The sequence below is a fragment of the Cupressus sempervirens genome, chromosome 6 (genome assembly GCF_028749045.1).
Source record: "Cupressus sempervirens isolate cs-2001-9-10 chromosome 6, ASM2874904v1, whole genome shotgun sequence".
NCBI lineage: Eukaryota > Viridiplantae > Streptophyta > Pinopsida > Cupressales > Cupressaceae > Cupressus > Cupressus sempervirens.
The window spans coordinates 554,280,174-554,352,262 of NC_143123.1; the positions used below are offsets into that span (position 1 = coordinate 554,280,174).

General features: G+C 36.8%; 1 protein-coding gene across 1 annotated transcript; it reads right to left on the reverse strand.

Moving 5' to 3' along the window:
* Positions 1–8,229: 8,229 nt before the first annotated feature.
* LOC149553459 (dehydrogenase/reductase SDR family member FEY-like) lies at positions 8,230–56,374 on the reverse strand. Its single transcript, XM_089788905.1, has 8 exons — positions 55,923–56,374; positions 55,653–55,773; positions 52,773–52,890; positions 29,517–29,653; positions 9,496–9,597; positions 9,294–9,386; positions 9,133–9,205; positions 8,230–8,847 (listed from the first exon to the last, which is right to left on the reverse strand). Exons 1-8 carry the CDS (start codon positions 56,111–56,113, stop codon positions 8,567–8,569), a joined length of 1,116 nt encoding a protein of 371 aa, XP_089645031.1. The 5' UTR covers positions 56,114–56,374; the 3' UTR covers positions 8,230–8,566.
* Between the last annotated feature and the right edge of the window lie 15,715 nt (positions 56,375–72,089).

Genomic DNA, 72,089 nt, shown 5'->3' on the forward strand with positions numbered 1-72,089 from the left:
CTTCATATTATTCATGTTGTCTACTATGTAATTTTTAGTATATGTATCATATAATTTTTGGCTAACATAAGATAATTGAATTGCATATGTAGGAACCTGAACCCCCTTCACAAGGATCTTGCACAGTATGGATAGATAGGTATAAGTCAATGCACCCTATAGAAACAATTTATTTAATACAACTATCAAATATTGAGGTGACTTATTCAAATTTTAATGTCAACATCAACTTTAGGGCTAAATTCTTCATCAGCATTAGACAATGATTTGATTTGTGCTCGTGTTTTGAAATATAAAAATAATCTTTCCATATTAGGGATGCTATGACAACCTAATGCATATCAATTATTAGTTTCTATAGGAAGATTCAAAGCATAGTAATGGCTCTTAGTGGCTAACCAATAGGCCTTATTATCTATAAGGAGGCAGTTACAATATGGTCATGAATAAGTTGAAATATGTCAATCCCATCCATATGAATCACCATCGAACGGATATGTTAATCCAATAGGACAGTTTTAGTTGACAGTTAGTTGATTCTAACTGGCTCCTTTTTTAAAAGAAAAAAATACATCATCAAAATTCTAACACATTTGCAAGTTTCATTGACGAGGATGTTATATGTGGGATAGAATCCTTGTTAGACAAGGTGTATGATAGGCATCAAAATTTTGATTCCTAGTGAACTTTCACCAATAAGGATGTTGTATGCATGACAAAATCCTCGTTGGATGGAGTAACCCTAACTATCATCAAAATTCTAATGATGGTGAGTCGCAAAAATATCCTTTTTGGATGTTGTTGTAATCACCCAAAAATGTTATCTACACTATGAGCCCCCTTTCTAGCAATTTTGCATAACTTACCTACCACTTATCTTTGATCAAATCACCACTTTACTAGTTATTCAATTTTATCCTATGGTTTGACCACCTTATCCTAAGTCTTTATTTGATTGAATTAATTTTCTCCATTTTTATCAAATAAAAGTCCCCAAAGTCTCTCTTATCCTAACTATGCACATGAAAAAGTACTATTCTTATTTTAAAAATGAAAGAAAAATATTTCTTTCTACACATGGAGGGCACGCGTTTCTATGTGAAAGGAATCTTTATTTTTAGAATAATTTTAGTTCTCCTCCACACATCTTTTGCCTCTTAAACAATCCATTGATTTTTCTTAGTTGAGATTCTTGTGCACAAAGTCAACATGAGACTCATCATCCATCATAAATTTTGCCTCTTCTTTCCTACCTTCCATTTCTCTTTAAAAGGATTCCCTCTCCTTGCTCTCTCATACCTTATGCTCGCACTCTATTGTTGTGTTTTTGTTTTCCTTACTCACTCTTGATCAATTTACACTCACATTCGCTTTACTTGCATTCTTTTTATGCAATAGCTTAGCTCATCTAGTCTAATTAGGGATTTTGTAACTCTTTGTTAGCTTAGATATTGCATTTCATCTAGTTCTTTATTGCATTTTCATTGCATACTTCATTCTTGGACTCTTGCCTCTACTCCTTTGAATCTTGTGTTGTATGGTGCAACTTGCAAGGGTTGCCTAGCTAGGTTCATTTGAGAGTCACCATACTTCATTGCACTCTTGTACATCATAGATAGAGAGCTATAGGGAACCTCTTGAGATTCTCTTTATCATGGATATTCTTGGGTATAATGGTCTATAGAAGTGTGTCCACATTTTATACACACAATGATAACCCTAACAACCATCAAAATTCTAAAGACAGTGAGTTGCACATATGACGAGGATGTTGTGTATCCAACAACATGGTCATCATTCGTACAACTTCTCAATGACATCAATGCAATATCCCTCCTTGATACATAACATAAATAATAATAAATACAAACCTATCTCTATCTATACAAAAGATAAAAGTATTGTCGTAGTTCAAAGATGAAGATATATAAGTCATCAAATACACTCATTGACTATTGATGACATTGATCTATATTAAAGGTCAAATAATAATCTTCCAAGTAACAACAATACTAAACCAATGAAATCGCACTACAATAACCCTTGATTAAGAAGTAATACATATTGATCCATTGATGATTCGTTATAGACAATGATATTATTTGAATAATAAGATTGGTGGTGATGTTATTTGATTATTCCTAATATACTAATGATTAATTGATTATCAATGGAAACTACAAGAATTAAATGCATCTACCAACAATACTACTTTATGTTCATTAAATTAAGGTCATAAGAGAATCCATCAAGCAATTATATTTGGAGCCTAATTAACTAGAGACTGTAGGAGGGACATTTAAAATGATACTTCACAATTATTATACTAGTGATTCCCAAACGCCACATATAATATTTGAAATAATATGTCCCACCCATATTAATAGGTTCATCAAATAAAGTGAAAGGAACGTAGTAGAAACAAATCTAGGCAACAACATGAGCACTCCCAAAATGGTGACGTGGAACACCAAAACATAGTAGCGACCACCCTCATCTAGTTGCATACACACCTAAATGTCTCGTCAAAAGAATAAGGAAAGGACAAGTATTGAATAGTAATAGGCCCAATGTAAGCACTCAATCACCACACAGTCGTATAGTATTGTGACCAATTGTAAGGTAGGTAATATAATTATTATTTATTTACAATTTTAAAAATTATGCCCCGTACTAATTGGTATTAATTTTGATTATCTTATGATAGGGAGGTGATATATAGACCATGAACATGCAATTTTACATTACTAATAAAGGGAGAATAAGGATAAATAAAAATATTTTTAAAGGGAAGGTCACCACTTCTTATATTGGTATCGGAGATAGGTGTACACCTATCTGGCTAACATAATGAAGTAGGTTACAAAATCTTAGTGTCAGTATCAAAGATGAGTATAATTACTCATTTGGCTGACACAAATGGATATATAGTGTTGGTATCAGAGATGAGTGTAATGCTCATTTGGCCAAAACACTACTTAATGGATACAACCTCTATAACGTTGGTATGCAAGATCTATCTCCGTCTGACCAACATGCTTGAGGAAGTTATAAGGAAGAAATATTCTAATGGTGTCAACATATGCATATGTGAACCTTAAAGTATGCACTCTAGAAAAGACAGTTGAATAACTAGGGGTTAGGAAACTTGATCTAGAGACGTCTTTAAGGTTGGGTTAGGATAGAGGGTAGAATAGTAAGATATATTTTATTATTGTATAAATTTTAATATTAGTTTTGCAAGTATAATTTTAGAATTTATACAATAATAAAATATATCTAACTATTCTACCCTCTATCCTAACCCAACCTTAAAGATGTCTCTAGATCGGGGACAATAATACTTGCAAAACTAATGTTAGAATTTATACAATAATAAAATATATCTTACTATTCTACCCTCTATCCTAACCCAACCTTAAAGTCGTCTCTAGATTGGGTTACCTAAACCTTAGTTATTCAACCGTCTTTTCTAGAGTGCACCCTTTAAGGTTCACATATGAATATGTTGACACCATTAAAATATTCCTTCCATTATACTTTCTCAAGCACGTTATTTAGATGGAGATAATTCTCACATACCAACATTATAGAGGTTGTATCCATTAAGTAGTGTTTTTTGGCCAAATAGGTGTTACACCCATCTTTGATACCAACACTTTACCATCATCTCTATCATGTTAGCCAAAATGGTAGTCATATCTATCTCTGATACTGACACCAAGAGCTTGCCATTGACTTCATCGTAATTGCCAAATGGGAATGAGCCCATCTCTGATACAAAATACGTGAAGCTATAACCTTGGATCATTCTATGACATTCACAATGAATTCCCTCCACCAAGTTATACTTGGATCATTCTCCACCAAGTGCACTTGGATAATAATATGTTGAACGTCCTCCACCAGACATATACCTAGATCATGACATTCATAATGAATGACCTCCACCAAGATTTACTTGAATCATAAATATTATACATTTTTTAATTTATTCTATTATACATTTCTATTATGATCAAACATGATTATTTATTACATTATATATATATATATATATATATATAACATTGGTTCATACCTTTGCCTTACCTTATCCGCCCACTTAAGTGGCTCCCTCCTTTTTCTTATATGAAGAAAGTAAAGTGTTATATTTGTAGCTGTTATTCTTTGTAAATTTGCTTTGTTTCAATTTTTTTTTTTTAAAGTCTTATATTTAAAAACTTGGCATCTTTTCTTGAAAAGATCTTCATTTTGAATTGTAAACACTTTAGTGCTTGTATGGTTAGTCCCCTATAATTTCGGGTTTATCATTTTCCAATCTTTATAACTTCTTTCCCTTATCTCGTAGGATGCCTATTCTTCTGACTTTTCTTGTTTAATGTCCTCTCGTGTAATAATGGTAGTATTTCGTCCATTCTTTCATTTATCATGATGAGTGCCCTTCTATATTTAATATGCTCTTCAAACTTCCATTTTGTGTGTTAGTGTCTTATACTCCATGTTATCTATTTTGGTTGCCAATCAAGGGGTGATTTAAAAGTAGTTTTAACTCCCTCTTTCTTTTTATGTTTTTGTATGATGTTTTTTTTAGTTCTTTTTCCTCTTATTTATTTATAAATATGCCAAGAGGCAAGAATGTGGTCGTGGTTGTAATATTTGATTACATTCATATAGTTTGTTATGTAAGTTTATTAATGGCTTATAGAACTAGTTTTTGATATTCGACTCAAGAAATATTAATTAATTATATCTATTTAATTTAATTATTCAATAATTATCTATTTGATTTTTTATTTAATATTATAATTATCATTGATTGAATTATATTTTGTTATTCCTTTATTCTCTATTAACACTTATTTATTTATTTAGATTTTAACTATTATGATTTAATATTAAACTTTATTATTAGACGAGGATATTACAGTTTTACCCTCCCAAAATTGCTTGTCCTCAAGAAATTATGACTTTTACTTATGAATATATATTCATCATTTGTTTAACCATTCATTTTCATCTTTTTCAACATTTTTATCTCTTTTTTTATTGAAATGTTTATAATTGTATTTACCCTAAGGATGGCAAGATCATAGCTCTATAGAAGTGTGTCCACATTTTATACACACAGTAATAACCCTAACAAACATCAAAATTCTAACGACAGTGAGTTGCACATATGACAAGGATGTTGTGTGTCCAATAACATGGTCATCAGTCGTACAACTTCTCAACGACATCAAAAATTACAATGGTAGGTGTCAAAATTTTGTTGATGGTGAGAATTTCACTAGTGTGTTAATTGTCAGTCACACAACATCATGGGTTACATCCTCCCATCCTTTATGTGAAAGCATTGGCATTGGAATTCTATTACCGACGACTAGCGTCAAAACTTTTTTATGTAAATTTTTTGACAACATCCAATGTTGACAGTCCAATTGAAGTGCGTTAATATTCTGACAAATGACCAACATAAAAACGATAAATGTTCTAGTGAATTTACTGTGAAAATGATCTCATTTTTGGGATTTACTATTGGAATAGATAATTTTCTCATTCAAGGTTTTCCTTTTCAATTTTATGGTGATTATTCTAAATGTTTGGTATTTCTACTATGTCTTGCATTTTTTCACTTTATTAAAGATGATATGTCTGAGAAATCATCAGTTCTATTCTTAGTATTTATTTGGGCTTTGAGTATCCCTTCATGTGGAAGGAGTATGCTATTGAAACTTTGTTATGTGAGTTCTCTTATTTGTAAGAGGAAATTTTTTTATGGTTGTATCTTTTGTTACCCTTGATTTGGATGTAGTATCTCTTATAGAAGCATTATTTTGGTAGAGAATCCTCATTTTTCTAATTATTGGTTTAGCTAGTGAGATTGTGGTTGGATTAAAGTATGCTCCAGTAGAGCATGTCAGTATTTTTTTTCACCTTTTGGGGATAACCTTTCCCTTTTGATTAAGTTGTTCGCTTGAGATTTTTTATTGCCTTGGTCTTAGAGGAGACCCTAGAAGGAATTTTTTGTAGTTAGATACCTCGTGATGAGGTAGTATGGTTTATGCTATTCCTTATTGACAAATGTCATGGCCAGATGTGTCTTTTCTAACATGTGATGAGTTCCTTATTGAAGGATTTTGGGAGATTGTAGATGTTATTTTATTGTGTGTTGGTCCTTTCAACATTTTTGAAGTTGGCTTGTAAGGAATTTGTGTGGTTTGGATAGACTTATAAACTATTCATATGAATATTCTTGCATTTGGATTGGTCTTCAATCCTTCACTTTATGCACTAGTTATTTAATTTGACTTGCACACTTCTAGGACTAAGCCTAGTCTCGAGGGGTGATGCAGTCCCTCTCCCATTTTCATTTTGCATGATATATGGATGGGTGTGGATTTGGATTTATTTGTGCATTTGGATTTGATCTTATGAGTTCCTTATTGAAGGATTTTGGGAGATCGTAGATGTTATTTTAGTGTGTGTTGGTCCTTTCAACATTTGTGAAGTTGACTTGTAAGGAATTTGTGTGGTTTGGATAGACTTGTGAACGATTCATATGGATATTCTTGCATTTGGACTAGTTTTCAGTCCTTCACTTTATGCACTATAGTTGGATAAACTATAGTAAATATATTTATTATATATGTATATATATTTGTCATTGTATTAATTAAATTCTAAAGAATAGATATGTCTCGTAAAGGGACATGTCTATCCATATTTCATCCTATATTAGAGAGATGGTTGTTATTTGGAAAGCACATACCAAACATTATGGTAGTGATATTACATTTGCAGCGATCCTAAGAAAACAACTTAAGTGAGTGCACTTGAGGTATCTTTGTGGCACAATTGAGTGTGTCTTGGGGTATATTCAACAAGATGGAGTGAAGCTCGAGGGGTTCATTGGTGTGAATTGGGCAAGCAACACAACTAATAGGAAAAGCACTTTAGGATATAGTTTCAATTTGGAATTAGAAGCAATCTCTTGGTTTAGCAAGAAACAAAAGGCAATTGCACTAGGTACTACAAAGGTCAAATTTGTGCCTGCATGTTATGCTATATGGCTTAGGAAAACTTCAGTTGGCCTTTTTGAGCTAGATCTGACAATCATTTACTATTATAGTCAAGAGTTCTACAAAGAATCCAATGTTTCATGAGAAGTTAAACACATTCAAATCAAGTCAACTTCATCAAAGATTGTGTGCAAAAAGAGACTATGAAGTTGTAAGACATTCCTAGAGACAAGCAAGTTGCAAACATCTTGACCAAGGCCTTGATGAAGGGCAAGTTTATATACTTCAAGGATAAGTTGGGTGTTGTGCAAAACACCTTTTTTGCTAAGAGGGAGTGTTAGTTTTTGTAGCTCAAGAAGTGTTTGCAAGTTGAGTTTTTTAATGTGCATGAGGAAGTTCAAACTTTTGTTTACTTATCTCAGCGAGTAAAGCATGTTGTAGTTATCAATTGTAATCACAATCCTTGATGTTAGGTTGAAATCATAGTTTCTTTGTAGTGCACATAATTCAATACAAATGTTTGTTGTCTAAATATGGGAGTTGGAATGCAACAAAATCTTGGATTAAAAGTTATCAATTGACCCTGAGTTGAAGCCATTAGCAAAAGTTGGAGATTCAATAAGAGCGAGCCTCTAAACAAAGAAAGAGGATAGTGAAGCTGAAATGATTTGTGTAATTGTTGCGGCAATCTTGTTGTCTCTTGTATGAATTATTGCTCTTGAAGTTGAATAAACATTGTTTGCAGGTTTTCCCCATACTTGAGTTTCCTCGATTATATGTATTATTTTGTTATGGTTTCATGTGAAATTACATTTGTTGTTTAGTGATGTTAAATTACCTAGAGTACATTTGATTACAAATCAAATAAATTAAAATTAGTTTTCTGTTCTAAGAAACTGATGGTGTAATTAATCTGCAATTAGGTTATAAGAATTAATAACATTTAGGGATAAGCAAGCCGTTGTGTGCTAAGTATATACAATTATATACTAGATTAGTTCAATTTAATACGCTAATTTAATGCAGATCAATTCCTAGGGTTCAATTAAACCAAATTCCACACCAGACCCGGTTAATTATTTGATCGAGTCAATCGTATGCACAAATGGGCATTTGCTTTTTAAAATGCTCAACATGAAAATGCAGTAACAAATAATCATCATAAATTCTTCCATTGGTGTGGAAATATACTAGTACCATAGTAATCTCCAATTCAAATTCAAGTATCTTCAATTAGAATATCCGTTTATGCTTAGTCATTGAAAAACAAATCTGACAGAGCTGTGCCTTTACATTTTAACAGTCAAATTTGAATACTTTCCTTTGACGATTATCATTGTGATTTCCAAGGAACCTTCCTTGGACTCATAAGATAATGGCCTCGTAAAATCAAAATCTTTGAAGAAACGTACAGCTATGACCAATCTATTTAACTGTAACCGTAAAGTTAAGAGGCACATGCTGACTCTATTGACTATTTGGAGACCCAGTATTTTACACCTGAGAAAAAGATGAAGTCTACATTAAACATATCCACACTCATCTTAGAAACAGTCCGATTCCGTTATATTAGAATGCCCATTTTCACTTGGAACATGCTCACATTCTATTAACTTTTCAACAATGTCTGCAGGAACACCAATGAGTTCCAAAGTCTTATCCCAAACCTTTGAAGCAGTATCTGTATTGTGTGCTTCTGCTGAAGCATTTGCAGGGCGACACTCCCCTGAAAAATATGGACAAACCGGCCAATTGTCAGCCCTTAGAGCACTGCAAAATTCTGGAACCTGAGGATCAGTTGCAGCAAACAGTGCACTTCTTGCACCTGCAAAAAAAGTCAAGAAAAACACAGCACGCTTAACAAGCAGGAAATGTAATTTGATGAAAGCAGAGAAATGTAACCATTGATGAAGAAAATTATTGCTAGTGTTCTTCCACTGTTTACAGGTATCTGTGTCTATTAAATACGTTGGTCATAAAGTACTTCATACAATTCACATTCTCCATTTGCCTATTAGTTTTAGCCACAAATGCTTAGTATCTTCTTCATCAACAGGAAGAGCTTTAAAAAAGATCCTCCAAAACATCCTCCATAACAAAGGCAGCTAACCTTCTTGAGCACTAAAAAGAAAATATGGAATCAGGTGGTAACCGGTTTGAATTATTGATGGTAAATCTCGTGCCTGCGATGCAGCAAATAACACTTAGAAAAACATGCAGAGAAGTTAAAGTTTTCTAATTAAAAGCTATCATATACCAGAAGATACTTACTACATTTGTCATAACTACACCCGGAGAAACACACATTACATTAACACCCGCTTCAGAAGGTAGTTTTTTCTGCAGCACACTGCTAAACATAATCTGAAAAGATAGCATCACACCATATGTTAAAGCTTAAGTCCCAGAGCCCTTATAAATGAATGCATCCTAGGAATGTCATTTGTAAATCTTCAATGCATCAATTTCTTACCTCTGCAAGTTTGCTTCCCGAATAACCAGCAGTACTGCTGTATTTCCTCTTTCCAGATGTAATATTCAAGTCCTCAGGATCCACAAATCCTAATTGGTGCATCTATTAGAAGGGGTGAAAAGCATGTCAATGGCCATGAAGGTGCAATTCCCTTTGCAAAAACCAGCATTCAGCAGCTACTGAAGAGCTCCTAAATCAAAGAAGCATAAACAACCAATATGATTTGAAGGTACAGAATGGCAAACATATCAAACATAAATTGTGTCATGAGCAAATGTCCTCTAGCCAGAGAACAAGTTTTCTGTCAGGAGAAAAGAGCAGCAAGAGAGCTCTGGTGAGGGAAACAAAAAGTTATCCGTTCTTGCCTGCTTTTCTGCTTTGTGGTGGTCTTAGTTCCTTTCATTGTCCTTGTGCAAATTGTGGTGTTTGTTTTTGTCATTTTTCTTATGTTGTGGCTTGTTTATTTTCTTTTGGAGTCTTTTCACACTCTCCTTTTTCTCTTTTCCCACAGATAGCTTACAAACTTGCTCCTTTCAAAAATGTAAATTAGCAGTTGTACAACCCCCCTGCTAGCTGTTGGGGGTTAAGACTGACTTGATGGTTCCCATGACAATTGTAGGAAAGGAGAACACAGGGTTTAATAAATCTTTCATATATATAATCTCACAGGTGATGAAAAGGTGGAATTACCCATTGGTGCAGGTTTTGAAGCAATGGAGAAAGATGAGAGGGTATTTCAAGCACAGAACAATGCAGAAGGCCATAAAGATAAGCATAAAATAAAATTTACAAACTCTGCACTCACCACAGTCTCACCAAGACTTGTGAGCCCCTGAGCAAGCAGAGACGACTTTCCACAGACTTAGGAGACAAGTCCGGGTGAGTCCATCCCTTGGACTCCCAAGTTTTTACAGTGAACTAGGCCCAAGTCTGATATCAGTGCCCCTGAGTCTTCATGAATGACTCTCAGCGCTGGCTTCAAATGCACAGTCAGTCTTAAAACATTTTTTCCCACTTTTTCTCACTTTTTTTATTTGTTATTGCTTAAAACAGGTCTTTAGTTTTCTGTTTTTCACATTTGGACAACCATTCAATGTAGTCCTTAGTTTGCTGTTTTTCACATTTGGACATCATTATATGTGGTCTTTGGTTTTCTGTTTTTCATATTTGGACAAATCATTATATTTAGTCTTAAGTTTGTTTTTCACATTTGGAAATTATGCTGCTATTATATATTTTGAAGTTTGAAACTATATGAATGATGAAATTTCAAATATTGAGTATTTGGAGATCATATGAGGTGTAATGTTTCAATTACAGCTTTATGTTCTCTAAATGCATTAATTTGTTTTTGTTTTTCTTTGTAAAACTATGGGTTTTTTTCTTTTGCCAAGTCCTTTCGCAAGTTTTTGCCAATTCCAAGTCCAATTTTTGGGGCTGCCGAGTCTGCAGTGAGTCTGGGTTTTCAAACTCTGGTTTATCCTTTCAGTTAATTTCAACAAAGTAATGAAATCAATCAGTGAAAGTAGGGAAACATATTAGAATATTGTAAAGTTACTTCAATGGTCATCTTAGTCTTTATTTATTAGACAGTTTCTATTTTCGCCTCTAGTTCACGTGTTGTTTCTTTTAGAAACATGGACTTTGTAAATGTATTCATCTCCTCCGTTTAACACATCAGTTTACCATAGCACAGGATCAGAGGAGGTCAATGGGATTTCATAAAATTTGGCGAATTTTTTACTGACAGTTCTTGAATTTTTTTTCCGAAATTTGTTTTTCGATTTTTAAAATAAAAATCATTGGAGGCATTTTATGAGAATCTTGTGATTAATCTTCAAAGATTTTTGCTGAAAATCCCAAGCCTGGTCGAGAGTTTTGATCTTGTAATTTCCTCATCTCAGGAAAAGCCTAATTTTCAAGGGTTGTTTATTTGTTGCATGTACTTGCATGTGCTTTTTGTGAGTTGCATGTTGCTTGCATGTGTTGCTTTACCATGCGAAGTCTTATGTTTTGCCGCATGAAGGTTTCTCTTATGAGTTTTCATAATTTTTTCCCTTATAAAAATTCTGATGCTGTAAAAGTCGCATGGCATTCTTTTGTGGGTTTTTTGTTGTTTTTTCCAAAAGGAACGAAGATGAAATCATGGGATTGGTGATTTTTTTCCTCAAACATTGTGATTTTTGCAGTTTGTTCTGGAGTGTTCTACTCTTCTGCAAAAATTTGAAAGGTTTGCCTATTTTTCCCCCAAGTCGTGGCAACTATTCTCAGTGTCTCTAGCTACAAGGAGGGATACCTTTGTTATCCAACATCAAGTTGGATGCTTTGTGATGATTTCTAGTCAGAAGTTTTGCAGATTATAGGAGTGTTAAAAGCAGACTCATCTCACTAGCAGAGTCAATGGCAAGCTCTTGTTGCAGAGCTCGCTGAAGAAGGGTGTAGCCTTCTCTATTTTTTGGCTAGTCTTGGTCGTCAACATTCTGTAAATCCAGGAAGGGTCTCCACAGCAGCAGAATGTTTTGAAGAAAATCTGACCACAAGATGTGTATAGTCGTATGTAGAGTGTTAGACAATAACTATTAAAGGGAGGATGTTAGAACATTGTAATGTTTCTTTAATGTTCATCTTGGTTAGAACTTAGTCTTTAGTTTCTCAGGCAGTTTATATTTTTGTCTTTAGTACTGAATTCTCTAGCAATTATTTCTAGAGCTTTCGTATCCTCTATTTAATACAACATTAATTTAGCATAACAAAAAACAGGCTGAAAAAGTGGCTATTTTCTTTGTTTGTTAACCAAGATGCTCTACCGTCTCAAAAAGATTGATGATCGGTTGGATTCTGTCTGGGGTAAGAAACTGGGTCTGCATGTTCCCTTTTTTCCATGTACCACAAAAATGAATTATTTTTGATAGCTTCAAGAATGACAATATGCAAAAACATATTTTAAATGAAAGCTTTTGGAATGTTTACTCTTTTTAGAGTTTTGCAACGGGGCACAATCCTAAGCCCTAAATGTGTTAAATCCTCGCCCCAAACGATTGAACTGTGTAATGTCCTGAGTGTGTGCTCTTTAATCCCACAGGTTTTGAAACACCTGGGAGAAGCAATAAAAATTGAATATACAAGATATTTTCTTCCATGCATGAACACAAAAACTCTGATTCTAAGATTCTTATCCCTTTCACCAAAAGCTTGCCCATGTAATAGCAATGTAAGGATGGGCCATTTAAGGAAAACTACCCATGGGTTTAAAATAGATAGCAGTGTAAATGTCAAGGAAAATAAAGATCTCATTGAGAAACAGAAACTGGGTACTGAAGTTTCTAGCAATAATTTGAAATTATAATTACCTCCACAAAACTGCAAATCTAATGTTCCAAAAGACATTCAAGATCAAGATGAGTATAAAATATATTGTTACTTATCTCTGCAGAAAATACCAAGTTGTTAAATAGCAAGCCCTTAGCTGTTAGAACACACTTAAAACCCTTGAGTAATCTCGTGGTTAATGGTGGCACCTTGGGAAAAGAGTGTTGGGACTGTTCAAATTTGTTAAGGTTTTTGTGGTCAATTTTCTGCTGGGTAGGGTTTTTGGAAAAACGTCACCAGAGCCCTAAATCCAAAACCCTGACCACTAGTTTGTGGTGGCCTAGTTTCTTTTTCAGGCTTCATGTTCCAGTCAGTTCCTGCTCACCTTGGTCATGAGTTGAGCCTTCCCAATGTTTATCTGATCAGTCCCCCTATCATGAGGATTTGTTAGAAATATACTTAAGAGATACATATTATGCTTTGTGCCAGATGTTTAGCATTGCTGCAGATTTAAGAATCCCTCATAACATGTTAGTTTTGGGAGGACATTCAGTCCAAGGATTGGAACAAGTCTTTTGATTATACAGGCCTGCAGGAAAATTGCACAAAGCCCTAGTGCAGGTGAAGGGAGAACTTACAAGATTCTATTCAGATATTACTCTATTCTGATGCACATTCTCTTGTTCAACGGTCTAAAAGTAAGGGAACCCCATTGAAAGTTGACCATAAAGATGGAAACCAAGATTTGCAAGTCCAAGAATGGACTTGGATATGGGTCAAGCATTGTAATGCTGCAAACTATGTATTCGCAAGTCCAAGAATGGACTTACATTTGGGTCAAGCATTGTAATGCTGCAAACTATGTGATTATTGAGAGTTTCTTTGTTAGGTCGTCGTTTTTTTTTCTTGGAGAAGAGACAGATTGGGATCTATCTATGAAGGTCAAGAGATTCCTAAGGCCTGAGGATTTGGCTCCTGAAATGAATATAGATCACAGTTGATTTAGTTCTTCTTTTATGACAATGCAATCATCAGATTGTATGGCTCACCTGTCCACCCCCATGTTTTGCCAAAATCAGTTCCTGACATAATTGCATTTTTGGAGGCGATGTATCAACTCCGGGAATTAGAGAAGTTTCATGTTGGAGGATCCAACAAAAGAGGATCATTTTAGCCCTTTCAAGTCCATTTTTCAGACTTTCACATCTACAATAAGAATGTTAGAGTAACTAATTAATTATTTATTATTTATTCTATTTACTTAAGCTTACTTAGGTAAATGCATTTCATTTATTAGTTGTAGTCTAGGAGTTTGTTATAAGTTGTTGACAATACAGGAGTTTGTTCTTTCCTAAGTCATACTTATCCTGTCACCTTGTTTGAGGACTTTCCACCTCATGTGGATGTATGCTTAGTTGTTACACTTATCTCCTAGCATCTTCTAGCTTGTTTTAGGAGATCCCTTTAGCTCTTTATATTTGAGCTCCCTCATTGTATTCCATAACTTGTCATCACTTCCTGCATATTGTAAATACATATTTTTTTGTGTTGCAATATCTTCTTGTCTCTCATGTCCATTTAGGGTTTTTCCCTAGCTCCATGCTCTTCTCTCCTTGGCTTCCCTTTGACAGGTTATTTGTATGCAGGTGATCTTGGGCGTCTTCGGAGTTGGATTTCATCAACTCCAACATGGTATTAGAGCCTCCCTACTGCTGCTTCGTTGAAAGATTTTTGAAGCTGTGATTTGAAGTCACAAACCCTAGTTTGTTTGTGCATTTTTCTTCAAATCAGGGGAACAGCAAATTTTTGGAGCACTTTGGGCCCAAACGGAAGCTCCCATTGAATCCGGAAGGCCGTTTGCAGTCAGGATTCATATCAAACTTTCCGATTTTGGAGACAGGGCTCTAGGAGGCAAAAAAATTTGGTTGCAAACCCTTCTGTACGATCGTACAGACGATTTGACGTAAAAAATAAAAAATAAAAAAATTGCAACGCAGAGCGCGCCACTGCCTAGTTGCCACCGCAGGGCCGCCCGCACGCAACCTGCGCCCCGACTCAGCCGGCTGCGCCTCCCTCCTCCGTTGCTAAGCAACCGCCACCGACGAGCCACCCATCGGCCGCCGTAGCTGGGCGGAGCCCCCGTCTTTCTCCACTCCGCCGACAGACTTCTGCAATTCCGCCACCCCTGCGGCCATTGCGCCCAATCAACACCGCCTACCTCGTCACCAGCGTTTTTGCAGCCCAGTCAGCAACTGTGGGGGTGACACGTGGCACGGGTGCCATGTGGAACTTTGCCACATCACTCTTCTTGCCACGTGGCCTCCTTTTTTGCTGCGACAGCTGACTGGTCGTCAATTTTAATGCCGTAGATTGCTGATGTCAGCATAACGTCATCCTGCATCATCATCCTTCTTGCACCTCTCCTAGGTCCTTTTTGACCTACCTTCGATTTTTTGGCCATAACTTGAGCATACGGAGGTATTTTTCCGATCCGAAAGAAGCACCGAAAAGGTAGTTCCGAGACGGAGACATTGGTGCAAGTATTTATAGATTTTGATGCATTTTTATTGCCCGTTTTTTCTTTTAAAGTCCGAAGTTTTTTTTTTACTCCGGCTTGCATATCTTTTGCGTCCCATGTCAGTTTTTTGAAAACATTATATTTTTGAAAAGCTGGTTTTGTCATCTTTTCAAAAATGTAGTCATTTTCCTTAGATTTTGGCCTATGCTCTTTCTATCATATTTTTAGCATTTTTGCTATATGGTGGATATCTTGAGTGTTTTAGGTCTGAGGATCGTTTTCTTGGCATGGTTTCTTTTTTTTTAGGGTGTACTTTCTTTTGTGTCAGCTTTTTTCCTTTTTTGATCATTGTAGCTATCATTTTGAAGCACTTTTATGTATTGCACTGAGATAAAATGCCACTCTTGCATTCCGAGGGTCATGAACGTTGTTTTGAGTCAGTTGTACTTGCACTATTTTTATAAAGCACCATGGGGGGATAGGTTTTGCCATTTTTGTGCCCTCTTCCTTTGTCAAGCAAGTGTCCCTTCCACGACATTAGCCCCATGCAGCGTCGTTGTGACCGTGTCTTTATAGGTGTTTGTGCCTCTTCCTCTTTCGTCGTTTTTGGTTCGTCTGCAGGAGATTTTGGGCCCACATTCTCAACTGCCTGTCATCTCACCCCGTCTACATTAAGGGGGGGTTATGTTGTTGCTCTAATGCATCCATGGTTCGATAGTTCGATAGTGTGAACTATGTATTCAGTGGTTGATCCTATATACGAGGCAATTGTAGTGGCTAGCTACCTATGCATTTCGGTGAGATGGATCATCTACCATATAGACATGCTCGGTTCGTGCCTTCTTCTTCCATGGAGGTTCTTCAGATCACCAGTTTCTTTTTTATGGTAGATTTGCGGCTTCTTCATTCTTCAGTGATGCTCTTCATGATCACTCCTTGTTCCTATTTTTAGGGGACATTCCCCTAGTTGGAGGCTTCTTCAATTCTTTACTAGGTTCTTATCTCTTTTTGGGGGAGGGTTTTTCCCACGTGGTTTTCTTTCTTTCCCCGTTTACAGAGGTTGCATCTCTTTGCATTGTACATGGGTACCTAACATGGCCTCTTTGCTAGGACCCATTCTGCATTCTGCATTTCTTAGTTTTGTGAGCTTAAGGCATTTCTCTAAGTTGCACTTAAGGGGGGGTGTTAGAGTAAATAATTAATTATTTTTTATTTATTCTATTTACTTAAGCTTACTTAGGTAAATGCATTTCATTTATTAGTCGTAGTCTAGGAGTTTGTTATAAGTTGTTGACAATATGAGAGTTTGTTCTCTCCTAAGCCATACTTATCCTCTCACCTTGTTCGAAGACTTTCCACCTCATGTGGATGTATGCTTAGTTGTCACACTTATCTCCTAGCGTCTTCTAGCTTGTTCTAGGAGATTCCTTGAGCTCTTTATATTCGAGCTCCCTCATTGTATTTCATAACTCATCATCACTTCTTGCATATTGTAAATACATATTTTCTTGTGTTGCAATATCTTCTTGTCTCTCATGTCTGTTTAGGGTTTTTCCCTAGCTCCACGCTCTTCTCTCCTTGGCTTCCCTTTGACAAGTTATTTGCATGCAGGTGATCTTGGGCATCTTCGGAGTTGGATTTCATCAACTCCAACAAAGAATGCCTTGAACCTATTATTGAATGAACTGAGGCCCTAAAATATGGGTTTGACAAAGTATAGGCTGTATAGCCCTGAATTATTCATCAAGGATATCATGTCAGTATTCGGAACAAAGGCTTTCATCCAGAGCATGATGAGGAAGAAGATGCTATAAAAATGCACAAGGTTATGCAGAAGGGCAAAACATCAGAGAAGGGGGGTTCAAGATCCAATATGTAAAGGCCAAGAAGAGAAGAGAATGTCCATCATACAAGGCTTATCCAAATGACATGACAGATCCAGAGGCAAGATTGTGAGCAATTTAGGCCTCTTATAAATACGATGTTGACAAAATGCCATTGGCCCCCACGGCCCCAAGGATTCAGCCAAGGCAAGCTGCACCACCACCTCCTCCTCCTGCTGCACCAATGTCATCTGCTCTCGTTGCAATTCCTACTCCACCTCATATTCCTCTAGTATCTTCATATAATGCTTCATCATCAAAGCAACCCATGCCATTCCCATCATCATCCAGCTCCCAATCTGAACATCATTCCTGAAGCCCTAGGGCTGTGACTCCTTTACATATTCTGTCACCAGGAAGGGAAATTCCCCATGACGATCCTGATACTAGATTTTTGCCAGAATAAAATAGGGCAAATGAGCCTCATCCTTTTGATACTCCAAAAGGAGATATTCTGAAGGATCTACTAGAAAGGGCCTTGATTTCATTCAAATTGGGTGGAGACCCATGACATAACACAAATGGCTTACGAACAATTCAAAAATGATGAAGAGTTCATCCAAACAAAGGAATTTAGGCTCTTCTTGGATAAGGTCATTGGGGATCAAATCAAAGAAGAATCAGACATTTTATATCCAAATGCTCATCAAAGTGACGGACTTGCAGCAGAAATCATTCAAAAGGTCAAAGAAAAATTGGATTCAATGACCCTAGATGAAGGTGGACAAATTGTAAGTAACAGACACATTCTTTTGCTTAAGAATGGGGCATATCCTCAGCTAAAAAAAAAGAGGGCATTGGTTTTGATGAGGGCCCTGAATTGACCAAGGATTTTCTACTTTTAATGATAGGCATGATGTTTTGGCCATCTGATAAATTTTTCCTGCGACAAATAAAGCCTGTTATGTAAAATAACATAGTGAGTTGTGTGGGCACTTGATTGTAAGAAGACCTTCAAACACCACAGTTTTTCATGCTGCCCAATTGACATCTCATAGTGCAAATTTTACAGAGAAACTTGCAATAAAATCTCATGGACGATATAAGATTGACTGAGGAATTGCACAGGCTTGGAGAGAAATAAGTTTCACGAGAAGCATTGCTTCCTCTTCCAGCACAACCAATAATTTCTTCTGAAGAATTATTTAAATTAAGGCAAGATTTGGCCACATCTAGAGTCAAAATCTCTCAGTTAGAAAGAGAAATTGCCGAGAGGAATAAAGAAATAATTTGGGCCAAAAGGACAGTTGTAAGATGCAACTAGCAAAGAAAAAAAAAATTGACAAAATTAATAAGTTCTCTACTCAGTTATAGATTAGAAGCCATTTTAAGCCATGTATACGCAGCAGGGGATGAATACAGGGATTTAGAAGGACAATGCTGCATCTCAAAGATTCTTGCTTTGTATTGTTCCATTTTCGAAAAACAGATGCTATAAAGGTCCGACTTGGTCAATTACCTTTTGAGCAAAATGCTCACCAGGCCATGCATGATTTGTATGTAAGGTATAATCCCTTTATTCATTAATTAGAATCACATAAGTTATATTCTTCATTAATAAAATCAGAATTGACAACATTTGAGGCTCACTCAAGCTTTAATATGCCCTCATTATTTAATTACATTGGAGAATTGAAGAGAGAATCTGAGTGGGGGCAAACATCAGGAATATATTAGGCCCTATTTTTGAAGACGTCAATTCAGAAGAATACAGGTCCACTGAAAAAATGAGCATATACCTGGACCATCTTCCAAAGCTTGAAGATGGATTGATCAGAACAAAAATTGTCATCAAAGCAGAAGCATTAGGCCTTATAGGGAAAAAAGGAAAATCAACCAGCCCTGGGTTCCAGTTAGCAGTTTTTTCAATTTTTTAATTTTTGACCCAGGAACTAGTTGTTGGCAGTTTGGCGGGAACTTTTGAAATTTTTGAGTTTGGATTGAAATGGATTACTGAAAGTATAAGATTTCATTTAGATATCAATCTACCAAATCTCAGCCACCTTTCGGAGGAATTAATGAACAAATATGGCCAATTTCTTGAAAAGCTCTACAACCAACAGAATCAGAGCAAACGAGTAAATAAGGATAGTGAGATGTCAGGAAGATCTGATCAATACCTGGACTCAAGCAAGTGAATAATTGACAAGCACATCATCAGCAACTACCTCCTGCACCAATCAGAAGAATGTTTTCTCTCTTTTGCAGCTGCTCAAAGAGTATTTTGGCTATTTGTGACTTCAGGTGGTTAACTACCAGCCAGTCATTCTGTAAATGGCCCAAAGCTTGTTTGCTCCCTTGTCTTATTAAAGAGAAATCAAGGCCATGGTTTAAAGGTTCAGAAGTCTTGTGTGTCAATAGAAATAGCTTGTTGACTCTGTCTAGGTCTAGTTCATATTAAGCAAAAGTCTCAGTCTGTAAGGGTAATTTTCGCATTGCAAGTCTCAAGGCAAATCTGAAATATCAATAACAGAGTTTCAACTTGTCTCCATCTTTGTACATTTGATTTTATATGAAATCAATATATCAAAGATATTTTCAATTTGTATCTACAAACTTCTTGTGGATGTGTGATTTTGATTTCTGCTTTCTTTCAAGGAAAGAATTAATTATGCTTAAATCTGTTCACATTGGTTTCAATTGTTTCAAATTTGCAAATTCGATAATTAAGTAAGATTTGAGATTCCATAAGGTGGCTAATTAATGTAAAGCATTAATAAAACATGGCCATTGCTCTGAATAAGATTAAGGTGCAAATTTCTGTTATTTTCTAAATTTTGACTACATCTAACCTAGGATAGGCACCAGTCAGGTCCTTTTCTCTCTGCACACACTAGAAACATTCAAAATCTAAAAATCAATTTCATTTCATGTATTTTATGTTTGTACGACTAGTGTTAACTTAAAATCTCAGATTCCGTGCTTAAGGATGTTAGATTACCAAAAGATGAAGTCAGTCTGTAGAAATCATTCATTTCCTCGGTATACAATATGCAATATCTGATAAATTGAATTTAGGATCTGTCAGATATTGTTTAATGGGAACCCGCCTAGGTTTTGCAAAGCCTAAAGTGCAAAGGACTTCGATCAAACTAACCCATTGATTGAGTCATATTTGTTAGCCACTGACCCAAGGACACGTAGACTGTACATGGCTAATTCATAGAGCTACCTTAGATACTCAGTTGGAAACACCAATAAAGAAAATATTGTGGACAAAACAACAAGGCATTTTAAAGGTGCATTAGGGCCTCAACTCTTGTCAGGATTCCATGCTTTCCTAATTGCCTCAAAATAAGGGAACCCCTAGAACAGAGAGTGAAAAAGTGGTCAAAAGAGGAGAAAACATCTTTTGTTAATAGCAAAAAGGTCAATGTTCACCAAAATGGCCCAAGCCCTATGGAAAGTGAAAATGTCATTTTGGATGCTAAAGCCTAAAAGTAAGATTGGCATTCAGTTAGGGGTTGGGCTTGAAGGCATCTGCTCCTAATACTTTGTGATATATGAGTCTTTTCAAAACTTGTACAGAAGAGAGGGAGCCTCTTCTCCTCTGTAATAACTCTTCCAGTGGTACTTTTGATAAAGATTGTCAGTTGGGATGTGAGAGGCTGAGAGGCAAATGATAGGAGATTTGTGGTTAGAAACTTCTACATTCCCAAGCACAGGTTAGATTTCCTATTGCTTCAAGAGGTAAAACGTGCAGATTTTTCTTTAGCATGGGCTTGTAAAATATATATAACCTAGGGCCAGATTCCTTTTTACTAATTACTACAAAAGTGAGGGAGGACAAACCATTTTTTTAGCATACAAGAGAGGCCAAATTAGTTAAGGACTTTGTATGATCTCCCCATAATAGAGTTAAATGGATTCTTTTATCTTTCCATGGGATAACTTTTGGAATATATTCAGTGCATGTAGCAAATGATTTTTAAAAAAGAACTGGCATGGCTTTCTTGTCATCCTCCAGGCTGCTCCTTGATCATCAGTGGAGATAGTGATATGATAAATAATGAGGACAAGTTGGATCAATGTGATTTTATTATAAGGGTTTATTTTTGTTTATTTATTTATAAAATTTGAGAGAGAAATGTAGTTGATGTCCCTCTTTGGATGCTCTGATAGCAAGAGGAGTAATTTTCAAAGAGGGTCTAAAAGACCAGCCTCCAGGTTACACAGTTTTTTATGGTATACCTTTTGCAGATAACAATAATGTGGTTCAGTTACTCCCTTATTGCTTATTTGATTGTTACCCCCACTGAAATCGAGAATTTTCAATCTAATGCACCTAGCATTAAGCAAGACTTTAAAGGTTTCATCAAAACGAATGTTTTACACCTGCGGGATCTGGCCTATGTTAATAATAATAGCAATAGAAGGAGCCTCTCTACATCCTTTGGGGACTCGTGCTTTAAAATTGATAAATGGAATTGTTAAATATGAAGTGATCAGATTTTTGTTGATTTAGAAACTAATTTTAGTTGATAACTTAATTGATTCAATGTATACTCTTCAATTTACTTTTACTGATAATTGAAATCTGATAGTATTTATAATACTTAATTCTCAACGTATAGTATTTATACTGAAGGTGTTTGTAACTTGAAGACTGAGATTTATTTGTGTTTTTAGTTACAAAACACCGCAGACTGATCATTACAAATATAAGTTAGTGGAGTCATGTTTCACAATAGATCACAACTCCACGATAGAGTCACGATCAATTGTGAAGGTGACTCCACCGATTAACATAGTTGCTGCCAACGTAAAACGATATAGCCTTCAATTGGCTATCATTACTTATTATTATTTGATCGGTCAAGATGAGATTAATATAATAAAGATTATTTATATATACGTGTGTGTGTGTGCATATAGTATCTCTTGAATCATTATTATATTAATATATATATATATATATATAGACACACACACACACACACACATATATATATATTTTTATACTTTTTTTTCTTTTTTTTAAAAATCAATTGTTTTGTCTCATGGAATTTTTATCCGACTGAAGCAACAAAATATTAACACTCCCTCTTAGCTAGGGAGGATAATCAACATGATTTGATATTACCTTGACGTAATACCATGATGGCATAATTAAGGATATCTTTGATTAGAAGATACCCTCCATTTAGATATCATCTCATGATATCAGGAGTGGCCTTTGAATATCAAGTCGCATGATATTCACCAAGTACTCTAAGTAATGGCCTTTGAATATCAAATTACATGATATTCACCAAATACTGAAAATGTTCATAAGGTATGTACACACGTATCACTCTATGATACTTACCATTGGAACATTATGATTTGTTTAAGGATGTTAATCCACCATGACATAACTATACAATACAACTCATAGATATCTATATGGCAATATCTATCTCTTAGTTGATTGATTTACAAGATATAATCTATCATGATACTTAGACATCATATGATATCCATCATAATAGAAGATTAAGTTACTGTAAGATCATCACCCTGCAACAACTTCTACAAATACAAGTGATAATCATTTAAAAGTCGTCACTTATTCAAGATGTATACAGGGCCCAAGAAGTCGTGAAATAACACTCATGATTAAAAGTAGTTTTATTAGTACAATAATCAAATATGTTGAGATTCTTCTCAATAATTACAACCATACCAAGTTTATTTCGGAAGTATTCCACCTTCATTTTCACAAGAGGTTTTGTGAGGATGTTTGCTATTTGATTATCTATACTAACATGTTTCAGCCCAACTACATTCTTCTCAACCATGTCTTTGATGTAATGATATGGTACCTCAATGTGTTTAGACCTGTTATTAAGTTTAGTTGCATTGGTTTACACATGAACTAATTAAGTGCACTCATTGCATAACAAATATCTTGAGTCTCCCTCTAAATCTCAAGAGAGAGATCCTTTTAAGGATCTTCATCATTCATTTTCGTCTTTGGATCTTTTAATGTAATATCTTCTTCAAATATCACATATCTACTTTGTCTGGGGGTGTAAATTTTGTAAGTTTTAGAAATTTCACTGTACTTAACAAGAATTCCCTTTCTTTTTCCCAAAAAGTTATAATTTAGATCTTTTCTCTTTAGAAATGTGAATTTGAACTGGACAGCCAAATATTCTTAGACGACTTATATTTGGTTTAATTCTAGTAAATATTTCTTTTGAGGTTTTGTTTTCTAGATGAGAGTGTGGGCAATTTTGGCTGTATATGGCAATATAGGAAGCTTCAGCTCAAAGGTAAGTTTCTAAGTTTTGATCATGCATTATGGCTTTTGGCAGCTTCAATAATAGTTATGTTCTTTCATTCCATAACTCCATTTTGTTGAGGATTGTAAAGAACATTAAACTCCCTCTCAATCCAGTATTTCACAAAACTTTGAGATATGCTGAAGAGGGAGAAGTACGTAGCTTGTAGAGGCATCCATGCCTTATTCCAATGATATGAGCATTCTTGATAATTGAGTTATTTGGCCAAGCTAGTACTTTTCCTTTCAGGACGGTGAGTTTGTATCCCTTGTCTTCGGGTGCTGAAGTAGAAACTAAATTTCTTTAAATCCTGGGTACATAATAGTACTCCTGTGAGTTTGAGAGAGATGCTTGATTTTAGATTGATTGTGCAAGTCCCAATTCCCTTTACTGGATAATTTGTATTGTCTCCAATACTTACTTCATCATCATAATCTTCTATAGAATCTAGATGTTATTTGAAGCCAGTTATATGCCGAGAAGCTCCACCATCTATTACCCAAGTGTTTGGTTTGTTTGATACTTAACTGGATAGAGCGGAGTAGAATACAAGTCTCTCTAAATCTGTGATTGTCTTATTGACTTCAGCAAAGGAGGCTTGATGTTTGAGTCTATCAAGACACTTCGCTGCAACATGACCATAATTGTCACATCTATGAAATTGTACTTTAGAAAAGACTCTTTGTTCTTGAATGGTAGTTTCCCATTTGAGTTCTTACCCTTTTAACTTTTTAGATTAGTGGTGAGAACATTCATGTCTTCATTTGTAGAATTTATTTCCATTCCTCGGGATATTAGACTACACTCTTCTTTTATGCAGTCAGTTTTTAGTTGATCAAATTTGGGGAGCTGAGGAAAGTCCATTTAGAGCTATCATAGTTAACTCTTTACTATCATAGATGTGACCAATTGTTGAGAGTCGGTTTCTTAATTCTATTATCCTCATTAAGTCTAAGGTGATAATCTCGCCTTGATTCATCTTTATATTAATGAAATGATTTTTTAGAGTAAGAAGCCTTGACTAGTGTTGTTGATCTCAAAAATGTCTCCTAGGGCTTTAAACATATCATATACAGAGCCTAACTTAGTAATAATAGAAGTCAATGATCTTTCACTCCATCCACCAAAAATTTAATTGCTCCACTATTGTCCTTTTCCCATTGACTCTTTTTTTCCCATTGACTCTTTTCATCATTCAAATTAGATTTAGGAGAATTTTCCACCATTGATTTTAACTCATTCTCTTTTAGTATTAGCATCATTCACAATTTCCAACCTTCACAATTTGAAGCACCTTCAAGTCTAATTCCATTCACCATCTTGAAAGGTGTAATATTTTCCAAAATTTATGTCAATTTTCTCAATATAGAAATCTGATCTAATGTTTTATCACACCTGCTCTGATACCATGTTAAATATAAAGTGATCAGATTTTTGTGGATTTAGAAACTAGTTTTACTTGATAAATTAATTGATTCAATGCAAACTCTTCAATAATTTTTTACTGATAATTGAAATCTGATAGTATTTATAATACTTAATTCTCAATGTATAGTATTTATACTGCAGGTATTTGTAACTTAAAGACTGGGATCTATTTGTGTTCGTTGTTACAAAACACTGCAGACCAATCATTATAAAGCTAGTGGAGTCATGCTCCACGATGGATCATGACTCCATGATGGAGTCGCGACCCATTGTGGATGTGACTCCATTGATTAACATAGTCGCTGCCAGCATAAATAACAACTCGGCCTTTCAATCAGTTATCATTACTTATAATTTGATCAATCAACATGAGATTAATATAATAACAATTATTTATATGTGTGTGTGTAGATATAATATCTCTTGAATCATTATTATATTAATTTCTCCAGAATACATAGATAATAATATATATAATATGAATTTAGGTATATATATTATATCTTATATATACATATATGATTATATATATAATATATATCTTCAATAGGTTTGTCCCATGGGATTTTTATCCAACTGAAGCTACAAAACATCAACAGGAATAGAGTTGTAGAGGCTAAATTGAAAGCTCAGAATAATAGGTGCATTCAAATGAATCTAATCCATATTAGGAAGCAGCTTAAAAGCTCTCCATATGATGTATGGTTTCAAGAAATGGTTATGGATGCAAAGAATAAATTAAGATAAACTATAAAATTAGGGGAACAAAACTTAGGTCCAAGCAACTTGGTTAAAAATCGGTGATAAAGGACCAAATTATTTTTTCAAGCTCCTGAAACACATGCAATGGAAAAGAGAGACCACTGAAGTGGATAGGAAGCTGATAAAAGATTAGACACAAATCAGGTCAACTTTTCAGGATTTCAATTCTAAGTTTTTCCCACCAGAGAAACATGGGAGTGATTGTTTGCATGGTAGAATCGTTGTTTAAAAGATTGATCCATGCTGATTGGGCATGTACAGGGCCAACAGGCTTGAAAAAATACATCTGTGTTTGAGGAGATAAACGCAGTTATCCAATTCTTGAAGAACTAAAAACTCCAGGCAATGATGGTCTCAGCTTAGTTCTATAAAAGTAAATATCAATTGGATCAGACGTTTTCTTTTAAATGTTCATATGAGGCTACTTCTGTATGCTCTTTGAGATGTACTCAAGCTGTTGCCTGAGGATAGTAATATAATTCAGACTTATAAAATAGAGACCAATAACTCTACCAATAACTCTTCTTAATGTTTCATATAAGGTCTTTGCTAAAGTTATTGCCTTAAGACCAAGGTTACAAGTTTCCAGGCAGGGTGTGGTAGGGAACCAGGGGGGGTGAGTTTCTGTGACAACAAAAAACTTTGCCCATTTTGGGGACGGCCAGGGGACAGCTATATAACAATAGGGAAAATTAAAACATGTAGAGAAATCTAAAATATTCATATGAAATCATGAATCAAGCATGCACTTACATAAAATATTACCTTAAAATATAAGAATTAATAGAATTCATAAGTCGAATTTGGGTTATTTTGAGAGTCAAAGTCAAATTTCCTCTAGATGTCAAAGTCCCCTAGCCATCCCCTGTCCCCGGGATGTTTCTCAGACAAGGGCACCTGAAAAAATTACTGGGGACACATCCTCGGGTAACACTGCTTAAGACTAAAGAATATATTGTCCATTATTGTTCTTCCTTCCCAAGCTGGTTTTGTGAAAGGAAAGTTTATTTTCCAAAATTTGATTTCACATTGGCAAGTAATGCATTGGGTGAGAGAATCTAAGAAAAAATTGGTATGTAGCTCTCATTGGATTTGATAATGCATATGAAAGAACTGAATGAGGCTTTGTAATGAAGATGATGAGGGCTATTGGGATTGGTGAAAAATTATGCAGGCATGTTCAAGTTTCAATTGTTGATGACCCCATACAAGTGAGCATAAATAATGCATTTTCTAATCCCTTTATGCTGCAGAGATTCATCAGAGAGACTGTACACTTGCACATGGCTTGTTTGTTACTGCAGCTGTGGTTATTCATTATATTTTGAGGGAGCGCTCCTTGGGATGTCCTGCTAAGGTACCTTAACTTCCAAACAAGAACATACTTATTGATCTGCAGTTTGCAAATGATACTTCACACTTACAAGACATTGAAGAGGAGAATTTTGGTAAATTATACAAGTCTTGATTTTATTGCTGAGCTTCATCTCTACTCAGGTATCCCCTTTGCATTGAACCCTTATTTTTGAAACTGTAGAGTTGAAAATTGCATAGAATTCTTTGAAAAAAAATCAAAGTGGCAATGTCAGTTTCTTTCCCTTGCAAAAAGATTTCAAGCATTCTGAAATTTCTGTCGTTCATCTCATATTATGCACTTTTCATCATCTTGGTTGATTTGTTCAGCCAAAACTTATCCAATTGAAAAGTCAATAAGGTGTTTCATTTGGTCTGATGGAAAACGTTCTTTAAAAAAAACATACAGTCTTATGGGATGTATTTAATTAACCAAAGGAAACTGGTGGAATGGGTTTGATGAATATTTTCCTGCATGGGGTTTTACTGGTGGTCAAACAAATCATCAAATGCTTATCAGGTAATGAACCATGGAATACAATGCAAAGGAATAATATTTATGCTGTTTCCCCTATAAAAAGATGAGAATGAAAAGAGACACCCCTGAAAGAATTTATTTTCTTCCTTATCTTAGTAAGGCCTCACGTTATCACATATTTGGGTCCATATGGAAAGCCTGGCAGTTCGTAAAGGACAATGAAGACTAGTCTAAAACTTATAAAGTTGCTTATGAAGGAAGGTCTGTTTGGTCAAATTTGTGGTATAAACTATAAAGATAAAAGCATTGACCTTGGTCATAGGGTATTTTGCAAAGGACTCGGCTGTAAGACTGATAAAAAAATTTTAAATATTGTCAATGATAAGGGCACTATTACTTGGGAACCACTAAGGACCATACCTACAGTCTGCCAAACACTTATAGAAGGACTTTTACCATGTTCCAGAATGCCTTGGGAAACTAGTCATGTGCTTTGAAATGCTTTTAAATAATTACATAAGATAAGAGAATTGAGAAACTTTACCCTATGGAAAAGATCTGATAATGCTTGAATTTGGACAGAAATTTGAGGTTGTCCAGTCTGGAAGTATTGAGCCAAAAAAGCGTTTTTGAATTTTCAGATAGTTAGTCCTTAGCCAAAAGTATTCCATCTTTCCTATTAGAGTAAGTGTCAACATTGTGGCTTGGTATAGTTTGTCATTCACATTTCCTTTTTATGCCCCTATGCCAAATGGGTTTGGAGTTGCTTCCTTCCTATGTGGGTCGATCTGTCCAAGAAAAATCAAATTGATTAGTTTGACATCCTGTGGGTTTATTTGATGTAGTGTGAAATCGTAAAAGCTGAAGGAAAATTTTCAGTTGTTGTCAAGTTAAGTCTTCTGGATCATATGGAATGCAAGAAATAAGCAAATTATTGAAGAAATCGAAAGGAATCTCACAGACTTCTCAAGAGAAATCTCACAGTCCGTTTATTTCCTTACCACTCACAACCGAAATTAACAAGAGTCAAGAAAAGGCATATACTATAAGCTATTATGTACCAGGCTTTAACAAGGAATTGGGAATGATTTTGAAGACAGGGTGTCCCTGAAGACATTAACTATGACTGTGAAGAATGGCCCATTACAGTTGATGCTGTCCAGAATATGCTCTTTTTTCCTGAATTCGTGAATCAAGAGAATGCAGATTCCAGCATCCCAGGCAATGCTACTCAAGGATCAGGGAAACTAATTAGTATACCTCAAGGTTGCACCCCAAGTGCTATTGCTAGTTTGCCAGTTCCAGCAGAGGGTGTTTCAAGAGGTGGTAACTCCAAGATACCGGATTATGATCATAACAAAGATGCATGGAGGGTCTGGGGATGAATAATGTGCCAAACAGTTTCACTCTTATTCACATTGAAAAACTGTTAATTCTTCCTCGAGCAGCAATTCTGATGTCAGTTTAAATTACTGGTGTCTAACTGATGCTGTTGATTATGACCTTTATGGCTTTGATATGATATGGTAAATCAAAGATACCGGATTATGATCATAACAATGATGCATGGAGGGTCTGGAGATGAACAATTTGCCAACTGGTTTCACTCTTATTCACATTGAAAAACTGTTAATTCTTCCTCAAGCAGCAATTCTGAAGTCAGTTTAAATTACTGGTGTCTAACTGATGCTGTCGATTATGATCTTAATGGCTTTGATATGATATATGCTAGCTGTCTTGGAAGATGGATTTTATTTTAATTATGGAATAACTGCTGCTTTCTGGAAGGCTGGTAATTCCGCTATTTTGGCTATATGGGGATGCTCTGTTTTACTGCCCAGAGGTTCTGGATTTTTTATGTTTTGTGGATATTTTCTGTTCTCAGATTTGACACTTGAATACTGTCTTGAGACATATTTGAAACCTTTCGCCAATATAAAATTTAAAATTTAAAAAACCATATAGACATTTCGTATTTTTTATTTCCAGTGCAGCCTACACTTCATAGGGGATGAGAAACTTACATTAGAGTTGACATTCACTACTCGTGAAGGAGAACCTCTGATTAGAGAGGGTAGCAACAAAAGCGTAAGTAGTGCTGGTGACAGATGATTCACTTGCAGATGTTCTTCAAAGCCATCTTTAGAAAATTTCTGAGGTGCTGATGTATAAACAAAAGGTCAGACTTATTATGTGTCAAAATAAAACATCAACAAAAATCACAAAGAGAGGAAAACTTCCTAAAAGTAAGCATAATCATCCAGAGGAAAGAAAGTAACTTAGATGGTATTCATATCAGCGAAAAAACTCTAGAATAATCTGTAAAAACTAGTACAATTTTTTGAGATATATAATAAACAAGTGATATGTGATAGCACAACTTCTAACTGCTATACCTCTTCATACATGTGCCAATATGATATGTTGCTTATCCAATGATAAAGTTACTGGTGATCAACAAACAAATCAACTGAATATTGAATTTTATTTACAGATACATGATGATTTCTGTATCCCCATGGTCTAATCCAATGTGTCCATGACTCAATGCATTGCTACACTACCGAAAATCAGATAATATACAGCTCTAAACTGAAATGAACTCTATTCAAAGATGAGTGTCTTACAAGCTATGAATACTGAAAATATGTTCTGTGCCACCATAGACAGAAAGAATTTGTTTAATTACCATGGTAAGGGTCTCAGCATTCTAATGGCACACGTCGCACCCCCTGAAAACCCCCTTGTTTCCTGGACAGGAATGAAGACAGGAGTGGGACAGGATGTTCCCCAGCCATTCGTCCACCACTGCCCAGTCTGCCAAAACATCCCCAAGACGCCCGGGACACCAAGACATCACCATGATATCTCCAGGGGCACCAGGACATCCCTTAGGTGTGTCCCAAGCACACCACAGAGTCTCCTGTGCTGGGGAAAGAAACAATAACTTTTTAATTTTTTATTTCAGCACCTAGGACCAAACCCTAAAGGCATGTGGGCCCCATCTATTGCCTCTTTCCACTACAAAAAATTCAACATTCTCTCATCTTGTCACTCTTGCTTTTCTGATTTTTGCAATAGCTAGGTGAAGAAGAAAGAAAAGAGTGAGCATAGAGGCGCTGAGTTTTTGCAAGTGCAAGAGGGGTGACAAGGAGCAAGAAAAAGAAGAGGAAGTAGTTTCTACACCTACTTGGGGAGAATTATCTAGCACAAGGTAGGTTTCTATGACTATTGTTTCTATTTTTCTCTTTTTTCTTTTTGTAAGTTCCATTTTCAAAATCTGATTTGAATCATTTGATGTTGAATTTTGATGACAAAACAAGAAATGAAGAATAAACATTCAACATCAAAAGAACCATTTTCTTTTTTTTATTAAACTAGGCTGAAAGTAGGCACTTATAGGGTTTATATTATTGTAGTTCACAATGAGTTCTCATGACATGAGTGAGGATGAGGTAGAAGTTCAAACTCATAGTCAAACTGAATCTAAATATGAACCTGAGGGCTGAGGGGAGCACCCAAGGGGCTAATCCTGTAGCCCACATTAGTTCCAAGGCAAGTGCAACAGGTAGTACAAAGGGTCTATTTGACTGTGAGTTTCCTCTAAAACTATTTGCAAGAAAAGTACTACTACTTGGCAGGTCAGGGTCAAGTGGTGGCACAACCAAGTGGAAAAAAAACTTCTGTGGTCTAGAATGGTCCGGAAGCATTACTAGAGTTAATGTACACCTCATTTTTATTCCACAAAAAGGTGCGGAAAGATTTGGTTTTCTGGATCAACCGAAGAGCCTAAAATATAAACTTGAGATAAACAAGCTTTGGGGTATTATGAATGGCACTTCAGCTACACCTATGCCTACCACTTCATCTAGGAGGGCACATGCTCATCAGAGCCAGCCACAGAGAATTTCTCATACTTTGGGGACGAAAGGAGGGGTGATGCCATAATCAGGTTCTTATTCCAGTTTCATTTACCATGCAAGAGAGGGTAGTGGGGAATGAAATTTGCAAAGTAACCACACATCTGAGCTGTTTAACATGTGGCTAAATGATGAGATCGATGATGTCATTGGCAAATTCTTCTTTGTCAATGGGATCCCATTTCATGTGGCTCAATCTCCTTATCGTTAGAAGATGATTTTGATAGCAGACAAGGGGAGGACCATCATATGTGCAACAATGTATGACAAAATTGAGGATCACAATCTTGGATAAGAGCCATGCCAAGGTCAATATGTTGATGAGGAAAGTGAAGGATGTTGAGTGACGATTGGATGTAGCATGGTCATGGATGGGTGAATGGACATTAGCCATCATCCACTCACCAATATCATGGTTACATATATAGATCTATATTTTCTTAAGACAGTTGATTATTCAAGACATTGAAAATATGTTGATTTTCAGTTGCAGATCCTCAAGGAGGTTATTGAGGTTGGGCCACAAATATGGTCCAAGTAAAGAGAGAAGCAACACATGTTTAGAAAGATGCAAGCAAACTTATTGAGCCATCTTATAGACATATTTGGTAGACTCCATTTGTTTGCATGTCATGAACAATGCACTCAAGGACACATGGAAGATTGGGTGGGTAAAAAAAGTGGTTAATGAAGCTAGAGATGTGCAAAATGTTTATCTACAACCACCACACTTCACATGCACACTTTAGGAGCTTCTTTAAGGAGTTCCTGAAACGCGTTGAGACCAGATATACATCCTATTTCATTCTGTTGGAGAAAATGTTTGAGTTGCAAGAGCCATTGCAGCTAACGGTTATGACAATAGATTGGAATCAGTGGATCAAGCGCAGGACAGAGTAGGCAAGGGTGAAGAATAATGAGTTTTAGAGTGATACCAAACATATAGTCTCCATCATTGCTCCAGATTACAAGGTCATCAAGTATGGGGATGGGGATGCACCTACCCTTGGAGAAGTGTAAGAATGCATTAATAATATGCTTGACAAAGCTAAGGGTTCTAATGCAAAATAAGGACCTCACATTAGCTTTCTACAATGAGCACATTCAGCCAATCATTCAACGAAGATGGGATAAGCTCAACATTCATTGTGCATGCCTGCCTCTACATTGAATCCTAAGTGGTGCAATGCTAGGTCCGCTGGAGTTACACTGATATAGTATGTTGAGGTAAAGGCAGGGTTCTTTACGTGCATTGAGAAGATATACGATTCTTTGAGTGCCAACCAAATTCACATTGAGTGGACGAAATTTGCCACTTAAGGGTTATACAAGTCAGCCAAGATGGATATGGCACCTATGGCACAAGAGGACCCAACTTTGTGGCTGAACTGCCATGGACCAAAACATATGACCACCACTCTAGTCATTCAATTACTATCTCAAGTTTTTAGTTCTGAAGATGCTAAGAGAGACTTGTCAAGTTTTTAGTTCTCCAGCTGCTAAGGGGGACTCGTCTACTTATAGCTTCATCTAATCTCTTAAGAGGAAAAGACTTACCTTTGGGAGAGCAAAGAAGCTTGTGGTTTTCAATGGTGCTTTGCATCTCATTGACTGCAAGACGTGTGTACAAAGAGAATCCAGCAGCACAGTGAGATGTAGAGCCAAAGGAGCCAGCACAGATTGATTAAGATGCTATGACTGAGATGCAAAGCTGGTTGGTGTTAGTTTGGCGGAGTTTGACCATGAGGTGTTAAGTAGTTCCACCAATGCAGAGTTTGCATTTGAAGTTAATTAGAGGCCTCCCTTTACTACATTTTGACATTTTGTACTTGTTTTGATATCATGCAACTCGTTGTAATCATCGTAATCATCTATATGGGATTCATATTTTCAATATAATAGAAACCTCCAATTTGACATTTTCATTTGTCAAATTTTATTTAGTATTAAAGTATTTTGAACGTTACTGTTTAGTATTGTTGTATTTGTAATTTTGCTATCTTACTAATGTGCCAAAGCTTCATTTAAAATGCAATTCTTATGCATCTTTTTTCAACTAGTTTTTCAAGTACTATATATATATCAGCACCATGGCCCTTGTCACTGACCCCAAACATGTCATTTTAAGATGCAACGATAAAAATGGCAAAGGACTGCAAAGACATAAGAATGGCATCCACATGATAAAACCAAATACACCCTATAGAAGAACCTCACATGATATAAAAGACAGAAGAAGGGGAAGTTATGCTCTATTTTCGTACCAAAATGGCCTTAGCCATCAGTGCATTGTAGTGTAATTGTTCAATCAGTAACACCAGTATTTTTCTTCTTGCAAAAACTCTCATTTTGCCATACTCCATCTACCTAAAAGTGGCCAAAGGGACCTCCAAATTTTAAAACTGAGATTTTTATCAGCATTGAATTGTTTATTCATGCATGCTTTCTTTGAATCTCTTGCTTCAACTGCCACTGCCAAACCCTGGTTCCTGTACCCAATTTTGACTATTTGTACTTTCATTTTGAAATTTGCATGTCATGAAGACATTTTATGCATAAAATACAAAATCCCCAAACTAATCCCCAAAAATTTGAACAGACACTAACTGGTCCATTTTTAGTCCAAGAAAACATGACAAATCTATAGACTGATCTGCTGCTGTCAGGCAGCTTTCTATTACTTGGTTGGCTGACAAGTTTGTGTGAGAAGATCGTGATGAATCACATATCTACAAAAATATACTTGAACTAAATGTAGAATTTTGGCCCAGTAATATCTTTTGATGTATGTCTCCCTATGCAGAAGTGCATATATAACATCTGATTTGTAGCACGTGCATGTCAAGATAATCGCTAGTGCTAAAATGAAGTTGGGAAATAATATAAGCCCTAGAATTGGAGATATCTTGTATATGTTAACTGAATCTCGATTTTATAGTTCATGATAAGAACATAGAATCAAGTTATATTCATTTTACAATATGTGGAAGACAAAGACAAGTTAAAAATGGGCCTAAGGTTGCAATGCATTGTCTGAGTGACTGTTTGCTTCAGATTCTCCCCAGGTTTCAATGATATGCATCAGCCTCTTTCCTTTATGAATCATCCTAAAAGTAGAGAGATATTGGTGATCCTTAAATAAAAAAATGTCAAAACTTAAGATTCTAATATCCTAGTGCTTGTTCAAAAGTTCCATTCCCCGCATTTACAAGGTCATTGATATATATACATGGAGAAAATCTCTCACTCAATCATGCACGTCCACCACTCTGAAGCAACAAAATATCCATGAGAACAAAGGAATTAAGCACCCATTCCCCGCATTTACAAAGTCATTGATATATATACATGGAGAAAATCTCTCACTCAATTCATGCACGTCCACCACTCTGAAGCAACAAAACATCCATGAGAACAAAGGAATTAAGCACATTGGCAGTTAATCAATTATTCAATATCCAGGAAACCAGAAAGGTTCATATTGTATAGAATTTCACCATCATCACTGCTGGTCCAAAATCTTGCAATTGGCATTCCTTACTTTTTTGTCTTGTTCAATGGCTCAACGATCATAACCAGTCCAAGAAATCTGACTTCATCGAATCTATAATGTCCCTTTATTGAGACATTGCAATATAAGATGTAAAGATGTAAAAGACTAAATACTTGAACATTGGATTGAATTGGAAGATCAAACATTGAACATAAATAGTTGAATCAACAAATAGCCAACATCGGGATGTCCCATATCCTCAGCAGAGGTGGCAAAATCTGGTGGCGCCACTACAAACAGAGGGACGGAGTTCCCAATGCGTCCAAGTCTCTGGGACGTGGGGCAAAAAGGGGGGGGACGCGTCCCCATGTTACTATGATTTAGATCAATAAATCCTCGCATCATTAATATTTAAATTAAAACATTAAAGCATATTCTTCATACAAAATTCCATCATGACTTTTTGGGAAATGCTTGCAAACTGCTACATCAAGGCTTGCCGTCCTTGTAGTGCAGAAGTATGTAATGTAGGCTACCCTTCCATCCCTCCATCCACCTTGATTGCTAGCAAAGCACAAGAGCATGGAAAGCAGGTCATCCATTCCACGTCCTAGCCCATGAGCATGGAAAGCTGGTTGTCCTTTCCATCCTTGGGCAGTGTACCTGATAAGAACATTAAAACTGACTGTCCTTTCACCTCTCTGTTGTGAGATTTCCACACCATCACCCCCTTGTAAAGGGGACCCCCTCATTTTGCTTGGCAATAGTTTTAGGTGGCTTACTTTGTTTTAGTTTAGGAGCAATTTTTAGAAATCTGTAAGCCCTCTAGATAGACGAGTTTAAACAACTTTTGCCCATCTTGGAGCCAAACCAGCTAATCTCATCAACAAGAATTCAACTCCTGGTCAGCGGAGAGCAGGAATAAGTTGGAAGTCTTGGATCAGATTGGTGAGAATCCAAATCTTGTCACCTAGTGAGAAGTAAGGTCTTGAGTTGAAATCAAGGAAAACACTTTGTCAGAAGTTGAAATGGAGAAGCACGTGAAATGAGAACACTTAATGAGTTTGAAACCAAGACTAGGATGATGAAGATAATAGCCAAAGGAGAATTCAACTTGAAGGATATGCAACTATGAGGATTGATTTGAGCATGAAAATATGAAGTTTGGAAGATTTGAAGAACAAACAAAAAAGAAATGAAGAGAAAATGATGAACAAAAAGAGGAAGAAAGTGTGAAAAGGAGAGAAGAGTTCACCAACTTGCAAGAGAAGGTAAGCCTGTCCACAGTGAGTAGACAAGGATGGGTCGGATTCCAACCCCCTCTTGCCCACTTGTGAATGAAAGCATCATAATCTCCACCATCTAATTAGGAGAAAATGTCCATTCTGTGAGCTTGGTGGCATTGAAAAGAGGTGAAGCCAAGGCTAAAAACTAGCTTTTCTCCAAGTTTGACCAGATTTGAAAGGCAAAAGAACAACAGACTGTGAAAATAAAATCCCTGATAAAGAAAAATATTAAGAATATCTGTTTTACACAATCCACTATAGTTATCGTTAATGTTTCTGCTATCGATTGAAGAAAAAGTATCCAACCATGGCTTACAAATTGAAATGAAATTGATAAAGACTTGCAAGTCAAGGTGAAATTATTGAGCATGGATGGTGGAGTCAAAGTTGAAGTGGATTTGCGAGTAAGGAATAAAGTTAAGATCTAAACCTTGGTAGCGATGAAGTAGGGGCAAGGAGGGGTCAGATTCCAACCCCCACTTGTCCACTTGTGGACAAAGCACCTCCTAATACCATCACCTGCTTTCCGGGCTAAGATTTAGCTTCAATTGCAAACTCACCTCCAAAGCTGATAAAAATAAAAAAATCGATTATCCCATGAGCAAAAGATTGAAATTTTGCAGAGCATACCAGTCATAAGCATTCAGCAAATCACTGTCGAGTTTCACATCAATGGTCCAAATTTAGAAGAACATTCGAACTTCGGACCTTAGCAACATGAAATCTGGGATGTAAAACTTATGATTTTCAAGGAAATCAGAGATTAAGTGTTGCACATTGCAAATCTGGGCACAAAATTAGGGTTCAGAAGCTGAATCACATAAGACTTAGCCCTTAGAAACACTCAGATTTTGACATCAGCTTACAAAGTATGTTGTTGAAATTAACACAAATGCCCTTGCTTAGAGAAATTCAAACTGGACTAGCTAGTAATTGAACTTGATGGTAAATCTGCATTCATGCATTATCATTTGATTTGCATTTGCATTTAAGTCTGATTTTAAGATGAAATAAGAATGTCCATATTTTTTAGGCAAATTAATGAAATTTGTTCATAAAGGGAAGTGGAGATTATAGTTTAGAATTTCATTTCTTGACAATAAAAATCTCCTGAATAAGTTTCAAAATTCAATACTTAATGAATGATAACGCATGCAGGTTGAAGATGCTTAGATAACGAAGGGCTGTGGCAGATCAAGTTCAAAGGTTTCAACCAAGAGTCTAGAAATGGCCAGTCATCCATCAAGGAGGACAAACAAGAAGGTGGTTCAAGATTGAGGATAAGGTGAAAATGCAAATTCAAGATGGAGGTCAACAAACCAAGAGGATGAACAAGTCTACAAGCAAAGAGGAATTATCATTAACTTGAATTCCATTAGGGAACCCAAGTTCAGTTGGACCAAGTGGAATAATCCAATTACATAATACTTTCAGCAATATCAAGGTCAAGAGGTCAAGATGTGAAAAGAGGGAGAAAACTTGTGAAGATAAAGCAATTTGGGAATATATCCCATGAAAATTGAAGGCTTGATAATGTTGAGTATCACAAGATATTTTATTGTCACCAAGGGATTGATCAAGCCTATGAGATAAGCATGCTAAGGTGGCGCCCACTCATCTTCACCAATCAGAAGACTCCAGTTGCACGTGTTCAAGCACATTTAATCAAATCATGCCAAGTATACATGTGGAGTGCACATCATGTCTCAACCTAGCCTATTTTCTCATTAGCTCTCAAAAGTATTGTAATTTTCTTATTGGTCCACAAGGTGGTGCTTCATTGTAATTGGTCAAACATTCAATGCTTGTAGCAGTTAGTTAGATTAGGGTTTTGTTGGATAAATCTGAGCCCTTGATCTTAAATCAATCTTGGCTGTTCCAGCCCCCTTTTGTCCACTTGTGGAAAAAGCACCTCCTAATACCACCACCTCCTTTTGGGCTAAAACTCAGCTTCAATTGCAAACTCGCCTCTGAAGTTGATCAAAATAAAATAATCGATTATTCCATGAGCAAAAAACTGAAATTTTGCAGAGCATGCCAGTCATAAGCATTCAGCAAATCACTATCAAGTTTCACATATGGTCCAAATTTAAAAGAACATTCGAGCTTCAGACCTTAGCAACATGAAATCTGGGTAAAACTTATAATTTTCAAGAAAAACAGAGATTAAGTGTTGCAAATTGCAAATTTGGGCACAAAATTAGAGTTTAGAAGCCAAATCACATAAGACTTAGGTCTTAGAAGCACCCAGATTTTGACATCAGCTTACAAAGTATGTGGTTGAAATTAATAAAATTGTCCTTTCTTGGAGAAATACGAACTAGATTAGCTAGTAATTGAATTTGATGGTAAATCTGCATTCATGCATTATCATTTGATTTGCATTCGCATTTAAGTCTGATTTTAAGATGAAATGAGAAAATCCACAATTTTTAGGCATATTAATGAAATATGTTCATAAAGGAAAGTGGAGATCATGGTTTATTATTTCATTTCTTGGCAATAAATTTCCAATCTCTAGAACAAGTTTCAAAATTCAATACTTAATGAATGATGATGCATGTAAGTTGAAGATGCTTAGAGAAAGATGGGTTATGGCAGGCTCAAGTTCAAAGGCTTCAACCAAGAGTCTAGAAATGGCCAACCATCCCTCAAGGAGGACAAATAAGAAGGTGTTTGAGATTGAGGATGAGGTGAAAATGCAAATTCAAGATGGAGATCAAAAAACCAAGAGGATGAACAAGTCTACGAGCAAAGAGAAATTATCATTAACTTGAATTCCATTAGGGAACCCAAGTTCAATTGGACCAAGTGGACTAATCCAACTACATGAAACTTTCAGCAACATCAAGGTTGAGAGGTCAAGATGTGAAAATAGGGAGAAAACTTGTGAAGATAAAGCAATTTGGGAATATATGCCATGAAAATTGAAAGCTTGATAATGATGAGTATCACAAGATATTTTATCATCACCAAGGGATTGATCAAGCCTATGAGATAAGCATGCTAAGGTGGTGCCCACTCATCTTCAACCAATCAGAAGACTCCAGTTGCACGTGTCTAGGCACATTTAATCAAATCATGCCAAGTGTACATTGGGAGTGCACATCACGTCTCAACCTAACCTATTTTGTCATTAGCTCTCAAAAGTATTATAATTTTCTTATCAGTCCACAAGGTGATGCTTCATTGTTGGTCAAACATTTAATGCGTGTTGCAATCAGTTGGATTGGGTTTTGTTGGATAAATCTAATGCAGTGCAAGGCAGGAGAATCCCCAAAGGAGATATCCTAGCTCCCAGTAAATAACCACACAGCAGAAACACAATACAAGATACACAATCTGATACCAAATGCAACTCTTTATTCATAAAATAATTGTTTACATGCGATGTGCCAGGCTGTAAGGCCTTCTCAGTTACAACCAAATTCAAAGCAATTACAATAACAATTCTGCAAGATCCCTCAAGATCCAATCGAAACCCTAGTTAGTCCAGATCCACACTCTGGTAGAAACCTCCAAAGAAAATCTAAACTTGTGCTCGCAAGCCCACCAAGCAATCTCCTTGTTTCTAAACCGCAGCCACTAGCTCTTCTCACAAACTCGCAACTCTACTGCAATCCTGCTATAAACTACCTCACATTCGGTGCTCTATCCACAGACTCAGGAAAACTCACTCCTCTGCTTCCTCCTCTCCAAGCTTCTACTAAGAAGAGATCACACCTTGAAGCTTAGTTACAAATGCTCATATGCCTTGCTTAAATAGGCACTTACCACCCAAGATGTTACAAACACAACCAATGTAGGAATAAAAGGTAAATACAAATATCTTACAACAAATATTTAATTCCCACCCAAATACAACTAAGCACCACCATGTGGCCCAACAAATATTAAATGCATGATTTAAAGAAATGTCCACAAAATTGTAGAATTCCACCTACACACCTCGATAAATTTGGAATGACAACCATTTTAATTTATTTTTCTATTTATGCCACCCATGCACCTTGAAAATAGAAATTCCTCTTTTCTCCTTTTTTCTATTTTTTCTCTTTTTTATTATTTTTCCTCTAGTTTTCGTCACTTTCTCTGTCCTCCAGTTTTTTTTTTCTTTTTTCCAATGCAAGATGCTCTGCATCAGACTCCCCAGGTAGATAGAAAAGTGTGTCCCACACTTTGACACCAAAAGAAAGATCTACAACCATCTTCATCTTCACCAAAAGTTTCCACTCCATCAGGGACAAGAAAACCAACATGCAAATCATCCACATCTGCATCACTCTGTCAAACACCAGAATCTCAACCATCCAATCAGCATGCTCACTCCCAAGAACAAACTGAACATGATGCTTCATCAACAAGCCCTCATCCACATCAGCAACTAGTGAATCCACACCAGCAGCAATAAACTCCATATTAGTAACAATATGTAGATCTCCATCAACACATTCCAAACTCACAACAAAAATGGTTTCATTGCTCACAAGAAGATGCTCTGCAACATACAAGTCACCACCAACAGCAACCAGAACATCCAAAAGACCAAGTGCTCCGCAATCTCCATGTCAGACTCAACCAATTGATCATGAAAACTAATCTCCATCCCAACATCAACAAGGTTAGGAATATCCTCAGCAACAACCTCCAGTTGCTCTGCAAGTTTTGTATCAGACTCCACAAACTTATCAACAAAACCAACCTCCTCCACCTTGACCTTGCTATGCCATCTTCTCTCTCAAACAAATCTTCTAACCGGCCAGACAACTCTCTTCCGAATCGGTAAACTCCAACTCCAGTAGCATACAACTTCCTTCTTATGTTTCTCAACTCTTTTAGAAAAAGCAGCGTCCACAACCACCTAAGCTATTGTCTCATTAATAATCCTCTCCACTATGTCACGGAGATTTGCAATCATCCCAGGGTCCAATCCTCTCAAAGCCATCTTCCAAGATCTTCGCAAACCCTCAACAACAAATCACCAACAAATCAATCTTCCCGAACAAGATCAACCTTCTGTCTTCACAACCATAGATCCATTTGCATGTCCTCCCAGGTCCTTGTGCAAACTGCCTCAACTTTGGCGATCTGTCTACATGCTCAAGAACAACCTTCACTTTGATACCACTTGATGTAGTGCAAGGCAGGAGAATCCCCAAAGGAGATATCCTAACCCCCAGTAAATAACCACATAGCCGAAACACAATACAAGATACACAATCTGATACCAAATGCAACTCTTTATTCATAAAATAACTGTTTACATGTGATGTGTCGGGCTGTAAGGCCTTCCCGGTTACGGCCAAATACAAAGCAATTACAATAATAGTTTTGCAAGATCCCTCAAGATCCAATCCAAACCCTAGCTAGTCCAGATCCACACTCTGGTAGAAACCTCCAAGGAAAATCCAAACTTGTGCTCGCAAACCCACCAAGCAATCTCCTTGTTTCTAAACTACAACCACTAGCTTTTCTCACAAACTCGCAACTCCACCACAATCCTGCTGTAAACTGCCTCACATTTGGCGCTCTGTCCATAGATTCAAGAAAACTCGCTCCTCTGCTTCCTCCTTCTCTCCAAGCTTCTATTAAGAAGAGATCACACCTTGAAGTTTAATTACAAATGCTCATATGCCTTGCTTAAATAGGCACTTACCACCCACGATGTTACAAACACAACCAATGTGGGAATAAAAGGTAAATACAAATACCTTACAACAAATATTTAATTCCCACCCAAATACAGCGAAGCACCACCATGTGGCCCAACAAATATTAAATGCATGATTTAAGGAAATGTCCACAAACTTTTAGAATTCCACCTGATAGGATTTAACCACGAACAGAAATAACAATTACATGCAAATATAAACAACATCAGAAAATAAAAGATCACACAGAAAAGAACACAATACACCAAGATGTAACGTAGTTCACCCAATCTCTGGGCTACGTCCACCAAATAGCAAGTCCAATATTATTACGATCCAGTGATTACAACCTGATTACAATCCGTAATCCCTTACAACTCAATACCGCCGCAAGAACCAATTTTCACATCACACCTTATGAAACAATCCCTAACCCTAAGCCCTTTTATACAAGTAATTTTCCCGCTTTTAGGGTTACAATTAGTTACACCATGTCGGCCATAAATTGGCAAATATAAACAATAGCCCATTGGCAAATGGTAGCCGACCATTGGCGAATAGTAGCCCAAAAAAGTTTAGAATTTATGGAGTATGTACAGTACTTCCCTGATCAATCACCACAAACTAACACCACCTACACACTTCAATAAATGGAATGACAACCATTTTTATTTATTTTTCTATTTACGCCACCCATGCACCTTGAAAATAGAAATTCCTCTTTTCTCCTTTTTTCTATTTTTCCTTCTTTTTTTTCCTCTAATTTTTGTCACTTTCTCTCTCCTCCAATTTTTTTTCCTAATGCAAGATGCTCCTGCATCAAAATCTGGGCCCTTGATCTTAAATCAAATCTTGGCCATTCATTGTAATTGAACAACTAGAAAAGGCCAAGGTTTTCTCATTTGTGACTCGTTAAATTAGTTTTAGAGTAGAGGGAGAGACTAGTCGAAATTGATGCTATAATGTTATCGATTGCTAATTCATCGTAGGTCTTCATGGTAGATTACCGGCATTAATTGGAGTGTTGCATGATTTCTACATTTCCTCACTTAGAGTAGATCTCATTAATGTTGATTAGAAGTAGTTGAATAGTTGAATGGAATCAGTTGTGAATCAATCTTTGTGGCACTCACTTAGTCCATACCACTACCAGCTTGCTGATTCTAAATTCGCCTTACATGGTCGTTTGGAAGTTGAATGAGCTTAACTTCGATAATTGTTGCACATTGATATGCATTCATTGATGTTGTTTGATGGAATGGTAATAGTTTCAGGTTTCAACATCTTACATTTTCTTTAGGAGATTGCACTGACTTGGTTGATGTGGATGGCTAAACTGAGTCTAGTAGTCACAAAGACAATCATAGTTTCTTGCATTCTAGGAGTATAATAGCTTTCTAAACCCTTATCCCTTTGCAATTGATTTTGTTGGAAGTAGTAAACAGAGTAATTCCTTTGTGATAACCAGCATATCACATGATTACAACTGAATAGAAGTCCACAATTAAAAGGAACCTTGTGGTTGTCTCATTTGATTATACAATCCAGATACATTGTTTAGCATATGAGCATATTTATTCAAGATAGAGTTGGAGATTTGGTGTTTCAGTTGGAATACAAAGTATTCGATTCAGCATGTTGTAGTGGCATAAAACTCACATTAACACTCTCATTAACTTGAAAGGTTGATCATCCTTTCACCTCCCATTAACTTGGAAGGTAGGACATTCCTCCCATTTGCAAGACACTTCACAAATCGAAGACATGATTTGCTGTAACATGCCAAAACTAACTACCAAGTTAATTAACAAGTAATGAACAATTCATAGGAAATAAAAAAATTTCATTAACCAGCTTAAAAAAAAGAAACCATTTTCCTTTTGACTTGAACATGATAACTTCTAAAGTTAATTAAACCAGCTTCAGAATAAAAGATAATACAATATATAACTTCTTTCACATGACAATGAATTAACTAACAATCAATCACAGATTGATCTGAAAGGAAAATACCTTAATAACTGATTAAGTAACAATATATGAAATTAAAGAACCTGAAAAGGTGGCAGTGCTTGTTCTTGATCCTGAATGTAATCCAAGAAAGCAAGAGCATCGCCAAAGGTTTTACCTCCCAAACATTTTGACCTTTCAATCTCCCACACAACTTCCTTTTAGGAGAGGCCTGGCACTACCCAAGAGATGCAAAAACAGGTTCGAATCTTATTGCCATCCAAGTCTTGGTGTTTAGAACCCACAACTATCTTAGTTGGTCATATCTTATAGACATTCATACCTATGAGAATGACCTTCCTAACTAGATGTGCACTACTGGTTAAAGGGATTGATGACTACTACACCATTGCATAGCACCACCTTGGCCAAGGTTTCCACTTGCAAGCATTGTGTTTCTTGTTGTCAGTATCTCCACCACTCTTGAATAACAGGTCCAAGTTACCCCATTTATCTTCCCCAACCTTAATAGGACTTTTTGTCCAACATGGCATAAATAGTGTCTCATTGACTTAAGGATATATATACATTAACAATCCACTATGGAGGCTCCCATTCAGCCCTTGCATATTTACTTTTGGTTAAGGAGTGTGGCTCAGTAAGCTACTTGGTCCTTGCTGGCAACCAAGGGTTTGCATTTGTTGACAATCCAACATAGACTTCCAACCTGTTAGAGTGGAGTTGTCGTTGTACCAAAAGACCGATCTGTCAATACCCGATACAACCACTCAACTTATAGTACACAGGAGGCGGTTAAGCCCTTATCGTGAATCCCGAGGGAAGCGTTGAACAAATTTCCAACAATCTCCCCCTCGGTGTTACCTAAGGGTCTAAGGATTTGATCCTGTGACCAAGCTCTGATACCACTTGTTAGAGTGGGGTTGTCATTGCACCAAAAAACCGATCTGTCAATACCCAATACAACCACTCAACTTATAGTCCACAGGAGATGGTTAAGCCCTTGTTGCGAATCCCAAGGGGAGTGCTGACAAATTTCCAACACAACCAGCTAATCACCTTGAACCAAGTCGTACTATCTCGTTCTCGCCAGGTAGTTAGTAAAGCTCGACGACCTGTAAGGGCCCTTACCCTCCCTTACCTTACCTTACCTTACCTTACCTTACCTTATAATAGTGGGGGTGGGGGTGGGGGTGGGGGTGTTTCAAGGCTATAAATAAAGCCAGGTAGTCTTAGGGCATCGGACCGGCACTCCGCTCCTTCCCAACCCTATTGATTCTTAAGTCAGTCCCGCTTATTTCCAGTCCTAAACACTGAAACCAGCGAGCAAGCGAAGCTGGAGCCAGAGCGCGAGTGATCAATCAACAAACAGCGTAGGGTGTAAAACATGCCAAGTCCCTACTATTTATAAGGCAGGACCACCGAACCCTAAATAATTCACATCCCCTACCTACCCTATAATTTTATGGGCCCCCCTAGAATTTTAATGGGCAGATTATTGCCTCTGCATTGATAGCTTGCTAAACAACTTATTGATTGGGGGGGCCATAAAATGATAGGGGAATACTAGGGCCCTTACCTTATAATAGTAGGGGTAGGGGTAGGGGGGCAACGGCATGGCACGTTGTTGGCTCGGGTAACACCAGTGGATCAGAAGAGTCGTCTGCATCGCGCGCGATCCAGCGGCTTCTTGCATGCAGAGGCAGGCATCAGTTGCAGAGGTAGCAGCTCTTATGCATGCACAGTAGCATATACAGTCGTTGATCCAGTGGAACTATATCCTATTGAGCATTAACGATACCCCCCTCCGCCCTGCCTGCTCAGCATTAGTAGGGGTAGGGGTCGCGTTTGGTTGGTGCTTGGCCTGAAGTCACTAACGGCAAAGGTGCCTGTTCCCGGTCCCGGAACTAACCTATAATCCTAATACCCCTACTATCTATGGGGGGGTGGGAGGAAGAGAGGTATAGGGGGCCAACAGGGCCCTATAGATTGTAAGGCACTATAGTTCTAGGTGTAGGTGTAGTGTGGAGCCGACGAGCCCCCAATAATAAGTTGGTCGGTTCTGCTGGTGCAGACTAGGGAGGCGGGCTGATGACTGGTTGTATCAGGGCTACTATAATGGATGGTAATCTTGGAAGTGAATCCATGCCACCCATATCCATCCGGGGTCACAAACACTCTACTCGCTCGCTTGCCCTTCGTGCGTGCAGAATCATCCGAACTTTCCAGCCGGCAATTCGGGCAATCAAGATAGTCCCTCTGCACGCACCACCCCTTAGTTAGAGGTAGCTGGAACTGTATGGACTGGAGAACCATAAATGAAACCTTATCGATTGCCATGTGTCCCCTACTATCTATAGGCCGCAATCCCATAGAATAGTAGGGGCCCCCTTAGAATAGTAGGGTAAACGAAGATGCTGCTGCGGCAAAAGGTTCGGGGATGGCCCTATAATTTTATGGCCCACCGAGTATGGGGGTAAACCGTATCTGGTAGAGTTCCATGGATGCAACTGCATTGACCGTGCATGCAGAAGGCCACCTCTGATCTAATATATAAGCCAGTCTGGACTCCTATTGTCACCGCATGAGCTATCGGATGCCACCCATTAATTCTATTTTGATGCAGAGAGGCCCGAGCCCCCCTACAATTCTATGGGGCCCTACTGTCTATAGGCCATTCGGGTACGATGCCACAGCAGAACTATAGTTGTTGAACCCGGATTACTTCTTATGGTATGGAACCCTGGACTTCCACTGGGCATAAGCTAAATCCTAACTTACCTCCAACTATAGCCTATTATTTTGAAGGGAAGGGGGCAGCAACCCGCTATAAAAATGGTGGGAGCTCTGAATCTGGCTCACTCGATTGGAGTATCGTATCTAAAGAACCAGCATCTAAAGAAAGAACCGAGCACTACACTATAGTTCACCTCCCGACTGACTATAGTTTCCAGCAAGCGATTCATTAGATGGATAAGTGGTCCCTACTATTATAAGGGATTTCTCTACGGCTATCCTCATGCCAGCCGAATATTATTGTTGGGTGGGCGGGAGGTATATGGCTCGTAGGGGCCATGTTATGTATAGAATCTGTTCCCCTTTTAGATTATTCACATCAGTAGCACCCCTATTGATTGTAGGCAGCACCCAACTATTATTAACCCCAGCGCCCGGCAGGCACTTTCTGATGATGCATCAGCAGCACCCCGCCCGGCAAGCACTTTCTGATGATGCATCAGCAGCACAACACTCTCTCTTATTAGGGGAACCAGATTTTAGTAGGGTAGGCTAGGCTAGGCTAGGCTAACGCCTGCCTCAAATAATTGTGGCTCAGTCTCAGTTGCTTCCCCACCGGTCGAAGGGCTTAATCCCCATCCCTGAGGTCGGGTCGAGTGCCCGGGAGCGGATCGGAGCAGACCTCTGCATCATTTAAGTAGCTGTTGGCTTTTCCGTCCCATCCCTCGTGATGCATCATCATCGGTCGGGTGGGACGGTGGTGAGCCTCCGACCCGAGGAGGGGAGGGTAAAGCAACACTGGGCACCATCCGATGAATGCCCTATATATAATGGGCGGTGGCAGGACCTCTACAGTATGGAGTAAATGAGTTCTTCCTCTGCAGGGGTGGTTATAACACGTCATGCGAGTGATATGCATAGGCACATACGTACCTGCGTCACAAGTAATCTCCCCCCGGGATAGATGATCGGCCGAGTGGGGGCTCCGTCCGGTCCTGGGAACCGGTCTAGTATAAAGAACTATCAAGGGCCGTTCGTCGCCTATAGATAGTAGGGCAATTACACCCATGAGTCTGGCGTTCCACTTATCTTACAACAATTTTTATTATGATACTCTATTGCTTACATAACTATAGATTGGTTTCAGATAATCTGAGACCTGATTAAATCAGAATTACTGTCAACTAATATAGTGTTAATGAATGTATAATTTCTTAACCTGTTTGTTCATGAAGATTTAAACAATGAGTTGATTTACGGGTTATAACGGTTGAATAAATATGCAGGTTAATGTAACAGAAATCCTCTTCAATATTTTACTGTATTTCTGGTAACTTGATGCCTAGAATATTTCTTGGTTTTTCCTTCAAACAGCAGATTAAGATGAAACGATCTTTTAAAGTAAGATCATATTTCTTATAAGGCAAGATCCTACAACACAACGGTAAATTGTGAGCCTCTTATCTGGGAGGTCTTGGGTTCGAGTCTATTCACGCTTAATAAATAATAATAATAATTAATCACAACACATAATAATAATTAATCTTCACTTTGACCTCTTGCCGATAAAAGAAAAAGGATCATATTTCTTATGCTAATTAGCTAATGATTTCTTTCCTCATTTTCATGTTTCAAGATTCAAACAGCCAAGAATTATTATCAAATTCATGTCTGATTGGATTTGGATCCCCTGCCCCTGCATCTGATGTGGATGCAATCAGATGCAGATCCACATTAGGATGTTGTCCGGATGCTCTTTGTATATAAATCCACAAGCACGGATGATTGCCCAGAAAAGCACTATTTTGAGTTTGAAAACGAATTTTTTTAAAAAATTATCTATTTTTTCCACAAAGCCTAAAACGACTCTTTATGAGATCATTCATAGTAAAAACATTTGATTTTGTTTGCTATTTTGCTCTCTTCTCATTTAGACTTTGGCATTTTGAATGGCAGATGATTATTTTCTAGAGGGATCATTTGTAGGATGCTAGATAGCTTCCACAAAGGAGATCTAAGCATCTAAGATAAGAAAATGACCCTATTCTTGAGTCTTTTAATGATTTTTTTAGATTTTGATGAATTGTTTCAAGCTTGTGATGGAAAAAAAAGAAAAAATTGTTAAAGGAAAAAGAAACAAATTTAGCTCTCTGTAATAATGTTTTGCATCTTTATTTTGCACTTGTATGCTTGTATTTCTTAGTTTTTTTTTTTTTCTAATTTGAATTTATGTAATTTAAATTTGAATGTACTATTCTTAATAGAGAGCTTGATAGGTGGCTTTGTCGTGCAAGGGTCGGATTGGCTTTCAAACCAATTTTTAGACCATGGATCATATTCTAACATTGTGAGCTATCATTGAGGAGGCTTGGCACCACTTGGCAAAAGTATACTGCTATTTGGTGGACTTTCGCAAAGTGTTTTGGATGGCATTTTTTCAAAGGCTTTAGGGACATTGGCTTTCTAAGACTCTTCTAGCGGCTATTATGCGGCTTTATGAGACTATGGTGGGCAGATTTACGACTCTACAGGGGCTCTCTGTTCAAATCTTGAGCACTATTGGGATGAAGCAAGGCTTCCCTTTCTCTCCCACATTGTTTGGTATTTATATTGACAAGTCAAAGGCTTTCCTCCAGGATCACTTGCTCCCCAACGACGATTGCTACTTGCAGCAAGTCTAGATCTCCATTTTTCTTTTTGTTGATGATGTGCTTCTTTTGGCCTCCTCTCCAAAGGGTCTTTAGCGGCTTCTTGATGGGTTGGCTTCCTTTTGTGACTTGTGGTAGTTAGTTGTGAAACTAAGCAATACTCAAGTGATGGTCTTCAACTGCTTGAAGACCTCCCATCTCCACTTCGATTTACAAGGCCTTGAGGTTGAGATTACATCCTCCTACACTTACCCCGAGGTTAAGTTCTTTGGACCCTACTTCAACTTGAGATCCGCCATGCAGCCCAAGGTCAATAAAGGTTTGGGTTAGCTGGCCATGTTAGAGAGACAGTGCTTCAGACACCACTTTCAGGACATGACATCCAAGTTGTCCCTCCACTCCTTAGTGAAACCAACCATGCTCTATGGGTCTGTGGTTTGCGAACCCTCTCTCCTGGATTCTTATTGGGCTTCAGTTGAGAGAGACCAAACTCTTTGCCTTCAACGCATCATCAAATGTCATCAATCTACTCCTCACAACGTCATTTTAGTTTAGGGCCCATCCTTCCAAGCTTGGGACCATATTCGATCTGGTCTGGTTCTTGCACCATCTTCGGGGGTTTGTTGATTCAGCTAATAGGTGGCATAGATAATCTTACCTTGCCTATTGTTCCTTTGAGGTTATCACTGGTTCTAGCCCTGATGGTAGGACCCCTTATTGGTATACCCAAGCTTCTGCTTTGCTGGGCTCGATCGGGATTGACATTAACTGGCTCCCTCCTTTAGCTCTCGTCAAATGCTCCCGCTCACCTCCTTCCCTTCCAGCAAGAGTTGAATGAGCACGTCAAACTTAAAATCTATAGACAGTATGTTACCACAACTTGGAGTAACCCTTAGGGGGATCTCCGCTTGAGGATGGCATTTTATGTTGAGCACTACTTGGAAATTCAAGATGTAGTCATTGTGCGCCCTTACTACCTGAATCGACCTTGGAGTCATGCCCTTCACATCTCCTTGGGATCATTTAGAGTCACTTCTTGTTGACTTCGCATTCAAACGGACCATCAAATTAACAAATCCGATCAAATCTGTCACCTTTGTGCTTTGACGAAGACTCACTTCGTCTTTCGTTGTCTCATTTACTACGAGATGAGGGGCCAGTTTCACTACCCATTCAAGGAGTGCAGATCTCTTTCCTCTCTCTTTAGATACACTGAATAACCATGCGGCCAAGAGGCCATGCGGCTCCATGATCACACCTTGCAAGTTCATTTCCGCTCGGGCCAAATTTCGGATCAGCTTATCACTTACTTTTTCTCACTTGTGTCTCCTACTAAAGGCACGATGCAGTCGCTAATTCCTCTTACTTCCAATCACACCAAGTCTGTCAGACCTCACAGAAGGTACACTCAGTTGCAGCACCCCCACCACCACCTCCAGCAGTATTACGAGACAATTCGGGGCTCACTCTCACCCTGGACTGTATCCTTCAATGCTGGACTACTTCTTAATGCCCAAGAAAGACCTCTAGTCTTTTCCTCTTCAGTTCTTTTGCTTTCGTTCTTCTTCTTTTCCAAGACACCGTTTGGTGCTCCTCTTGTTGGTGGTTGCCTTGGTTGTATGCTTTCAATCCCTTAGACCCATTTGTGGTCTCTTGTTGGACATTAATAAATTTATCTTATCTTAGATTATATAACAGAAAGAAATCAGATTGCAAGAATGGACAGTAGTCAAAGTTTGTGGGTGGGGAAGGAAATAATAAATTCAAAACTGATATGCATTTTTCTTTTATGGAGACATACCACAAGGATTTCACAAGTTGCAGGAGGTGGGGATATATTTAGAGGTGTAATTTCTGTAATTTATTAAAAAATGGCTCATATTCTCAAGTGGAACTTCACTTTATGGCCTTTCTCGTAAAGGGATGGGAATATGTAAAGGGGTTGTCTCCTGCACAAATAGCACGATTTGTAAAAGAACAAGAAAAGGCTGATAAAATGGTTCTAAGAGCAAAACAAAGTGCTTATGCCGGTGGAAAGAAAGAAAAAATGAACTTACCCACTAATCCAATAGCGGTCTCCAAACATCCCTTCTTGCCTATACCCTTCGCGGAAGATGAAGATGAACAAATTACCACCCATAAAAGAGGTCTGTTGGACAAGGTATTTAAAATGGAGGCAAGAGATATTGCCAAACTGATAATTGCACATTGCCTTCAACTTGGTGAGATCACCATATTGGCAGGAAATGGTGTCAGTAATCAAGCATCTCCCGATTTCACAAGTGCTGGGTTTGAAAAGGTGTGTACCACCTTTGCAAAGAGAGAGGAATGCCATAGAGACCTCCCTTCAACCAATTAGAGAATCTTGGATTGAAGCAGGTGTTTCTATTGTTTTTGATGGATGGAAAGATATCAGAAACTGCCCATTAATTAATGTTATTGCACTGTCCCACAAAGGGGCAATGTTTTTAAAGACAGTTGATTGTGAAGAAGAAGTGAAAGATGAAAAGTTCATTTCCAAAATCCTCACTAAGTCCATAGAGATGGTCAGTGATGAAACTGTAGCATAGGGAACTACAGACAGTGCAAAAAATTGTAGGGGTGCAAGTGCTTTGATTGAAGCAAGATAAGAACACAATTTTCGGACACGATGCATTATACACTATCTCAAATTGGTGATGCAACAAATTGGCACTCTAATAGAGTGCGTGGAATAAATATACGAAGAGGACGAGGAGACCCAGACATTTGTGACAAACCACTAAATGCCATAAGCAATATTCAGACCTTCTCCAGATTGAAATTGTTGAAGGTAAACTTTATTTATTTATTTATTTATGTCATGTCCAATATCAAATTGTATATATATTTGCTTAATATTTTTTATTATTTTTCATGGTTGAAAATATCTGTTATATATCGCAGAGCGCACAATATATAGTGATTTATGCTGCCTCACCATATAAATTGTCAACAATTTAAAATCTAGGATAGTCACAGTGTGTAATAATATAATCCTGTCCATACACTTCATATGGTCACATGCCCTGTTTCAAAATGATATCCCTGTATCCACATCTCATGCCTTCAGCGGATTATGGCAACTAGAAAGCAGAAGAGTTACCTCAGTTGAATATCAAATAAATGGAATTTACAAAATCTTGTACTTTTTAGTGGATATATAGACAAGCTCATAAACAAGTTACAGAAAGAAGACAACAAATAACTACATGTAAATTTGTAATGCAATTTAGCATTCATCAAGCTAGAATATTCAACCCAAAAGAAAGCAATTACATATGATTATACGCCTTGAGAAAAATTAAAACAGGGAGCAAGTTAAGTGATCTACAAAGGTGATTGGCACACAGGATTTGTCAAAGAACCAACTCACTAAGGAGTTTATTATTGATGTACAGTTTAAAAGCTACCTGTCAATGACCACATCCCCTTCAAAGGAAGTGAAACCAATAATAAGTTCAAGAACCCGGAACTCTCTTTTAACTTTTAAGGGATTGGACAATGTACCATGATGCAAAATATAACTTTAGCAGATGGAAAATGTCATAGATGATTACCTCCAATTGAGAAAATGCCTGCATTGTTGATGAGAACATTTAAAGTACCTTGTTGGGCATTCCATGCCATCGCAAAATTCCTAACAGAATCAAGGGAAAGGAGATCCAACTCCATCACCTGTATAAACATAATTAATAAAATCGGCAAATCAGATAAAATGTCAATTTATGTGAGTCCTTGATAGCAAAAGACAAAATATAGTGAAAGGTAAGAACTCGCAATGAGAAAAACAAGGAAAATTTCAAAAACACCAGTAAGTTGATAATTGACAGAATATGTCAGTAAAATTTATTACTCAGGTAGGATCAGACAGAAAGCCATATTCACAAAAAAGACAACAAAAAATCCACCAATTCAAAATTAATGAGCACCTACAATCGAGTCAGAATAAGGAATATCACATGTGCAAAAAAGAACATGAATAGCAATTGATTGTCTTCAAATAATATCATCGCAGGAGATGATAGAACAATTCTTTGGATACCAGTAAGTATTGTTGATGCAAACAAATGTTATACAGCATGATGTTCTTCAAAAATGATCTCAGACAAGCCTAAATTGAGTAAATTTCACATGCATTCAACCCTTAAACTTCAAAAGTTAAAAAGTTTCTGGTGCGAAGATAGAAAGCAACATACATTCAATGATTCTGTGTGCAAGAAAATCGAGTTCATAAAATGCCTAACTGGTTGCAATTCCACTTCCGATCAAAAAAAAGCTAATGTATCATAATGGACTCCAGCATGTGTAGCATTAATACATTCCCTAAGAAGCTAGAACTCTAGAGCAAATCCAAATCGCTAAGTTATCCAAACAGATATGGAAATCCACGTGACCAAATTCTTTTTAGCTCCTTCAAGAACATCTTCCCATCTTACCTTCCGAAAGGAGGAAGTGCTGTAAGATGAAGGACAAACCATTGCTACATGATTAAAAATTGCTATCCAATGAATGGGTCTAAGAAAGAAATTTGTATATATCTATTCAATTCACAGCCACAGTATCTATATTTGAAATTTGACAAAATGTGTTTTGATAACCCTTCCATATTTAATATTGGATGTTGAATGTGCAGACCCATTAATCAGCTCCAGAAAGTTGTTTCATGTGTCTTACCTTAAAAAGTAGGGCCTTCATAGCATTACACTAGAAGCAAAGCATGCCTCATCTTTACAAAGATTTTGTGGTTATTGTGCTGAAATCAGCCTAGCTGCTGCAAGTTTCAGTCCCATGGCCATGATAATCTGCCAACCCTTCCCAAACTTCAGATATGACTGGACAATGAGGATCCAACTGATCAGATGGTGACAGTCCCCATCCCTACATATCTATCCACTCATCCATCCAACTCAATTATCCATTCTCTTCAAATCCCTTAACCTTCAGCCCCAAACGAACATTCTTGCATGTACTACTTAGGAATATAGGAGGAAAGTCAGTATCTCTCTGGTTTTATGTCATTCCTGTGTAAATTCAACAAACGATATACAGTTTCTGTAGTCTAGGGATTTAAATAATTCTCTCACTTGAAATTCAATAAAACCTACAATTTTGAGGGCTATAACATGCACAAAGAATCTGCTATGTACTTTACTTCAAATAACCTTAATGCTACATCTACCTATTTCATTCCTAACCGGGATATTATTCCTGAACCAAATGCTCAAACAGAAATTTGAAGTGCTCTTCCTTGCACTAGAATCACCAGTGAAGTTTAAATCTGCAAAGCCATGAAACACTAACTGTCGGCCTATTATAGTTTGATGGTATATGTTGCATGTACCCTTGGCAAGACAAAGTGTATTGATTATTATGTCTAGCGTTTTATTTTACTCCTCTACTAAACAATCATACGAAGTCTATTCTTCATTTGTTACGCTGATATGCAGTTGTGATGCTACAATTTCACCTCCTATATTGGACTGCTAACAGATTCCTTTTGTAAGCTTTTGCTAGTTAAGTAAGTGACTGCTGTGGCTATAATTAAATGTATTTCTTAGATCAATCTACTTCGGCACCATACCCGCATTTGATTTTATAAACACCCTGGCATAGACCTTGTAAGCTCAACATGAAATTGATCTTTGTGGGCAGTTGACCCTTTCGTGCCTTTAGTGGAATATAATATAGCTTCTAATCTGAAAGTACGTTTGTTGTTTTATTGAGCTAATAGCGCTGTGGAGTCTGAAGCGGACCATTGGTCACTTTCCAATCAAGCGAGACCCCTCAAACTCCAATTGGAGTTCTCCATCAAAGCATAGCATAAGAAGCTGATTTTTTTAGTTAAGTTTACAACATTCAAAATTCTAATAGAGAATGTGATTGGGCAAGAAATGGCCTGTCCAGCTCAATATACTACCCGAACAGAAACAACAGCTTAGTTGATAGTTGATTAAAAGGAACTCTTTGGCTTAGTGCTAGTCACCATGTCTAAGGGTTTCCGGTGCAATGGCAATGGGGAACACTCGTAAGAGTCAAGTTCAAAATCCTCTTACTGGGTAACGTGTTTTACTAACCCCAACAAACAATTGGAAAGGTTATGGCATCTAAAGAATTTGGATACACTCATAAATATTAACTGCAGCTCAAAAATATTAAATGCTGCTTTAAAAAGATCGCAAACATTTTCGAGGATGGGGAGATAAAAATGCTAGAGGCCAATGTCGCATGTCCAAAGTGGCATTTTGGAACTTTATTCTTGTTAAAACTTAGGAAAATAATTCCCAAATTGGTATGTTGGAAACTTTACTCTTCTTCAAACTTCAGAAAATAATGTTTTAACAGATCAGACGGCCGTATGAGAGATTAAGCTTCTGAAAAGATGGTTATGCTATTTTTAAATCTTATTGGTAAATTAAGAAAAGAATATTTATACACACTTCTACATCAAGAGGACCTCCCATCCCACACCAGTCCTTCTGCCATTTATGTATCAAATCGTGTGCAGCCTTAGTATTCCTGCATGCCATCACAACATGTGCCCCTGCTTCTGCCAGTTGCCTGTGACAACAATAATTCACCACAACAACAATAAATAACAAAGAAACAGAATGTTATCATCTGAGCAAGGTGCGTATTTTCTTTAAGTGCGTGGATCTAATTAAATTAATAAAGAAAATCAAACTGCAGATAAAATGGGTATAACTTACTTTGCCATTTCTAAACCAATTCCGCTTGTGGCACCAGTTATAATGCAGCTTAGACCATTCATAGGTGGTAGCTGCAAAGGGTTTTTTAGGTGGCATGCCAGAATTCTCTGAAAAATAATATCATATAAGACAACTAGCAGGCCCCTTATCCATTCGATCCATCCCAGCGTGCTCTGCTTCTTTATTGCCATTTGAACTCAACCTCTCTTACCTCCTTACTTGTCTGCACATACACTACAAATATAAACACACATGCAAATGCATCGATCGATCGATCAATAAACTCTACCAATATAGTAGAGCGCTCATTTCAGTGTCAATACATTATGAAAGATTCGGAACAGCTCAATGATCAGAAATTTGTCTTTATGCCATTGTTTTTTTGCCCTTTTTCTTTTGACCGTGATTTGTTCTTTTTATTATATACGATATGTAAAACTTGTACCAAAGGTAAAGTAGGCATAAGAGCCGCGCGTATTCCCATAATTATTTTTACCAATCTCTTCATCTCTCTCGCCTCCTTAAATCAGTCACTAGCACTTGCACCAATAGTGTTGTGATGTGGAGTCTAACTACACTCAAAGGTTTATTCGGCGCAATTTCTTTTCAGAGTATTTTTATGGGAGTTTGGGGGCAGCACCTCTGCGGGGAGTTGGGACAGCACCTCAAGTGTGCTCCCTATTGTAGTACAAGGCAAGGTCAAGGGGCAACGCCTTCGTAGGGGTTTTGGGGGGCAATGCCCACGAAGCCAAAAATGACCTTATATTGTGAAAGTCGTCGACTACTATTTTTCTATTATTCTAATCTTAATTTTGTAAGCGGCAAAAAGCTTGTATAAAAAAGCTTAGGGTTAGGGATTTTTATAAGATATGATGTGAAAGTTGGTACTTTCGGCGGTATTGAGTTGTAAGGGATTACAGATTGTAATCAGGTTGTAATCACTAGATCATAACAATATTGGACTTGTCGTTGGTGGATGTAGCCCAGACATTGGGTGAACCACATTAAATATTGGTGTCTTATGTTCTCTTATGTGTGATCTATTATTTTCTAATATTGGTTATCTTTGCATGTAACTGTTATTTCTGTCTGAGGTTAATCCTAATAGGTGGTATCAGAGCCAAATGGTCGTCATTTGTTTTTAACCAAACCATCATCTTCTTTTTTTTAACAATCCTTTGTAAAAAGGTCTCACGGTTGAGTGAGAATCTCACAATTGAGTGGAAGTCTCACGATTGAGTGGGAGCGATGGCAAATGAGGGTAAGGGGAGGGTTGACAAGTTTAATGGAAAGAAATTTTAATTATGGAAGATGCAAATGGAGGACGATCTCTATCAAAAGGATTTATGGAAGTCGTTGGAAGGAAAAACCAAGAATTAGGGATCTATGACAAATGATGATTAGGATCTTTTAGATAGAAAGGCACTTGAAAGTATTTGATTATGTCTAGCACCAGCGGTGGCATTTAATATTTCAAAAGCGAAGACGACAGAAGAGTTGATGGAAACCCTAATAAAATTGTATAAAAAACCCTCTGCTTCAAATAAAGTATTTCTCATGAAGTGTTTATTTAATATGAAAATGGCAAAAGGTGGATCTATTGCAGATCATTTAAATGAGTTTAATATTGTTACTAGTCAATGTTGGTATACATATGGACCCAGATTTTAAACTTTCAATTTCAAGTCTTGAACCTTTCAGTTTCAGGTTTTGAACCTCTTTGAACTACTTCGAACTTGGTTCAAAGTGATTCAAAGTGGTTCAATTTGTTCAAAGCAGGGTTCAATGTGGCTTATTCCATGTTTAGAAAAGTTCATGTGGTGTGATAGGTTCAAGACAGTTCAAATCAGTTCAATAGTTCAAACTGATTCAAATTGGTTCAATCAAGTTCGATACGGTTTAAATTTGGTTCAAAAGGACCAGTCTACCTCACTATGGTATATACGGGCCAAGCCAACTCAATTAGAATTCAGTAATGCATAGGTGCAAACTCAGGTATAAAGTTGCAAGCAGTTTAGTGGTCTTAGTTCAACGATTCAAAGATGCAAATATGAGTTCAAAAGTACAATCAAGTTCCTAAGTTTATGACTGTTTAGTGATCTAAATGATGTAAATTCAATTGCCTAAAACCCAAAGTTCAGAATTCAAAACTATGAATGTGGGATACGGAAAAGAGTGAAAATGGATGGAATTTATACATTTTTGGATCAGCCAATAAGACTTGCACGAACTATGGGAAATCATGTTTCGCATACAACAAGATCAGTGACAGGCATTGGTTACATAGTTATATTTGATAACATGATGGAAAAGAGTTTGAAGGCAGCGAATCTCCAAGAATGATCGAGGTGCTATAACAGAGAATGGTTATGACATCAAATAAAAATACAGTGAAATGTGAATTTGATGGAGCATTTTTATTCTGATGACAATACAAGTAGCACTATCACTCTAGTTTTCTACCCATTTTGTCCCTTGCCTTATGAAACATAAACTACTTCATAGAATGAAGAAAACAAACAAATGTTCAATGGATATATACATCATGCTTTTATGGAAAGAGGAATTCAAGAAGTGGTTATGATTTCTATAACCATAGATTTGCAGGAAGCTAGAAAATGGTCTCCATGCGTAGGGCATAACTCCCAACTCCACCGTTGGATCATGCTCCATTTTAGATATGTGTGAGTAATCCTAATTCTCTAATCCCTAACTAGAGAGATCTTCAAAATGTTTCCATATTCAGGAGTTACATATGATTGTTTGCACCACTATCGAATCAGCAATAACAGCCACAAATTGCAGATGACAAGAAAATTAGTCTCGGTGTGGGTGCCATAACTCTAAGCTCCACTGTTGGATCTTCCTAGAATTAAAATATGTTGGGAGTATCCTAGTTATCTAAATCCTCACTAGAGTGATCTTAAATATTCAATTTTTTTTGTGAGATGTAGGTGACTGTGTGCAGGTATATCAAAATTATCTAAAACCATCACAAATGTAGATAATAAAAAAAAATCATATTTTGGGGGCCATATCTCTCAATCCGACCATTGGATCAGGCTGTATTTAAGATATTTATTGGAAAGCCTAATTATTTAAATCTTCTCCAAAAAAAACTTATGAGATTCATTATGGATCAAAAGTTATGGGTTTCTATTTGCACCTCTATTGGATCAGCAGTAACAGTCACAAATGTGGATGACAAAAAAATTAGTCTCAGTGCAAGTGTCGTAACTCCCAACTCCATTGTTGGATCTTTACAAAATTGAGATATATTAATCTTAATTCTCTAACTTCTGACAAGAAATCTTTAAAATCTTTCTGAGTTCATGAGATACATGTGATTGTTTGCACCTCTATTGGATCAACACACTGTCACCAGCAAATGCCACTTGTCAGCATATTTTAGATGGTTGTTAGATCAAGAAAAGATCCATTATGTCACTTGTAGAAGAGTATATGGGTGCATATTCTAATATGAAATATGATTATTAATCTATTCATATTTCTAATGTTTGTAAAACATTAAAGTTGATAAGGGGATACTTTTCCAGAATAAGTTATTATAACCGTATAACAGTTTTGAAATTCTTTATATTAGGAAAGCAACAATGTAAAAGGGGTTCCACTTTTCTTTTCTTGGGACAAACTTTGTGCTATAGCAGGAGTGGAAAGTTTTTCCAAATTTATTACTAGCTCTTATGAGGGAGAGACAGCAGGGCTTGTGTTTTTCTAAACTGTGTGTTAGAGAAAGGAATAAATTTTGATTTGTTTTAGGTAATGAAAGGGAAGAGATTTACATTTTCTTCCCGACAGTGATTTAGATGCATATGTGTAATTAGGTCCATGTTATCTTTTATGCTTTAGAGAAGGGAGATTGGAAGATAATTGCACATCAAAACCTGGAGTTTGAGCAGTTTCTTTCCACTAATCGTGATCTTTACATAACTTTCAATTTTCTCTAAAAATGCATTTTGATGTCATTATTTTCTGATTATGTTTTCATTTCAAGATATATTTAAAAAGCTCTGATTCTTCACTTTCTCAAGGAGATGGAAGATTTATCCTTTGTTTTCATTTGCTTTGTAATGCAACATCTAGGCAAATGAACTTTGTGTCATTTGTTGTTCTTTCCTTTTTAGTCAGTCAGTTTTCGCATCTATTTCGTGTTTACAGGTAGATGTTTGTAAGCTTTTTGTGCTTTCAGGTCAAAAGCATCCATATTTAAATTCATTGTAAATCATATACGGGGAGCTATACCCAATAAAATTCAGAGGAAGGTTATCAATTCAATGATAACCTATCCAACTGTTAGTGCTAATTTAGTCTTCTTATCTGGGCATTTAGAGTTAATTTGTATGTATTTTCTTCGAAGATAATCTATTCACTAACAGATTTTTGGTTACTCCATTGGGGATCTTGAAGCGAAGATTTAAGTGCCTAATATTTGTTTCCTTAGTTTTATGATTATCTTCATGTGCAGGAGATTGGCGAATCTATTACAATGATCATGCCGACTACGAAAGTCAGGAGAAGATCAAGGCCAGACTCTTCTCTCTTGGAACTTTATCAAATTGACGATAAAGTGTTATGTGACTTTGTGGACAGCTTTAAAGAAAGTATTTCTTGGGGTATCCAGAATAATATAAGTCTTGAAGATAATGACTTGTCTTGGCCGCTATGGAAAAGCCTTTGTGCGAGATTTCACAAGTTGAAAGACTTGCAAGAACTTGAGGAGAGAGTGTCTTGGTTGAAAAAGCATTTGGAGGTGGATGATGATGAAGCTCTTGTTATCTCAGTTTCACCCATGTACTTCAATCACCTTGTCATGAGTGACCAAGAAGTACAGCCAGAGTTACTCCAGCCTCATGTTGATCCAATTTCAACGGATGAGAATATATGTGCCAACAATGGAGAAAGGGTAAGCAATAATGATGAAATCTTGTCTCAAGATCTTTCTTCACCTCATGTAGAAATTTTTCCAGTTGAAGATCATGGTGATCATTCTTTGCTTAAGAATTCCATTGATATGCTTTCTAGTAATGCTTTGTTAGAAGACGAATCTTTAAATATCATAAGAGATTGTGAGGACATTGGCTCTTTGAATGTGAATGTTGAGAATAGCCCTATTCTATAAACCTTTCACTTTGAAAATAATGCAGCAATAGACCTTATAGCTAATGCTGATTTTAATGAAGGTGCCTGTAAATCTTTCCCCCCTCCGCCTTTAGAAAGTTTCAGTTTTGAGAGTGTTGACAGTCATCTCATTTCAGAAGTTCCTATTTGTGAAAAATTAGACAACTTATTGTTGGAATTTCAATCTTTCACTTTTGATGAAATGGGTGAAAATGATATTAGTCATCTTTCTTTAAAAAGTCTTCTTGGTGAAATTTTTTAGAATAACCTACAGTCTGAAATTGAATCTTATACTTTCATGGATAATGAAAATGATTCCTCATGCTTGAAAATTCAAAATCAGCCCATGGGAAGACCTGATAGATTTGAAGGTGAAATTTGTAATGAAAAGTTTTCTTCTCATGCTAAAAATCAGATTGAAGAAAGATGTGTTGAAATCATTACTCAGCCTGCAGATAGTCATGCTAAAACATGGAAAGGCACATTCCTTGATCAAGAAGAGAGGATCATAAGCGAGTTTTTATTATCTCTTTAGCCAGAAGACCTTTCTTAGGTTAGTGCATTTGATGGCAATTTAATCCTTCATAGAGATAAGGTAGAGATGTCTTTGGATGGAAGTCTTCCTGCTGAAATTCTTGTTGAGAAATGGATGTGTGAAGCTGAATTTCAACATAGTGGTGAATCTACTCTTCTCAATGAGGAAGAAGAAATTATAGATACATTCCTATCATCACTCAAGCCGGATCATTTCTCTAATGATGGCTCAAGTATTCATTCAAATCAAATTGATAATGAAGCATTCATTAATAATTTTTCTTTTCATTCATCTATATGTGGTTTTGCTGATTTGGATTGTGGGAGTAATGTTGAAACATGTGATGGCACTTTGGAAATGGAAAAGATGAAATTTGTGGCATATTTGATGATAGTTTGTTTCTTGAAAGAGATGAAGAAAATACATATTCAAGGGTTGATCCCATGTTGGATGAGTCATCTCTATGGCTGCAAGTTGACCATGACATTAAGGGCCATGTGCAAGAAATGAATATTGATGACAACATTTATGGGTATTATGCATCATCTCCTAGTGAGGTTCTTGCATTTTATCTTTTTTAGCTTAAAGTGAAATCTAACCTTATAGATATTGAAGATCAAGTCTCGAGTGAAGAGGAGTGCTATGATGAGTTATGGCTATTCGAAAAGGAGTGTTGGATCAACATATGCATGTGCACTTTCAATTTGAAGTCTGACAATGAAAGAGTCGTCATTAAGCAATGGTTTGGAGCCGCTCAATTGATACATTATTTGTTGATGCGGAAAGGCTCATACTTCTCCCAATCGGTAAATGGTATCATGTGATCCTCTTCTTACTGCTGGTTTTGTGGTAGGTTTTTCTTCCTACCTATGTGATGCAAGAGCATCTTGCATGGGAAAATTATTGGGAAAAAAAGAATTGAAAAAAAAAAAAAAAATTGTGGAGGAGAGAGAAAGTGACAAAAATTAGAGAAGAAATAATAAAGAAATAAAAAAGGGAAAAAAGGAGAAAAGAAAGAAAAAGAGGATTTCTATTTTCGAGGTGCATAGGTGGCATAATAGAAAAAATAAAAAATAAATGATTGTCATTCCATTTATCGAGGTGTGTGGGTAGAATTCTAGAAAGTTATGAATATTGTAGAAAGTTGTGGATATTGTAGAAGGTTATGGAAGTTGTAGAAGGTTGTGGAGGAATTCTAGAAGGTTGTGGATAAGTCATCCATGGGGTGGTAAGTGCCTATTTAAGTAAGGCATATGAGCATTTCTAATCAAGCTCAAGGAGAAGCTTGAGAAGTGAAAGCTTGAGAAGTGGAAGCTCGAGAAGGAGAAGTCGGGAAGTAGAAGCTTTGGAAGGAAAGCTTGGAAAGGTGAAAGTTGTGGAAGGTGAAGCTTGGAAAGCTTGGAAAGTTTCAAAGTGTGAAAGAGAAGGAGGAAGTGAAGAGTGAGTTTTCCTGAGTCTGTGGACAGAGTGCCGAATGTGAGGCAGTTTACAGCAGGATTATGGTGGAGTTGTGAGTGTAGACAGAGCGACGAATGTGAGGCAGTTTACACTTGGATCTTGGATAAAGTTGGAAAAGAGCTAGTGGCTACGGTTTAGAAACAAGGAGGTTGCTTGGTGGCTTGCGAGCACAAGTTGAGATCTTGGAGGTTTCTACCAGAGTGTGGATCTGGACTAGCTTAGGTTTGGATTAGATCTTGAGAGATCTTGCAAAAATGTTATTGTAATTACTATTGGATTTTCAAGTATAATAAAATTGTCTTCATATTGTTGCATTCTTGGTTATGAGTTGGTAAGGGTGGTGTGGCCCTTCGTCAGTGGTATTAGAGTGTACCTTCATCAAGTGGTATCAGAGCGGTCCTTCATTAGTGGTATCAGAGCAGGAGTTCCTGAGTGTACAAGCAGATCGCCGAAGTGTGAGGCAGTTTGTACCAGGATCTTGGTTGGGTGAAGTTTATTAGAGTGGGAGTTCCTGAGCGTGTAGACAGATCGTCGAAGCTGAGGCAGTTTGCACCAGGACCTTGGGAGGACATGCAGATTGATCGATTAATGTAGAGATGGAAGACTGAACTTGTTGAAGCATGATTATGGAGAGCTGGTGGATTGCAAATCTGTTGCCCTGGACTTGTGATGTGGTTCCTGATTGTTCGTGCGAGGTGGCAGGTTGCGATCTGACTTTCAAACAATTTGGTTATCACAAGGAGCGTGGGAAGGATTTGTTGCAGAGGGTCTACGAAGATCTTGGGAGATGGCTCCAAGAGGATTAGACCCTAAGATGATTGCCAAAATCCATGATATAGTGGAGAGGAATTTTTCTAAGATGATTTCTCGGTTGGATGCTAGATTGGCTAATCAAGCTAAGAAGGTCAAGGTGGAAGAGGTTGGTTTTGCTGATCAGCTTGTGGAATCTGATGCAGAACCTGCAGAGCAACTAGAGGTTGTTGCTGAAGATATTTCTAATGTTGTTGATGTTGGGACAGAGGTTGGTTTTCATGATCAGTTGGTTGAGACTGACATGGAGATTGTGGAGCACTCGGTCGTGGATGATCCAGTTGTTGGTGGTGACTTGTATCTTGCAAAGCATCTTGTTGCGAGTAGTGAGGTTTCTGGTGTTGAGAGTTTGGCATGTATTGATGGTGATCTACAAGTTGGTGCTGATATGGAGTTTGTTGTTGCTGATGTGGGGTTTGTTGCTATGGGTGTGAATTCACTAGTTGTTGATGTGAATGGGAGTTCGGTAATGAAGAATTATGTTCAGTTTGTTCCTGGGAGTGAGCATGCTAATTGGATGGTTGAGATTCTGGTGTTTGATAGAGTAATGTAGATGTGGAAGATTTGCATGGTGGTTTTGTTGTCCCTGTTGAGGTGGAAGCCTTTGGTGAAGATGAAGATGGTGGTAGATCTTTCTTTTGGCGTCAAAGTGTGGGACACACTTTTCTATCTACCGAGGGAGTCTGATGCAAGAGCATCTTGCATGGAAAAATTATTGGGAAAAAAATAATTGAAAAAAAAATAATTGTGGAGGAGAGAGAAAGTGACGAAAATTAGAGAAGAAATAATAAAGAAATAAAAAAGGGGAAAAAGGAGAAAAGAAAGAAAAAGAGGATTTCTATTTTCGAGGTGCATAGGTGGCATAATAAAAAAAATAAAAAATAAATTATTGTCATTCCATTTATCGAGGTGTGTGGGTAGAATTCTAGAAAGTTATGAATATTGTAGAAAGTTGTGGATATTGTAGAAGGCTATGGAAGTTGTAGAAGGTTGTGGAGGAATTCTAGAAGGTTGTGGATAAGTCATCCATGGGGTGGTAAGTGCCTATTTAAGCAAAGCATATGGGCATTTCTAATCAAGCTCAAGGAGAAGCTTGAGAAGTGAAAGCTTGAGAAGTAGAACCTTGAGAAGTGGAAGCTCGAGAAGGAGAAGTCGGGAAGTAGAAGCTTTGGAAGGAAAGCTTGGAAAGGTGAAAGTTGTGGAAGGTGAAGCTTGGAAAGCTTGGAAAGTTTCAAAGTGTGAAAGAGAAGGAGGAAGTGAAGAGTGAGTTTTCCTGAGTCTGTGGACAGAGCGCCGAATGTGAGGCAGTTTACAGCAGGATTATGGTGGAGTTGTGAGTGTAGACAGAGCGTTGAATGTGAGGCAGTTTACACTTGGATCTTGGATAAAGTTGGAGAAGAGCTAGTGGCTGCGGTTTAGAAACAAGGAGGTTGCTTGGTGGCTTGCGAGCACAAGTTGAGATCTTGGAGGTTTCTACCAAAGTGTGGATCTGGACTAGCTTGGGTTTGGATTAGATCTTGAGAGATCTTGCAAAAATGTTATTGTAATTACTATTGGATTTTCAAGTATAATAAAATTGTCTTCATATTGTTGCATTCTTGGTTATGAGTTGGTAAGGGTGGTGTGGCCCTTCGTCAGTGGTATTAGAGTGTACCTTCATCAGTGGTATCAGAGCGTACCTACATTACTATGTATATATTTTGTAAATATGTTTTTGGTGTGCGTAGTGGTAGTTTGAATAATGTGCAAGCTTCGAGCTTGCTGTTAGTTTGGTATTTTGGTTAGTTGACTTTGCCCTACTCCCCTCCGCCCTCTCTACAAGCAACTCTCAGTTTTCTCTTCTTGCTGACTCTATCGTCCAATGGATAAGACACTTGTCTTTTGCAAGAGATTGCTAGAGTTCTTTGTTTTTGCATCAAAAATAGTATCACAATTAGAACCCCTATTGGTACACATATGGACCCATATTTGAAACTTTTAGTTTCAAGTTTTGAACCTCTTTGAACTACTTTGAACTTGGTTCAAAGTGGTTCGAAGTGGTTCAATTTGTTCAAAGCAAGGTTCAATGTGGCTTATTCCATGTTTAGAAAAGTTCATGTGTTGTGATAGGTTCAAGACAGTTCAAATCGGTTCAATAGTTCAAACTAGTTCAAATTGGTTCAATCAGGTTCGATATGGTTTAAATTTGGTTCAGAAGGACCAGTCTACCTCATTATGGTATAATACAGGCCAAGCCAACTCAATTAGAATTTAGTAATGCATAGGTAAAAACTCATGTATAAAGTTGCAAGCAGTCCAGTGGTCTTAGTTCAATGATTCAAAGATGCAAATATGAGTTCAAAAGTACAGTCAAGTTCCTAAGTTTATAAAAGTTTAGTGATCCAGATGATGTAAATTCAATTGCCTAAAATCCAAAGTTCAGAATTCAAAACTATAAATGTGGGATATGAAAAAGAGTGGAAGTGGATGGAATTTATACATTTTTGGATCAACCAATAAGAATTGTAGGGACTATGGGAAATCATGTTTTGCATACAACAAGATCAATCACACGCATTGGTTAGATAGTTATATTTGATAACTTGATGGAAAAGAGTTTGAAGGCAGTGAATCTCCAAGAATGATCGAGGTGCTATAACATAGAATGGTTATGACATCAAATAAAAATACAGTGAACTCTGAATTTGATGGAGCATCCTTATTCCGATGACAATACAAGTAGCATTGTCACTCTAGTTTTCTACCCATTTTGTTCATTGCCTTATGAAACATAAACTACTTCATAGAATGAAGAATACAAATAGATGTTCAATGGATATATACATCATGCTTTTATGGAAAGAGGAATTCAAGAAGTAGTTATGATTTCTATAGCCATAGATTTGCAGGAAGCCAAAAAATGGGTCTCCATGTGCAGGGCATAACTCCCAACTCCACTGTTGGATCATGCTCCATTTTAGATATGTGTGAGTAATCTTAATTCTCTAATCCCTGACTAGAGAGATCTTCAAAAAATTTCCATATTCAGGAGTTAAATATGACTATTTGCACCACTGTCGGATCAACAATAACAGTCACAAATTGCAGATGATAGGAAAATTAGTCTCGGTGTGGTGCCATAACTCTAAGCTCCACTGTTGGATCTTCCTAAAATTAAAATATGTTGGGAGTATCCTAGTTATCTAAATCATCACTAATTAAATCTTAAAAATTCAATTTGTTTTGTGAGATATAGGTTACTATGTGCAGGTCTATCAAAATTATCTAGAACCATCACAAATGTAGATGACAGAAAAATAGTCGTATTTTGGGGGCCATATCTCTCAATCTGACTGTTGGATCAGACTGTATTTAAGATATTTATTGGAAAACCTGATTATCTAAATCTTCTCCAAATATTTTTATGAGATTCATTTGGATCAAAAGTTATGGGTTTCTATGTGCACCTCTATTAGATCAGCAGTAACAGTCACACATGTGGATGATAAAAAAATTGGTCTCTGTGCAGGGGTCATAACTCCCAACTCCATTGTTGGATATTTACAAAATTGAGATATATTAGAGTAATCCTAATTCTCTATCTTCTAACCAAAGTGGTCTTTAAAATCTTTCTAGGTTCATGAGATACATGTGACTATTCACACCTCTATTGGATCAACACTTTGTCACTAGCAAATGCCACTTGTCGGCATATTTTAAATGGTCGTGAGATCAAGAAAAGGTCCATTATGTCACTTGTGGAAGAGTATATGGGTGCATATTTTAATATGAAATATGATTATTAATCTATTCATATTTCTAATGTTTGTAAAACATTAAAGTTGATAAGGGGATACTTTTCAAGAATCTGTTATTATAATCATATAACAGTTTTGAAATTCTTTATATTGGGAAAGCAATAATGTAAAAGGGGTTGCAGCTTTCTTTCCTGGGGACAAACTTTGTGCTACAGTAGGAGGGGAAAGTTTTTCCAAATTTATTACTAGCTCTTATGAGGGAGAGAGAGCAGGGCTTGTGTTTTTCTGAACTGTGTGTTAGAGAAAGGGATAAATTTTGATTTGTTTTAGGTAATGAAAGGGAAGAGATTTCCATTTTCTTCCTGAGAGTGATTTAGATGCATATGTGTAATCAGGTCTGTGTTATCTTTTATGCTTTAGAGAAGGGAGATTGGAAGATAATTGCATATCAAAACTTGGAGTTTGAGCAGGTTCTTTCCATTGATTGTGATCTTTGCATAACTTTTAGTTTTCTCTAGAAATGCATTTTAATGTCACTATTTTTTTATTATGTTTTCATTTCAAGATATCTTTAAAAAGATCTGATTCTTCACTTTCTCAGGGAGATGGAAGATTTATCTTTTATTTTCATTCATTTTGTAATGCAACATCTAAGCAAATGAACTTTGTGTCATTTTTTGTTCTTTCCTTTTCAATTAGTTAGTTTTCACATCTATTTCATGTTTACGGGTAGATGTTTGTAAGCCTATTGTGCTTCTTGGTCAAAAGCATCCATATTTAAATTCATTGTAAATCATATATGGGGAGCTATACCCGATAAATTTCAGAGGAAAGTTATCAATTCAATGATACGCTATCCAACTGGTAGTGCTGATTTAGTCTTCTTATCTAGGCATTTAGAGTTAGTTTGTATGCATTTTCTTGGAAGAAAATTTGTTCACTAATAATCAATTATCTTCTATGGGTATTAATTTTGATGAAGAAATTAGGTTTCTTTGCCTGAAAGTTGCAATGGCTTGCTAGTGGTTGTGAGTAATTTTGTTTATGGATCTAATACCCTAAAATATGATGATGTGATCAGTGTTATTTTGAGCAAGAAAACTCATAGGAAATCCTCAGGTGGATCTACATCAGGAAGTTCTTTGAACGCACAAAGCAAAGGCAAAACAACTAAGAGAGGAAATAATTCTGAAAATCATGGGAAATCAAGAGGAATGTCAAAGGGGAAGAGGTCTCAATCCAGAGGACCGAGAGATTACTGGTACTATGCTAAACTAGGGCATAAAAAGAAATATTGTTGGACTTGAAAGAACAATGAAGGAGATAAATCAGAAGGGAACAAGGTGGCAAATGTGGTAAGTAACAAATCTAAAGATGATGCTTTATTTCTATCTTTAGAAAGTGTTGATGACTCATAGGTTTTAGATTCTATTGCTTCATTTCATCCTACACCTCATAAAGGTTATTTCATTGATTATGTCCAAGGGGATTTTGGGCTTGTTTATTTGGGGGATAATGAACCCTATCAGATTGTTGGAAGACGAAAAGTTAAGATTCGGTTGTAAAATGAGAATTATTGGCTACGACATGAGGTAAGACATGTTCCAAGGTTGAGTAAGAATTTATTTTCAGTAGGGTAACTTGGTGATGAGGGTTGTGTAGTTACTTTTAATGATAAAAATTGGAAGGCTTCAAAAGGTTCTCTTGTAGTAGCAAAAGGTGTGAAAGTAGGCACCTTGTATGTTTGTACAGGTCATATTGTTCCTTCTACTTTGATTATTTTAGAGAAAAATGAATGTTCGGGAATAGTTGCTGCAGTTGAGCAGGGAGAACAAATAGTTGTTGCAAATTCTAATATAGCATTGTGGTACAACAGACTTGGGCACATAAGTGAGAAAGGTATGAAAGTACTTCATAGAAGGAAAGTTTTACCAGGTCTGAAATGTTTTGATATGGATTTTTGTGAAAGTTGTGTGTATGGAAAATAAAAGAAAGTGAGTTTTGTAAAGCCTAGGACGGAAAAGAAAAGTGAGAGATTAAAGCTTGTGCATACATATGTATGGGGACAGACTCAGGTATCTTCCCTTGGTGGCTCTCATTACTATGTTATATTTATTGATGATGCAACTAGAAAAGTATGAGTTTATTTTCTTAGACATAAATATGATGTATTTCAAACTTTTAAAAAATGAAAATGCTTGGTTAAAAATAAGAGTGGTACGAAATTAAAATGTCTCAAATCTGATAATGGTGGTGAGTATCGCAGTCATGAATTTGAAGATTATTATTCCACTAATGGTATTCGTAGACAAAAAATTGTTCCAAGGACTCCATAGGAAAATGGAGTGGTTGAATGTATGAACAAGACTATAATGGAGCGTGCAAGAAGCATGAGGTTGCATGTTGGGTTACCCTTAAACATGTGGGCGAAAACTGTCAATACTACTTATATTTGATCAATAGAGGTCCCTCTGTTAGAGAAAAAGGATAATTTCATTTCATTTATTAAATTACCTTTTCTCCCTTCTTAAGATTTTGCTTTATGCATATTTTTGGCTTTCTCTATTTAATAATTATTAAATAGCTTTCACCTTTAGGTTACCCTTTGTAACTTATTAGGTTACTCTTTTCGGGTTTTGATCTCCTTTTATAAGGATTGATCTCTTTGTAATTATTATATATTCTTTATTTGAATATACAATTGCATGTTTTTCAGATCAAACCCTTGCCTCTTCTTGTCTTTTTCTTCTCTGTAACAGGTTTTCTACATGTAGGTATTCTTAGGCTTCGTGGATTTGATTTGCATATTTGTTCAGATCCTACACCCTATACTCCTTTGTGTTGTGGTATTCCAGAGTAAGCATGGACTGGTAAGAAGGTGAGTTATTCTTTTCTCAAAACTTTTGGTTGTGAAGCATTTGCTCATATAGATAATGAAAATAGAACCAAGTTGGACGCTAAGTCAAAGAAATATGTATTTGTTGGATATGTCATTAATGAATTTGGTTATAGGCTTTGGGATTTTGAAAATCATAAAATTTTAAGAAGTAGGGATGTCATATACAATGAGAAAGTGTTGTACAAAGATCTATTGCAGTAACATGAGAAGAAAAAAAATGATTATGTAGTGTTGGATGATACTCCAAAAGATGATGTTCCAACAATTCCTCATGATTTGCAACTATTACAATAACAAATACCACACACCCTAATAAATGTTAGATAGTCAACAAGGCTAAGTAGACCTCCAGAAAGATTTTCTCCTTGTATTCTATTTTACTTATTGGTGCTGGTGAACCTGAATGTTATGATGAAGTTGTGCAGGTGGATACAAAAATTTAGTGGGAGTTTGCAATGAAAGAAGTAATGGACTCTTTGCTGAAAAATAAGACATAAGAATTATGTAAGTTGCCTGCAAGTAAAAGCACTTTACATAATAAGTGGGTTTACAGGTTGAAATAAGAGTATGGAGGTAAGAAAAGATTCAAAGCCAAATTAGTTGTAAAAGGATTTGTACAGAAAAAAGGTATTTATTTTGATGAGATATTCTCTCCTATTATTAAAATGACTTCTATTCACATTGTTTTAAATATTGTGGCTACTGAAGATTTGCATTTGGAGTAACTTAATGTTAAAACAGTCTTTCTTCATGGTGATTTGGATGAAGAAATCTATATGGCACAACCATAGAGATTTGAGGTCAAAAGTAAGGAGAACTTAGTGTGCAGATTGAAGAAAAAGTTTATATGGCTTGAAGCAAACACCTTGGCAATGGTATCTAAAATTTGACAGGTTTATCCATGAGCATAGATATAGTAGGTGTTACTCAAATCATTGTGTTTATTTTAAGAGGTTGGATGATAGCAGCTACATTATTTTATGTTTATATGTTGATGATATGCTTGTAGCTAGGTGTAACATGGATCACATTAAGGGGTTAAAAGAACAATTAGTGTGTTCATTTGCTATGAAGGATTTGGGGGCAACAAAACAAATCCTTGGTATGAAGATTTGCAGAGATAGGAAGAACAGGAAATTGACATTATCTCAAGTTGATTATATTGAGAAGGTGTTGCAACATTTCTCTATGAAAAATGCTAAAGTTGTCAACACACCTTTACTTGGTCATTTGAAGTTGACTAAGGAGATGTGTCCCAAGACACAAGAAGAGGAGGACAATATGTCTAAGGTACCTTATGCTTCAACTATAGGAAGCTTGATGTATGTTATAGTATGCATTAGGCCAGATATTGCACATGCAGTGGGAGTTGTTAGCAGGTATATGAGTCATCCAAGAATTGAGCATTAGAATGCAATCAAATGGATTCTTAGATATTTGAGAGGAACATCCAGTAAGTGTTTATATTTTGGGGCCTCTATTACTGATTTACAGGGATATGTTGACTTAGATTTGGCAAGAGATATTGATACTAGGCGGAGTACTATAGGTTATGTATTTATTGTTGGTAGGGCAACCATGAGCTAGGT

Coding starts and splice junctions, on each gene's coding strand:
- LOC149553459 (XM_089788905.1), bottom strand. CDS start 56,113: ATGGCAATAAAGAAGCAGAGCACGCTGGGATGGATCGAATGGATAAGG. Junction 29,654..52,772: donor AGGCATTTTCTCAATTGGAG/GTAATCATCTAT, acceptor TTTATACATCAG/CACCTCAGAAATTTTCTAAA. Junction 9,206..9,293: donor GTGTAGTTATGACAAATGTA/GTAAGTATCTTC, acceptor GCTGCATCGCAG/GCACGAGATTTACCATCAAT.